Raw genomic sequence first — 72,089 nt, forward strand, 5'->3', positions numbered from 1 at the left:
GGTAATTATACTATTCTTTTTGGTATGGAAATTCCAAACATATAGTTACATTTAAAACAAATGAACAAAACAAAAAAATATGCCTCAAATTAAGAGGAACTGGGTTCCAGTTTGGTTTCTAATTTGTTGTGTGTGACTTAAGTATTCACTTAAATTTCATCAAGCCCTCTATTTTCTCATCTGTGAAATTAGGTCTTGATGATTGTGAATATTTATATCTAAGCATTTGGGCAACTGACTACATTTGGTATCATGAAGGATTTTTAATCATCTGCTTTTATTATTGAGTTTTTTAAAGTGATTACATCCGGGATGTCTGGGTGGCTCAGTCTGTTAGGTACCCGACTCTTGGTTTCAGCTCAGGTCATGATCTTACTATTTCTGAGTTCAAGCCCCACATCAGCCTCCCTGATTCCCTGACCCTCCCTGAGACTCTCTCTCTCCTCTTTCTCTACCCGTCCCCTACTTATGCTGTGCCTCCCCACCCCCCAAAATAAACAAACATTAAAAAAAAAATTTTTTTAAGTGATCTCTACATCCAAGGTGGTGGGGTTGAAATTTATTACCCAGAGATGAAGAGTTGCATGCTCCATCGACTGAGCCAGGCAGGAACCCCAATCACTTGCTTTTAAATACAGACCTAATTAATGGTAGTCTCTTAAATTTCATGATTTGTTTTCCATGAGTATCATTCAGACTCAAGATAGAATAGTGTTTCCCACTACATGTATTGCACAGTCTACCACATAGTTTAGGTATCTGCTATTCTATGTTTTAAATGATGTGAAGTTTTCAGTAACTTGAATTTTGGAGAAAAAAAATACTTTGAGCTAGATTTTTTTTTCCAAGTTATGATTTAATATTTATCAGATGTGTAAATAAACAAACATGAGACAAACTTTAAAAACTTGTGAATAGTTGGCCTTAAAAAATTACATCACACTGTAAATAAATCCCTCCCGCATTTTATACACTACATGATTTTGATATACAAAGATTCTGTTTTTATTACACTGACAATGTACAACCAAGACTATTTTACAAGGCAAAAAAGTATATAAACCACAATTTAACATTCTGCTACTGGCAGCCACTATAGTTTAGGAGGTAGCTTTAATTAAACAAAATGAACAGAAGCCACATTTCCCAACTTGTGTTCTAAAAATAATTTACATAAGATAAAAATCCATTATATGCACATTATATACAGTTTAACTATTAAACTGCAAACTAGCTTAATGTTTTTTAGTATATCCTGAATAACTAATACGGCAGTGGGTTTGCTACTGATTTAGCATATTGTTCAAAAACAATCCTGAACATTTATAACTTTAAGACTCCACATAGTGACATGTCCAAAGTCCATAGATAAGAATCAATTAAAATTTGTAATTGTTAAAGACACAGGCCTAAGCTTCATTCCTTTTTCTTTAATGACACATTTATTTTGTCTCATAAGGACACAGCATCTGAACTGCTGCATAGGTCCTTTCGTACTTAAATCACAGTAAGGGGACAATGTATGGAAGCTACCACATAATAGCTCAGGCTCAGGAGAATCTAGCTCGCTAAGAAATAATTATAAGTGCTTTGTGTCATAATTACTCCCAATTGCTTCCAACTTAATGCAATAATTTACCACCATTTATTTTTTGTATCATTCAAATTATAGATAACAAACCAACAAAATTGGAAATTGTTGGTTCAGCCACTGATATTAAGAAGTGTCTTTTTTAAGGAGAACATTCCACGGAGCCATCAAGTCCCTCAGATACTGTTAAGATCCCATATTAGTTGGTAGTTTAGCCAAATCTACCAAACCCACACAACAAGCAGACCTTTACTTTTTCCTAGTGTGGCCACGAGACACCGAGGGGAAAATGACTGGGTTCGCACCACAGCGAAGTGTAAGGACTGGAGACACATGTTCAGCTATTCTTTTAAAATCTAACAGTTGTTAATATTCTTTTAAAAATATCTTCAGGTTTTAGATTTATAAATCACTTAAACAAAATTTACGATTCTATTATGTCAAAGATGGGACCAGAAAATGCAATCAGGTGATGCCTACTGTTCTGTTCTCACAGTTTTACCTGGGAGACAATCCCTTTTTTGGCCCTGCAGTTAAGTTGTCCTGAGATTAATGATGAAACATTAGGTAAAATTAGCAAGACTTCTTCTTAGCTATGTAAAATCACATTTTAAAATATTCTTAAAAAAATATTAACAGCTGTTCTTCACCTTGTGCTTAGTTCAGAAATCGGTATTAAATCTGCTTCTTACAGATCAGGAAAACCTAACGTGATACTGCTATGATATACATAAAACTTTTCAAGTTATAAACTTGTTCCAAATGGACCACATACTGCTTGGACATTGCATTTTCCGTCGACTGACAGTTCAGGCACTTGTTCTTTGAAATCGTCTGGTCTCAGAGATAAACTGCCACCTTGTCCTCCCTCTAAGTGACACACCAGGCAGTGACCCCGGAAGTGCTTCCCAGATGAAAGGTCAGACTAGGGTTCTTCTCTAAATGGTGTGATTTTGGTTGATGGGGGAAACAGTTACAAACACACCAGTTCAGTCTTTAACTCTTGGTAGATTGTAAGCATAGCGCACCAGAGGGAATCCTCGACTCTGATAGAAGCATGCTCGTCCGCAGGCCTGCACCTGGTCTGAACTGTCTGAGACAAAGGAATCCTCTTCATCTGCATAATCAGAGTGGGCCGATTGCGTGCCACAGTCAGACCAGTAGCTGTCCGGTCTTTGGCAAGAACCCACCGCCAATGCGGGACAGCTGTGTGATTTTATTAAGTGTTTGCAGGACACTGGCTTTGTCAAAAGAAAGGACTCACAGCAGTCACACACGGCCAGGTTCCCCTGCAAATGTGAGTACATGCCACAGTCATAGTAGAAATCCTGTTCCACACAGCCAGCCTGGCTACCAATGGACACCGACACCGATCCGCTCTTCCTGGTGATGTGTCGCTTCAGTGACTTCCAGTCTTCTTTAAACTTTGGGTTGAAGAACACATAGAGGACTGGATTCAGGCAAGCGGGCAATGGGAAGAATATCAGAGTAACAGACTTCATTATTTCGGGGCTGATGGAGACCGCAGTGATCAAGGGGGCAAAGGAGAAAAACGCAACAGGGCAAAAAAAGATGCAGTTGGTGAAGATGAGCCAGGCAACGTGCTTGATCATGCTAGAATGTGCGTTCTCTGAAAGGTCCTCCTTTTCCAAGTGGCAGTACAGTTTTGTGTAGACGATGGCCATTAATAAGAATGCCAGGGAGTTTAATAACACTAAGGTTACAGTAAACCCCAGAGACGGCGTTTCTCCTGTGGGGAACGGCAAGCACAGGGGTGAGGCAGAGTACTCCCCGCTGTGGAAGAGTGGAAAGCAGCCTGCCACTGCAGCTCCCAGAAAAGCGAAAAGGGCAGCAACCCGGAAGTGCTTGAGATGACGACTTTTCCCGTTTTTCATGACATCTTTTGCAGATAAGCTTCTCTCGATGGCAGCCAGCGTTAGTAGAAATATGGCACTTTCGGAGGAGAAAATCGCAAGAAACCCAGCTATTCTGCACCCACTGCCAATCTCCCACCAAATGCCAAATTCAGCAAATCTGCCCCAGGACACGGCGTCCAGAAAGGTTAAGATGCCGGTGTAAGCTCCCATGAATAAGTTGGATATGGAAATCAGTCCTATGAACAGTTTGGAGGAAGGTGGTGATGTGCAAGATGCAAACGTGGTTAAAATGACCAGCAGGTTGAAAAACAATGCAACCAGGAAAATGAACCACACGGTAAGACGGATCATCCAACTTCCCAGTAAGTATTCGCAGGGTTTAAAGGCACCTAAAACAAGAGAGCAAAATAAAAGACAATTTAGAAAACACCATATTCCCGTATGCTCTGGATTGCAAGAAAAACTAAAGATGGTTAACTGAGGATAATTAACTCTGCTGCTACAACTGAATGGAACCGAAGTGAAGAAATGACTATTTCTTAGGTATTTTAGTCATTGGACTCGGCTATTTTAAAAATAATTGATTTTAGGGTGCCAGGATGGCTCAGTCAGTTAAGCACCAGAGTCTTGGCTTTGGCTCAGGTCATGATCTCACAGTTTGTGGGTGTGAGCCCTGCATCGGGCTCTGCGCGAGCAGTTCAGAGACTGCTTGGGATTCTCTCTCCTCTCTCTCTCTCAAAATAAATAAATAAAGTTAAAAAAATAATAATAAAATAAAATTACTACCATTTGAGGTACTACCATTTAAATTTTTTAAATAAAAATAACTGAATTTAATTTCTTGTATTAAATATTTGGTAAAGCCATAAAGTTATATGCATATATATAGTATAGTGCCTTATACATGAAAAGTACTTTGATACACTGGAGGCTTGGAATCAGATAAACTAGGGCTTTAATACAGGGTTCATAACTTGCTGTTCTTCCTTAAGAAAGCAACTTAAACCTCTATAAATTTCTTTTTCTCACTTGTGGACAATAATGCCTATTTTATAGCATTATGTAGCTTAAATAAAATTACATCCACAAAGTACCCAAGCAAGTTACTAGGTACATAGTTGGACTTCAATAAATATTAGATCCTTTTTTTTTTGTTTGTTTGTTTGTTTATTTCTGAGAGAGAGAGAGAGAGAGAGAGAGAAAGAGAGAAACAGAGGAGAAAGAGAGAGAGACACAGAATGTGAAGCAGGCTCCAGGCCCTGCAGTGTCAGCAAAGAGCCTGACACAGGGCTTGAACTCACGAACCATGAGATCATGACCTGAACTTAAGTCAGACGCTTAACCAACTGAGCCACCCAGGCACCCCTAGGTCCTTTTCTTCCTCCTTCCCAGTCCCAATACAGCTTTAAAAAATTATGTTATGTATATGTATGTATGTGTATATATATGATTTTCAAGGGCAATCTGATGAAGCAAATTAAGGTAGGAATAATTATACCCGCTTTGCATCCAGAGAAATTGAGATGGCAAATTGTTCAATTGACCTGACAAAAGCTATTCAATAAGACAATAAACAGAGTGAGGGCAAAAACCACACTCATGTTAGCTATTCATACAAAGCTACATCCAATAAAACCCTGTGAAATTTAAACTAAAATTGCAAGAACTAATTTAGTAACTAAATTGTATGTACTTTAACAGGCTAGTCATGTCACAAATGACAACTATTTTATTTTAAAATTAGTAAAAGAAAACTACATTTTGTTTACAAAGCACAGGAAAACTATGTATTACAATTGCCTAAAACACATGTTCTGATTTATCTTTCTGAACTGTCATGAACTCTGATGCATCCCACATTTTAAATTGCTGAGACATTCACAGACATAACAAGCCAGCTCAGTAACATTTGTATCTGACTTCCAACTATCACAAGAAACTTAAAAACATATTTTAATTGAATAATTAACTATTTTTATTCCTCCCTTCAGGAAGTGTTAAGAGGAAGCTTCCACCTTTATCTCTGTATCTGAACTCATCCTCCTCATACTCTCCCTCAGAAGTCTGGGAGGCAGGGTCCACCCAGTCACTCTCTTTAAAAACCGGCTGCCGCCTCCAGTTCTAACAGATGGACCCCACTCTCTGCTACCCCTGCTTCTGAGTGAGCACATGGGGGTGGGGTGTGTGTGTGTTACTACAACTGAATGGGGTGGCAGGTCCACAGTGAGTNACTAACTTTCTTCTTGGCTAAGGTTTAAATTCAGTGTAGAGAAAATGGAATCCCCACCTGTTCAGATCTAGTCTCCTCTTTAGTAAAGCTGCTCCCTTCTCATTGGGTTGTCAGGTCCTTATGCCCATTCTCCAATACAAGAACCCCAACTGGGCCAGTGAGCAAGCTGCACCCCCTTACCTTCCAACAATGAGTTCAGAAACTAGATAAATTACATTGCCTCCACTGAAATGATTCTTGCCAATTCCATTCACTCATCTGATCACTTTAAGCTCATTCCTGACACAGGCACTGTGCTAAGTATTATAAGAATACATACACAGCCTCTTAAAAACCTCACAATTCAGCAGTAATCAGTAGAGAGTCCATAATACTTTTGTTCTGAGTTATAAAATCAATATTCAGATGGGGCGCCTGGGTGGCTCAGTCGGTTAAGCATCCGACTTCGGCTCAGGTCATGATCTCACGGTTCATGGGTTCGAGCCCCGCATCGGGCTCTGTGCTGACTGCTAGCTCAGAGCCTGGAGTCTATCTCAGATTCTGTGTCTCCCTCTCTCTCTGACCCTTCTCTGCTCATGCGCTCTCTCTCTATTTCTCAGAAATAAAAACAAAACATTAAAAAAATCAATATTCAGATCATTCTGTGTTATTATACTAAGGAAAAAAATTCTACTTCATACCACACAAGTTAGCCATTTATTTTTTTCTTTTACAGTTAAACTCCAAATCTTCCCTAATAGATGAGGCAGAGTCCAACACTATGGTCACAACCAAATATGTGGTCTCATTTTAGTAACTTTCCCAAGTCTACTGAAGTTCAATGAAATAAAGTTAGAAAGAAAAGGAAAATCAAAGTTGCTTTAAAAAAAAAGGAACACTAAAAATTCCTTGCAGATCAGTAACTCCTATTACTAGTCGCTAGAGTTAAAGAAGCATTTGGAAAGCGCTTCTTGGTTTTGCATGTGCATAACCCTCTGGGGAACTTGGTAACACAGAGACTCTGAATCAATGAGTCTGGGACAGAGATGCTGCAAGTGACTCCTAAGCCCCAGGTATGCACACAACCTCTTGAGGCAGAAGGCCTTGTGAGATCACCTAGTACCAGTCCTGTTAAAAAAAAAAAATCACATTTTGCCCCCCAGGTTTTAGCTCTATTTGCCTAATGTTTGTTTAAAGCAAGAACCCACAGCAAAATGTATTGGGCATACCTGTGGAGGGTGTACAGTGGGTAATTACTTGACTAGGTTCTTCATTTTCCGCACTGCTGGTGACACCTGCTGTATCAGTGGGACCTGAATAGACAACATAAACTGCTTCATTCCAGTTTTATGCAATTCAAGAGAACCATACTTTCCTGTGATCCCTCTTGTACATGACGTGAGTTCAGCTTCCGTGAGGCTTAGTCACATACTAAAGATGCCAGTAACACAGTCCACGCCATTTTCTCACATATTTCCTATTTATCCTTCACAAATGATTACAATAACAGAGACCTGAATTAAAGCCATAAAGCACATTCTATTTTAAAAAGTACATGCACTCGCCTTTATCCTTTGCCACACTGTGGTCCTGGAGGCTGGTATCTTCCGTGTTTGAATGTGCATAAGAGTCACAACCCCAAAATGCACAGCACTGATAAGCATATGGTACTGATAAAGACCTGGAAAAAATTGTAAAATCTACATTGAAGAACAACTTCACCAACATGCTTTTGTTTTGTAAAAAGTATGTCAACCTTTAAGTGCCCCCGGAGTCAGAAAGGCCTGACTGTCACATGCTTTAAAAATTGGTCATTAGCCTCTCTGGGTCTCAGTTTCCTCATCTGTGAAAAGAATTCTGGTATCAGGTGGCACCACGAATTTCTCTTTTCATATAAGATGTGCTTTTAAAAGCTGAACTTAAAACAAATCGTATTTAAAATTTAGCAGTAACACTGTAATTTAAAGTGAAGTCTTATCAGACTCCCTTTATACATGAATTAACCATGCTGAATTTATCATAGGATACTGGTAGTTTCATTTCATATTAATGGCCCTGATCATTTGCGACTTTATACCATTAAATGAATTCACTTTGTTCACATAAGTATAGTAAAAATATTTCTTCTTCTCCCACAGTAATATCTGCAAGCCCTGTCTCCACTATACCAAATGTCTCTATGAAGTATTACACCATTGTATCAACTTTCTGTAGGTTCACACTTATGTGGTTCTTGCCACACTGTTAGTGACAAATCTACTGTATAAAGAAACCAGTCTGATGAATGGCTACATTATCTCTCTGACAGCCTCAAGGGCTTGATATTCATGTTCTCAAAAACTATGGAGTAATGCTCATGTTCTATTTTTTACCAAATTTGTGAGGACTGAGGTAGAAAATACTCTTAAATTATATAGCCTCCCAGAAAATCTGAGAACCACAGCAAGAAACTAGCATACTCTATAATTTAGGGGCCCACCGTAACTTCAACCAAAAAGAAAAATAAGCAAAAACGCACCTGAGATTAACAAAATCTTTTGCTGCTAAGGCTTCTTTTAGCTTAAAGTTGCCAACAAGTTTCAGCTGATTTAGCCCATTCAGGCCTTCCGTAGGAAATGAAGTTAATTCATTGAAACTTACATCTCTAAAATGTGAATAAGACTTTAAATTAGCTCCTAAGATGCAAATGACACAAAGACACCTGTGCATGTGTAAACATCATAAATACTAGAGCTCTAAGAGGAAGTTCAGGTGTGCTGAAACAATAGCTCTGGCATTCATCTTGCCTTCTTAGAAGATATTACTGTTATCTCTGTGGCTTAGCATTTATACAAGGGAGCAACTAAACAGAAAAAAAATTTCAAAAGGACAATGCCAAAACATAAGTTTCTGTAGACTACTCATTATTACTTTCATGATATTACTGCATAAAATCATCAACTTACAGGTTAGTTATTGACCCAAGCTTGGCAAAAGCTCTGCTGTGAATTTCATGGATGAAGTTTCTACTCAGATCTCTGCAATTATAAGAATAACATGTTAATCTTTTCAAATACACTCAAATTGCAGTTACTTTGACTACACTTTGGAATCTGAGGTAGCCACAGTATCCCCTGAGAAGATTATACATTTTACTAATCTCGCCCAACAACTTCATGTTCATGTTGAATCTTTCTCCTTCACAAAAATCTATTTCTTGGAATGGGTTCCACGAAGCAATACTTCTAGTTGGCACCTGTTTCAAAACAGTTGTGAATTTTCTCCCCCTTATCATTCTGGTACCAGTTCAAAAATATAAATGATATGATATAACCTTTGGTACTATTAAGTAGGTGAGGAAAAACTCAGCTCCTGACAAAGCTGAAAATAAAAACAGGTTTCATACTATTTGCTTTCTCAAAGGTCAGTGATAAGGTTCCGAGGGAAGACAAATAATCAATATGTAAACAAGAGCATTCCAGAAGGGCTTCAGATATCATTCTTTCCCAAGCAGGAAATAAAAATCATATCAACACCAGAGCAGTACTGTATTCAGAAACACACCCTGAGAAGTTCTAATATTGCAGAATAAAACAGACAAATAATCTGCAACCACACTTAAACTGAGCGTTAATGGAAATTTAAAGGCTGGATAAATTCATTCCATTACACATCTCCCAGATAACAGGACAATTTGACAAACTTTATTCCAAATCATGAAAAGGCCAGCTTTTCACTGTTGTCGCTTATCAGTGCTCTAGAAGTGATGGCAGCTAGGAGCCAGCTCCCTTCCTTGCTGCTGCCTAGACCTACACGCAGTAAGACTGTCAGCCACAAGAAAAGATCCCAATCACCAATAAAATAAAATACTCTGTAGCAGAAATTATTTTCTATTTCTTACTGGAGTTCTACTGGAAGACAGGAATCTACATCTGTAATATCACTTAACCTTCAATTTTTCAAATTTGTTCTGTATTTTTAAAATATTCACTATTTTAGTATAGTGTGTTTTCTGCACTAAAGTTCTATGAATCCAGGGACAAGGCCTGTCTTAGCCACCTCTATATGCCCAACTGCTTAATGGAATACTTGGTACAAATATACACTCAACTACAAATATATTTTTCAAAAGAGTGCATCTGTTGCATATTAGCTATATTTGTTATGATATATACCCCATTGTAAGGGTCTGCAAATTTTTCCTGTAGAGAGCCAGGTAGTAAATATTTTCACCTCTAGGTCATACATTCTCTACTCCAAGTATTCAACTCTGCCATCGTACAGTTAAAGCAGTTTTAGACAACACTTAAAAGGTCATGGCTGTGTCCCAATAAAACTTAATTTACAAAAACAGAAGGCAGGCTGGACCTGGCCCCCAGGCTACAGTTTGCTTTCTCTCTGCTCTAATGGATTGGCAAACCTCATTACTATTACTAGGAAACCAACAAGCTCCATCTCTCAGGTTATAATCATTATAACATTTCACTTACCAATGTACAACAGATAAATCAGCTAAGGTAAAAAATATTGAAAGTAGATTATTTATAAAGCACCACATGGTAAACTTTGAACAACAACATTTACATGTAACAAATCATATTGTTAAGTAGATCCATCATGGGAATTGTCATGATATATTAATTTATAACTTGACAAAAATTTTCTTTCTGATAATCAAAGAGAAACTTACAGAATCCTCAGAGATATCAGGCCTTGAAAAGTACCTTCCTTTATTTGGTGGATCTGATTACGTTGCAAAGAACTNAAGGAAAAAAGAAAAAAAAATTAGATTTTGAAAGACAACATTTCTTAAACTTTGTCTAAGTTTAAATACTCATTCATAAGTAACACTGATTGATCTTGTCGAAAGTACAGAGAACTGCCATTTCCTCATTGGTAACATGAAAGGGTTGAACTAATTGGCATTCCATCCCAATCTATGCTGGGAGTTAACGTACACTAGCTAAATTCCTTACCAACCCTGTTCAGGAGAACAGGAAGACAACACAGTTAAAAACAAAAACAAAACAGACCCAGGACAACACAACCATACCAAATACATGGGAAGACGGCTACAGGAAGAAAAGGGACCAGTGATGGGAGAATTAATGCCTTCCTCCCCCCACCTCCCAACCAACTTCCATCAATGCTTACAGGTATATAGTAGGTATCTATCTAGGCTTGATTTCCCTCAACAACCAGGAACAGTTTGTGTTTGTTTTCTTGTGTGCGTACATAGCCCTCCCGCTGTACTGTCTCATAGAATGCCTGGTAAGTACCTAATAAATGCTGGCTGTATGACCATAACTAGAACAATTTCACATTTATTCACAGGGACACCTGATTATATGCATTTATTTTTTTATTATTTCTGATTTCCTAATGGTAAAACCATTATTTAAAATAGGAAATGCTCAATAAATCAACCATTAACCACAGCAAAGAGAGTAAGTCAAAGACCAACTTACATTTCTTCCAGAGCATGGCAACCATTAAAGCTTGGAAGGTCTTTTATATTGTTGTAAGACAAGTCCCTTAAAACAATGAAAATTAACAAATTAATTCTGTTATCAGAATACTAAGTTAAAAGAGCTGTATTCAAAAGTATTGAAAACAGCACTTCAGATGCCTCAAGAAAAGCATCTATTTTTTTTCTAAGACCTGTAAGTTTCTAGAGTGATAAATAGAACAGGCTTAAGATTGCAAACTCCAAGTATATAATGTTAAGTACAGACAATATAAAATATATTTAAAAACACTTAAAAACATTAAAATAAAACTATTAAGGGGCGCCTGGGTGGCTCAGTCGGTTAAGCATCTGACATCAGCTCAAGTCATGATCTCATGGTTTGTGAGTTTGAGCCCTGCATCGGGCTCTGTGCTAACAGCTCAGAGCCTGGAGCCTGCTTCAGAGTCTGTGTCTCCCTCTCTCTCTCTAACCCTCCCCCACTGTTCCCACTTTCTCTCTCTCTCTTTCTCTCTCAAAAATAAATAAACATTAAAACTTTTTTAATAAAACTATTAAAAACATTAAGCATATAAAATATATAAAGATATGGAAAATAAATAAAAATTATGCTTAAGTAGATTTATGTGGTTTTTAATTTACATTTTTATAATATAGTTTATACCATAAATATTATCTATGTTGTTAATTATAAAGCTTTAAGAGGAGTGGTACGCATAACTCACATTTGCAAAAAATTTATGTTAAATCAAATATGGGGACTCATCTCTCAGTTAATTCCACTGCAGTGTTTCCTCCACAGTGATCACTGTGCTGCATACTCCACAACATGATTTAATGATTTGCTTAATCAATTGGTCACTTATTTTCTTACTATCTCTCTCCCCTGAACACTTATTAACAACTTAGTAACTTAATTGCTTGCTCTTACGATATTTTTACATCCTTACTTTCCAGAGTGGTTTAAAATTTTTGGAAAGCTCCATGCTTAATTGGTTCCTGATCCGAGAAAGATTTGGGCTCTGTTTACGTTCTGAGTGAAATAGAAAGAGGTGGAGAGCTGACACTCCCAGGGCATCTAGAATTAAGGGCAAGGAAGCCCGGATAAGAAAAATATGAGGAAGAGACTAGTCTGGCTTTACTTTATTCAAAGTCACAAGATGTGTGACATATACATAAGCCTAAAACCAAATTGAAATAAACATTACCTACCCTGGAGTCACTAAAACACCTGCTCATTTCCATAAAGGGAACAAATAAGGCATGATTCTACCTTAAAATCAGCTAATGAAAATAACTGACCAAAAATAAAACTCAATATATGTGAAGTACATAAAAGAAAAAGTATGAGAAGGGAAGAGGACCCAACTTACAAAGTCCTAAGCATCTTTTGTTCTTGGCACAAATTACTGGATATGCTACTTATCTTCGTGCCTGTCAAGGTCCTGTGGAAAAACATTGTTCATATAAGAAATGCAATGGTTCAAGTTCAGATGGAGACAAAATGCTATTCTCACACAGAAAAAGAAACACTTTTTTCACATATTTACATATGAACTAGAGTCACGGTATCCCACTGCCTACTTGCTCTTTAAAGTCAGGCATGGGGGGATGACGGATTAAGCCTCCATTAAGGATATCATTTTCACAGTCAGGCAGAAAAGCTTGTGACGTGAGATGTCAATGTCGTCCAGACGACAAGCCTGATTTCTCATGTGGACCAACAGAAAAACACTTATCCACAGCCCCCGCCTGACTACAATCACTTGCAACACCACCTCATACCCAAAATATGTGAAGTTACCTTGGCACCCTGCCTCCAAACCTGGTTTCTGTGTTTTCAGGCAACCCGACTCACTGCTCTGAATGAAACGTTCTCTTCCTCCCTCCCTTCCCATGTTCCCCATCTGCAGTCAATCCCAATTCCTGTGCTTTCTTCCTTTTTGATGTGTCCAGCATCTGACCCTCTCTTCATTTTTACTGCCAGTATCAGATCACGTGTGAAATCTGGGGGGTGGAGAAATCTCAGTCCACATGGAAGAATGCCAGTGGTGTTAAATGTGCAAGGGGATTATATTCATGGCCTCCTTGCGGTTCTTCCCAATTCTAGTCTCTCTTAACCCCCTCCTATCATCTGCTACAACATACTCAACACATCCAAACTACCTTAACAAGTTAAGTTTAAACCCCTGAGCCCAATGCTTCCCAACCTCTTTTTTCTTTTAACTTGGCACATCGGAAAATCCTAATATGTATGTGAGGCTCCTTGGGGCTGGAAACCCTTAGCCACCTCAGGCTCCTCTTAGCTCGCTGGAGGGCTGAGGTCAGCAAAAGTTTGGATGCGTATGTACCCCACTCCCAGACCACTTACTGGGAAGCTTTGCCGTGACCAAATGTTCAACATTCGATGTTCGAGGGTTGCCATTTTAAAACTGTGACCCAAACGATTTTCCAAATTTCTCCGTGTCACAACGCATTCCATCATAGACATGCAATTCTAGCGGTATAGGATCACCTGTACGTCATCCCTGAGGAAATTTTCAGTATTCCCCATTTTACTAAATCCTGCGTTGCTAAATAAAAGACTGAGCTCTGGAAAACCTGACAGTGTTCAATTTTCAAACTTTACACCTCCTCCCTAACACTTTCTCTGATTGGCTACATCAACTGCTCCACTTCTGAATTCCTAAAGCACTGCTTCGAATTTGGCATTTACTTACTGCCTCATATTTTCAGTGAACTTTCTGGTTCTAACCTCCATATAGGAGGCTATATTCTACTTGAGCTGACTGAGCCCACACCCGATATATCCATCTCCATGCATGATATGCACAAAGAGAGACTGCAGGATGGGGTCCACCATCATCCCCATGCCCCCAAATCACCGCGTTCTGAGCATAGGCCAGCATGTCATATTTACCCGGCCCTTCTTCAAAGAGCCACACTTACAGACTTTCCAGGTGGACGGCTCCCGTCAGATTGGGGAACTGCTGCACCATGCTTGCGCCTCGGATGACTCTTCAGGAAATTGAGAGAGAAACAGAAATTTAAAATAAAAAACTTTAAGAGACAATATTTTCATTATTTTTTTTTTGAACCATTTAAAATTATAGTACTATTATACCTAAAAATAAAATCAATTTCAATTCTTGAATGTACCTGAAGGTGTGATAATTTGGTCAAGAGTTCACAGAAATAANCTGGAGTTACAAGAATACATTCTAGTTTTCCATTAAAGCAATTGCATAAACATTCAGGTTTGTTTTAAAATTTGTGTAATACTTACAAGGAATGCAGTTCAGATAAATTGTGAAATGCGGAGTTCCCCACAAAAGACAGAGGATTATCATACAAATGTCTGTAAAAATACCCAAAAAAAGTAAAGTTTTCATATGTTCACAAGCCCTCCAACACTAAATCTATGTTCACGGAGTCCATATATCTAAAAGCCTGAATTTTCACTCATTCTTCGTCAAGATGTCTGGCATCATACAGACATGCTTTACATGATTAAATATTGAAAGAAACCTTCAGAACTACTTACATGGTTCTTAAGAGTGGGTTACCATCAAATGCTCCATCAGGGATAACAGAAATAGAATTACTATGAAATAACCTAAAAAGGTAGGAGAAAAATATTTTTGAAATACATGTCCCCTTATGAAGTAACTTAAAACCCGAGTATCTAGTCCTGATCAATATTATGTGAAATACAGCTGAGGAGAACTACATGAGAATTTCAAAGACGTGAGGAAACGGAAGTTTTAATTCCATCTCATCCTTTCTGGGACCATAGCTAGTTCTTTTTAAAACTGCTATCTCTCAAGTCTCTGTGATGCCATGTATACTCCTGTCTCTGCCTTTGATAAATCCAACATCTAAAATGCCCCCTCATCTTTTCATTTATTATAATATCTCCATCCTTTTAACTCTAGTCAAATTCCTCCTCATTAGCACTGCCTTTTCTAATGAGCCTGATTCTCAGTGTGGTCTTCTTCTGGAATGATGTACTTACCCTCTGCTTTAGCACTTATTTCTACCTGGCAACTGCTATCTTCGTGTCTTACATGGTTAGCTTCGCCAGTGCCACAGAGACTATAAGCTCCTAACTGGCAGGGACTGTACATTATGGCTTCCGGAAGACACCTTAGCACAGAAAAAATAAGCCTGGTACAGAAACCTAGGCTTCACACTGTCTGCGCTGACACAATCCAGTCTGTATGATCATATACGTGTTGGTGTGTGTCTCGGTATTATGGTATGTGCAGTGGAGCAAAGAGGTTTTAAAATTGCACCCTTGAAACATGAAGTAAGGAGTTCTAAGGACACTAGGTATGCATGGAGAGAGGAAAGCAATACTCACAGCTCTTTTAGGCTAGGAAGTGCCTTAACAGCCTGAGGAAATTCCCCCAAGTTATTGTAATTCAAGTCCCTAGAAAAATTGGGGGAAATATATAAGAACACTGAAGAATGGTCACAATTCATAAGGCATTTTGGTACAAATGTATTCTTAAAAAAATCACATCCTCTGGGTGGTACTCTTTCCTCACTGACCAAAGTGCCATTTAAAACTCTAGTTTAACTGAATTTACATCTTTTCTTAGAATACTGAACAGAAAAAAGAATCATAATTCTTCTATGATGGTCTTAAGTTAATTTTAAAAGGTAAAAGAATTCTTAATCACCTATTATTGGTCGCATTAGATAAATCATTTGATGGCATTCCTTAGGAAATTCACCATAAAACAGAATTTATGGAATATCCATTTATAAATTACAATAGCCTGAAACTAAGGTTTCCATTTGGCGTTTAGAGTGGCTTCCTGAAACTCTGGCATGAGCGCAGCTGACCTCGGCCCTATCATCAGGCAGATGACCTGAGATAAGTATGAACAAGGTCAAGGACCAGGACGGATTCACACCACTAGTGTCCTGTAGCAGGTTATAAATTGCTGAAAATGTTACATGTAGCATTTTCTTGTTAGGAGCAAGAAAAGCCAGAGTGATCTATAATAAAGTCTTAATTCTGAGTGTTTAAGTTTTAATTTATTTTATAACCTAAAGAGCATGATGGGATAGGATTAGTATGGTTGATTTAAGAATGGGAGTAACACAAAATCAAAAGCCCAGCTCTTTAGGGACTGATTTTGTTTGTTTGTTTTCTACACAGAAAGAAAAGTGGCAAGTAAGAATTTAGCTGGGAAGGTTTCATTTTAATATAATTGGAAGAGTATACATGATCTAGGATCAGAAATTCCATCCAGTCTTCTGTTACACTGGTATTTACATACTTAGTAAAGGAGAAATGAGCTTGGAACTATCTTCTTCAAGAACTTCCACCTTCAAATACCCACTGACGTTCACTATCCTTTCATTGTTTAGACAGGAAAGTAGATTCATAAAGAACTAAAATATTTTAAGTCTTCTAATTAAGCTATTCAGTTAAACAAAATATCACAAACCCTGAGCATTCCAATCAAATGTTACTAACCTAATTGGGACATTTTCTGAATTAGTTACTATACCACAATAGCAAACACTATAAATCTTTGAATAAAGACAACTAAAATGAATTAAAAAAGAAAACAAAAATAAAGATGCTATTCTTGATTATGCATAGCTGCACAAGGCCTTTTGCTCATTGGTGCAATGTACTCTGGAAACATCCAAAATTCCCAAACTTTAACTAGTAGAAGAACAATAAAAGCATCCTAAGCAAAATGGAAAACTTTATTTCATTTAGCATTTAAGAAAGCAGAGATAATACTCAAACCCAGTGTTAATAATTAGTAAGGCAGCTGAGATCATGGAAAAAACAAACGAAAAAAAGCTGATTTTCCAGAATTAATTTTACAAGGCTCAGTGTTCCAAAACTGTCACACATTTTAACAAAACCAAAATTTTTGAGAAAATAGACAGTCTGGCAGACCGAGCTGCTTTTCTTACGTGTACTTTTGAAAGAAATATCAAGTTCAAACTTGTGCACCATCTTTAACCATAAACTGATATTAGTATTCCTAACTGTGTGATTTGGTGACAAGAATTTAGTTGTGTATTAAAGCCAGTTAATAGTGAGCTGAACTCAAGACCATTATTTTTTTCCTCCTCTTGCAATGAAATACAAAACTACATCGCCAACATCACAATATAACCATCTGAAATCTAAGTCAACTTACAAGGTCTCCAGGTTATCAAGTCCATCGAAACAGTGTTGACCCAGGTTTTTAATTTTATTGTTATGAAGATGTCTATGGAAAAAAGCATCACAATGACTTTCACGTCACCCAGTAGCAACTATTATGTTTTATATGCCTAAATTGGCTTAAAGGAAGAGTGTTGCTAAACATTCCAACCCTTGACTACTGGAAAACAAATAGCGTATTTCTTGATATACACTACACAGACTTGGATTCACTGAATATGCAAAAAGAAAGTATCTCTAGTGGGAAAATGGTACACACATTGAAGATTCTTTAATATTTACCCATATCAGAACAAAAGCTCTGATGAGCTTTTAATTATATGAAGTAAAATTGTGGTGAGCTCCCCTTGGCGAGGAGGCGGGGGAAACAACATGGAGGGAAGAGTGTCACCTTACACCAGTGAGAATGAGGAACAGATTTTATTATAAAAATTTTTTTAATGTTTTTTTATTTATTTCTGAGAGAGAGACAGTGTGAGCAGGGGAGGATCAAAGAGAGGGGGAGACAGAATCAGAAGCAGGCTCCAGGCTCTGAGCTGGCTGTCAGCACAGAGCCCGATGCAGGACTTGAACCCACGAACCGTGAGATCATGACCTGAGCCAAAGTCGGACGCTTAACCAAATGAGCCACCCAGGTGCCCCTATTATAAAATTTTTTAATGTTTATTTACTTTTGAGAGAGAGAGTGCAAGTGGAGGGTGGGGGCAGAGAGAAAGAGGAGGAGACACAGAAGCCAAAACAGCTTCCAAGTTTTGTGCTGTCAGCACAGAGCCTGATATGGGCTTGAACTCACAAACCATGAGATCATGACCTAAGCCCAAGTCAGATGTTTAGCTGACTGAGCCACCCAGACGCCCCTATTTTTTTTTTTAATGTTTTATTTATTTTTCAGAGAGAGAGCGTGAGTAGGGGAGGGGTAGAGAGAGAGAAACAGAGGATCCAAAGTAGAGTCTGAGCTGACAGCAGTGAGCCCAACGCAGGGTTTGAACTTCTGAACCGTGAGATCATGACCTGAGTGAAAAACGCTTAACCGACTGAGTCACCCAGGTGCCCAAGAGTAACAGATTTTAAAAGAAACACCATTTATTACATCCAAGTTTTTAAAGATTAAAAACACAGAGAATGACATATTCTTTGAATAGACAAAAATACCGCTGAAACTTATTTTCTGTGAACACCTCAAAACAACTCTACTTCTTTTAACACAAACTTTTATTTTAAGTAAAAGCTGTCCAAGTATTTGCTGAGTGTTCCAATTTCTTCTTACGATTACAAAAGGCCACACACTTTAGAGAGATTCAACAGGTATCAGATGTTAATTCTGTAATTATCCTATCTCATATTTTTAATTTTGTAAAAAGAGGCAGGCCCCCAAACACTCTCTTTGGAAGCATCATCGAAAATGTGGTACTTTCCTAAGAATCTGTCACAAGAAATCTGCTTTTGCTCCAAATTCACACAATATAAGGTATTAAAAGGGATGGATACTTACAGTACTACCAGGCTTGAGAGGTTGGTAAATGCAAAGTCAGGGATGCTTGAGATTTTGTTGAGGGCCAAGGTCAGTGCCTGCAGAGTCGGCAGATTGCTGAGAGGATGCACGGGCACCTCCGTCAAGCTGTTGTCATCCAGCCACAGATGTCGTAACTGAGCAAGCCCCTCGAAACTGTCCTCGGGGACTGAGGTAATATGGTTGGCATCTAAACGCCTAACAGAAAACAAAAACCACCATGTTCAAGAACGGATTCTGGCAGAAGGAGCCAAGTCACACAGCTCTCTGTTTTCAGAACGGAAAGGAGTTACAAAAGTGACCAGAGCCATGGCATTCCTTGTTTCTTCTCTAAAAAGTCTCATAAAATCTAACAACTCTTCCAATACGATAGGGTGGAAGTCTGTTCTTTCCCTTCCTACAGAACAATCTTTTAAGAATCTTTGAGTAAAAGTGAAAATTTATAGCAAAACAATGTTGAAAAAAAAAAGAAAGAAAACCTTCAAAAAGGCCAAGATAGACAGAATTTTAGGTTTCAAAATCTATTTAAATCATAAGGAGAAAAAAAAAAAGAAGAAAGTAAGCTGAGTAAATAAGCTACTATACTTAAAATTTTACATTAAAACTAAGATCTGATATTAAATTTGCTATTTTGACTTGACATCAAAGGAGAAAAAATAAGGAAATATTTACCAAAAAAAAAAAGTTTACAGCACCAAGTGATTACAAGGGATTCTTTTAGCAATCCTTATTACCAGCAGGCAAGTTAAAACTATAAGTGTCACGTACTGGTCACATAACCTCCTCTTCTCTTAGCACTGAAATCAAGAGTTGGAAACTTAACCAACTGAGCCACCCAGGGGCCCCTGATGGGGACTTAATTTTAAGGATGAGTCATCATATTACCAAGGTGTCTTTAATTCCAGAATTTGAGGGAAAATTAAAAGATGGCTTAAGGTCACTACAACATTGCTCAGAGTAGCTGTTGAATGTTTCCTGTGGACATTGTAATACCTGTTAATTCTGAATTTGGCTCATGTCATGATCTGGCAGTTTGTGCGATCAAGCCCCACCTCGGGCTCTGTGCTGACAACAGGGAGCTTGTTTGGGATTCTCTCTCTTAAAATAAATAAACAAACAACAGAAAAAAAAATTAAGTCCCCATCTAAAAATCTGGAAAATTATGTCCTGTTACCACTGGCACAAACAGGCCCGAAGGTTGGAATAAGCACTTTCCAACACACATACAGCCTGATGTTAGTATGACAAAGGACAGTATGTGCCAGGCAGATGAAAACTCTCTTCACAATTCCTGTGCTGATACAGCCTCACTACTGAAATTCATACCTCCAAGGCGTGGACCTCCTGGTGAAAACGAGGGAACACAAAAAGTGTGAAAAGTCAAAATGACAGCATATTTTTAAAGCCCTGGAGTTTGGCAGCTGGTGAGGTCAGAAATTTCTGAGTTTTGGGGTGGTGTCTGCACCTTTTTCCTTCTTCTGCTCCGGCTTCGGGCTGGCTTAGTCGCCCCTTTCCCCACCGGGCAAATGCTGAGGCCTGCTCCGAAACACCAGGCCCCAGTCCCAGATTAGCAGGGGTTAAGGACCCTTGATCCTGGTAATTATCTGATGGTAGCTTCTTTTTGATGAAGTCAAGATAACCACTAAAAAGAGGACAATACAGGCAACTGAGCAGCCGCCTTAAGAAACAAACATTTTGGCATCTGGGTGGTTGGGTAGGTTAAGCATCCGACATCAGCTCAAGTCATGATCTCATGACTTGTGAATTCGAGCCCTGCATCGGGCTCTGTGCTAACAGCTCAGAGCCTGTAACCTGCCTCAGATTCTATGTCTTCCTCTTCTCTCTGCCCCTCTCCCCACTCATGCTCTCTTGATCTCTCTCAAAAATAAATAAACATTAAAAAAATTAAAAAAAGAGGGGAGCCTGGGTGGCTTAGTCTGTTAAGCGTCCGACTTTCGCTTAGGTCATGATCTCGCGGTTTGTGGGTTCGAGCCCCGCGTCAGACTCTGTGCTGACTGCCAGCTCAGAGCCTGGAGCCTGTTTCAGAGTCTGTGTCTCCCTCTCTCTCTGACCCTCCCCTGCTCACGCTGTCTCTCTCTCTCTCCTAGAAATAAATTTTTAAAAAAAATTTAAAAAAGAAACAAACATTTTTAGGCTTGTTTAGGCCTTTCTAGCACCTACCTCTGAGAAGAGACGGGCATCCTTTATATGCAGAGTCCTGGCTATGGATCTGCTTAGGAGATTTGCTTTAATGTGTAAATAGTATTCTTTCTCTCTCTCACACACACACACACACATACACACATGTACACTTCACAAACTTGCGGAACTTCCACTTCCACTTAGAGAGAGAGAGACACTGAACATATATAATCAACCATATAATGTAACTAACTATAAGCACAATTTAATTGCATTAACCATTTAATTATCTGCTGTTCATTCAACACATCTAAATTGAGCATATTGTTAGGCACAAAATATAAAAATGGTGAACACAGACATGAGGTCTGTCCTCATAAGATTGACATTCTAATGAAGAGTGACCTACAATATAAAGCATTTTAAAAGTAACAATAGGGGAACCTGGGTGGCTCAGTCAGTTAAGCGTCCAACTTTGGCTCAGGTCATGATCTCACCATTTGTCAGTCTGAGCCCCACCTCGGGCTCTGTGCTGACAGCTCAGAGCCTGGAGCCTGCTTTAGATTCTGTGTCTCCCTCTCTCTCTGCCCCTCCCCCGCTCACACTCTGCTTCTCTCAAAAACAAACATTAAAAAAAAAGTGATTATAGAGTGCTGAAGAAGTGCTATGAAGCAAACAAACAGGGTTCTGAAATAAAGACTAATAGTGACTAAGGGGGAGGGTAGTTAGTTAACATATATTGGTCAGGAAAAGCATCTCTAAGAAGGTGCTATTTTTTTTTTTTAAATCCAAGTTAGTTCACATATAGTGCAATAATGATTTCAGGAGTAGAATTCAGTGATTCATCACTCATACATAACACCCAGTGCTCATCCGAACAAGTGTCCCCCAACCCAACACCCCTCCAGCAACCCTCAGTTTGTTCTCTGTATTTAAGAGTTTCTCATGGTTTGCCTCCTTCTCTGTTTTTATCTTATTTTTGCTTCCCTAAGAAGGTGCTATTTAAACTGAGATCCAGAGGGCAAAGACTCAGCAGAAACCAGCAGGATGTGGTCCCAGCAACTTCCAGAAGGTCGGAGAGATTAGAACACAGGAAGAAGGTGTGGAGAGTCCAGAAAGACATAGCAGGGATGCAAACAGGGACCAGCTTATGTAGACTTTGTAAACTGGGTAAGGGGTTTGGAATGTATTTTAAGTACAAATTGAAGTCCTTACCCAGTTTCTCAGCATTATAGCAGTTTAAAGTTTAAATTGCTTATATTATCATATTGATGATAATGTGCATTCATAGTCAATAAAATAATGAGAAAGTTCCCCCCCCCCAACACACAACATTGCATGGAAATTAAGCCTTCTCTATAAAATGTTTCATTAAGATGTGGTAAAATACTATAGAGGAAGCGATCTGTACCTTTATAACATAAATGGTGTTATATACACCATTTATGCTCCTGCAGAATTCTGTACCATGTACCGTCAAAAAAAAAAGAGACGGCCTTGACTTAGGGCAAGATATCCAGGTTGAGAGATTGAGCCCCACAATGTGCTCCACACTGGGCATGGAACCTGGTTAAGATTCTCTCTCTCTCTCTCTCTCTCTCTCTCTCTCTCTCTCTCACCCTCCCTCCCTCCCCTGCTCACAGGTACTGGCATACTCGCTCTCTTTCTCTCTTAAAAACAAACAAAGAAAAAAGAGGCCAAAAGGAAAAACTCTGGAAAAATGGGGCACTTAAATAAGCTAAATGAGGCAAAGGGTTTGTGATTAATACTTGTACCTCAATTCACATGCAGATGTTGGGGGGCACACTAACAAATGTAAAGAGTTTGCCCTTTTTCCAAAAATCAGTGTTTCACAGAGAAACAGTCTTAGAATTACAGCTTTGTACCAAGGACCTACACATTTAATATTGATTCTAACTAAGAGACTAAGAAAATACTAGAACTGAATCAGTAGATGCATAAATAGCATCAGATATCTCCCAGGTGGGGAGACAGTGTGGGCTTGTTTCAGGTATTCTACCATTTAAACTCAACCAAGCAAGAGAGAACTATTACTTTAAGTGTACTTCAGTTGTTAAAGGGTTAACACTCTACTGAATTCCCTTGCTATTTTTGTCTTTAAAATGTGTTTCTATTCCCTATTCTCAAAGCCTGTTTTATATCTGAGTACTCACATACTTTTTTCTTGTCTTAAATGAAATTACAATAGTAATTCCACATGCAGATTTTACTGATGAATGTCTGTTATTAACATCTATAATCAAAAGCTTTCCCTTTTTTCTCTATTTCTAACTTACCAGTAACATATATATTACAGTGTTATATTTTATTACCAGTTTCAAGTAAAAATTGTTAAGATAATGCATTACTGTGGAAAACCTAGGAAATTCAGTCTTTGAAATCCTCCTTTACCATTCAAGTGTGATATAATTTAAAGAAAAAAAATCCAGTGGAGCAAATTCTGACATGTCATTTAATAGCTTGCTAAGACAATACTTAAGCCACTTTCATGGGTTTGTGGAAGGCTGTTATGTTACCTTTATATTAACACTGACAATTCACTTTCAGATTTTAGTCATCCTCACACACTTTCGTCAAACTACTTCTGGTCAATTTCAACCCCTAACGAACTTTGCTCCTTTCTAAGCACTACTTCAGAACCACAAGGAAATGTTTCATGTAATTCAGGTCTGAAGATCAGATTTGCAAACTGAACTCAAGTGCCGATAAGACTGTTTTACACCATGACAGAATTTCAACAGTATCTAACTTGAATGCTACACCCACTATGCTAACAAATCCATGTACATTTCCTTCTTAAGTAAAACAGACCTGACTCTTATCTCCTTGGGTTTCTGACGAATATAAAAACATCCCAATGAACAAGACAGAGGCAGAAAATGCAAATTCTGAGGGAAAGGACAGGGGCAGTTGAGGAAGAAGGCTGAGGGAACAGAGAAGGCTGAGGTGATGGTGCTCTGCCTGTCTTGTTTTTTGGTTTCTTTTTTTTTTCTTCTTCCTTTTTTGGAGGGGGGGTTCCTAGAACAGTCCCTGGCACATAACAGACACTCAGTAAATATTTATTGTTTGTTGAATGTCTCCTCTCTTCCACTTTGGGAAAACCTAGATTTCTACCATTCTGAGTAATCCCGTATTCCCTTTAGGTGTCCACTTCTCTCATCTTTCCAGTTGATATTTCCCTTTAAGATAATTCTCCAAGAAGCTGGATTTCAGCAGATCCCATTTAGAACCATGTGCCAAAAACCCAGTAGATGGTCACCATCCAAAGCCCATGTGGTAGCCCAAGGGAAAGGAAACCAACCAACCTCCTAGCAAGTAGAGGTACCTATTAGGAAAGGGTAGGGTTTTCTATTCCAGATCAGTTTTGGAGAAAGTTGTACAAGCTACTGAAATTCTGATTTCCAGGAATTTCTGTTTTCTCGGCTTCAAGGAAAGTGTTAACAGTATTATCTCCACTTTTTATAGTCTCCTTCCAACCTGTCCTGTTTCCTTTGTAGGAGTCTGCACTGTTGAGTGGGATCCTTCCCTCTTTTACATAACAACTTCACATGTTGGATTCCTTTCCCCCTGGTTGGAGAAGGAAATTGAAAGGGGGAAAGGGACTAGCTTTGGTCCCTAAAGCCTCTGGGAAGGGCCCCCCATCCCCACTTTTTCTTAAAAACCCAGCCCTGCCATGTATAAGTTGTGTATTGCCAACTAAATATTCGATTTGAGTCATTCCTCCAGAGAAGGGACAAGGAAACCCCTCCATCTTTTGGCAACATCTCATCTCTTCTTTTTGCTATTCCCTTTATCCACCTGTCCTTGGTTTTGTCCTGGCCTATACTTCAAATTTCTACTTTGTGTTGAATTTGCTTTTTTTCATATTGAAAAGATTACATTGCCCCAGGAGCCAAAAATAAATGAGAATTGAAAAGAAAAAAAAATAACAACATCCCAACGCCTTAAGAAAATAGTTTGCTTTGACTCCTCTCCACCCCCCACCCCATCCCAATTTTGGAGATAATTTAAACTATGCAATTACTCAATGAGAGATGTGCACAGCACGCTTTTTAAAAATACTATTTTAGGGGGAGAAACCTACTGTGAAAAACAGTTTAAATCCTCTAAATTATCAACAACTGTCATGTGGACTTTACTGCACTTATGCACCACAACCTATTCGCATGTTTTCTTGATAGTTTTTCTGCTTCTTGTCTTTTTCAGCCTTCCAACTACACAAAATGATGACATATTTTGATCATTTAATCTCAGGAAATAAGAACAACTCTGTATGAAGTTCTTAAAGAAAAATGAATTCTGAAGATGTAAAAGAAAACAACTATTTAAAATGTCTAATGAATTCAGGTCTGAGGGAGGTAAGATAGCTTTCTCCATGTACATCTGTCCAAGATCAGAAAGTGTGGAGAGGTGACAAAGTCATATATCTGTGAAGGGACTTGTTCCAATCAATTCACTGAGAGAGTCTACTTGAGTCTACTCAATTAGTTATGGCAAATAACAAATCCAATATTCCATAAACTTGGCATTGGGGTAAAATTAGCTATTTAATATATTTCTACCTTAAATTAAACTTCTATTGAAACTAGAAATGAAATGATGAATACCTCAGATAGTCCTTTTTGTGACATTAGATACACTTTATAAAGTTTAACCTTTATAGCGCATGATATGCTTTATTAGTATATATTTTTATTTTCACATTCATTTCTCATTAACTGCTAGAATGTCTAATCTCAATCAAAAGGTAATCTACAATTTGCAATTTCCAGTGATGTGTTTTGAGTGTAGTTAAAAATGGTTTCCTATCAGCAAACAGATGAGACAAGCAATTCAATTATTTCCAATCAAGTCTTCTACTATGCGCGTGTCTTATAAAAGTGTACACTGGAAGTTACTTCAAAGGGCAATAAAAAGAAGAACATATGGGGCAGATTTGTAGATTACACAACTACATGATATGGTTAAAACCTAATTTTGTAACTCAGAACATACAAGTGTGATAGCTACTATGATTTTCTATTCAGAGTGATTCTCAAAACTTCCACGTACATGAGAATTACCTGGGGAAATTTTTTTTAAAATATAGCTTCCTAGATCTTACCTTTAAAGAGAAAAAAACATTACTTCTAGGATACGGCCGAGGGGTCTGCATTTTATCGATCTCCCCACCTCTTGCTTCTGGTGCGAGTGGACAAAGTGCCACACTCTGATAAACTACGCCTTCTCCCCACTGTCTTTGAGATTAGGACAAGAGCAAAATAACATTATGTTGGTATTCATTACTCTACTAGAATAGCAAACCTACGTTCCTTGTTTTGAAGAATACTTTTTCATTACTTTCAGACATCCCTATCACCTCGTTATGTAAACTGGGTAAACTAGTAATCAAAAGAAAGTACTGATAAAAATACATCATTGTTACTGTTAATAGATTCCACAAATGTTTACATGTCAGATATTGTTAAAAGTGCTTTTCAGGCATTAAAGTACATGGTGACTAACGAGCACATTACTCTATGGAGAATTTTAAGTAACTTACACAACATTATATAGCTAATAAGTGGCAAAGTGGGGATCCCAAACCAGAAAAACCTGTTTCAGAATTCTAATTACCTGAATTTATCTGAATTTCTTTTGAGAGTATTGTAAACATTCAGACAGATAAATATGCAAAGGGTCTTTTAAAAAATCTTGACAAAAAGCAAGTTGCTTCTTACTCTTTTCCTTTAAGGTACCCCTAGAGACAGAGGAACTTGAGCTTCCGATCCCAAAGATGAGAAAAACTAAAAGTTGTAGTCCTAACAATATTAGTTTTTAACATTCATTGTAGTCATTAACAGATATCTAAATTTAATATAAAAATGGGTTGCTTCTTGAAAATCTTCTGGGGATTTTGCATGGTCCCTATGATACTACAGCTGCTTACCTGATCCACCCACTACAAGAGGAAGGGAGGTATGGTATCAAAACAATGGAAGCAGTGATCACCTTTCTCCAGGTTCAAATACACACATGCACACACATTTGGGAAAGAATGCAAAGAAAAACAAAGTGAAGTGCTACGTAAGAAGTCTCTGAAATTAATAAAAACCAAGCTTTTGAATGTGGTAAAAACCAAGAGCTGAAATCTTGAACACTCCACATAAAACCAAATTTTCCCCAAAAAAACAGAAACAAAAAACACTTGGGAAGAAGGCAGTACACGAGACTAAGTTATCACCCCCAGTGTAAGTTCAAGGTGTGACTTCAAGGTCCACAGATGAGGAGTTCTAATCAGTTTGTTCTGATTATCATTACCACCTAAAACAGAAACTTCTGTGTGACCAATTCTTGACCACCATGTCACAAGACACTAGAACTTCTGTACACATATAATTCTGGTTCTAAAGAGGTGATTATCACCTGCCACTTACAAGCTCCCAGAATTATACCCAGCAGTGTAGGCACTGAGACAAGCCAGGGGGTACACTGATCCACCTGCTTCTCTCTCACCAAAGGGCATTTCGATAGCAGCACCTGGCTATCCCCCCAATCTTATCCCAGATGAGAGGATAAATATCCCCCTTTTCCTAGTACTCGAGTTCTTTACACATTTAGCAGGCAGAGTGGTCTACTAATGACTCAAGAATGCAGAAAACCAAAAAGTTACTTACAAAGACTGCAAAGCGCTCAGTCCTCGAATGGCTTCACTGGGTACTGTTCTCAACTGATTGTTTTGTAGGGTTCTGGAAGGAAATTTTTGGTTAGTGAATAACAAGCAGTTGTTACTGTTTTTTCTTAGAAGAATTCAGAGCCATTTCTATTTAAAAAAATATTTCCAATGGCAGGAAAGGAGGAAAGGTCAAGGTGGAAAGCACCCAAGGAAAGAGAACTGCAAAAAAGCAAGAAGTATTTTGTTATAAGGCCAGAAATGAAACTTAAGCCACTATCCCAAGCCATCTCTTAACACAGACCTACTGATAACATACATTTCCAGGGGTGTTCCTTTCTCAGGAACTAAGGCACCCTCATTACCATGTATCGCTCTAGGGACTGTTCATGTTAATTAGAAAGCATAACAAGTTTACTGGGAGGTATAACAAACAAACCTATTGGAATCCCTAGTGCTTTTTCAATTTGGAATAAAGCAGAGCCCAGAAACCCCTAAATATTAACTAGAGGAATTTCTTCCAAGAAGATATCAGACTCTGGTCCTTAGGGAGCAGCAGACATGTCCTCAGTGAATGGAGGGCCATGGCAAAAATGGAGCTTTACCATCTAACAGGGCCCACAGAAGAGAGGCATTGATCTGTACTGAAAATGAAGTCCTTATTACTTTTGCCTAAAGCCATTTCTAGTCATATTAATGAAATGACCTCTGACATGAATCATAACCACAGAATGGAATGGTAAAAGGTGCTTGTAACTCACTGAACCAGAGAGGTCTAGTGACTTGCAGAGGGCTACTCAGCAAGGTAGTGGCAGAAATGGGGCTGGCAGTCAGTTCACCTGTTCCCCAATTTGCCATACTCTAAACGCCTAACCACTGCCAGGAATTTATTTCCTTGTCCTTCAACAGCCTATATAAATTATAGGCATCTTAATTTAATTCCTTTTAGCTTTAAAACGATTTTAACACTTGGAGCTTTTGTTAGCCTTTTCCCCTTTAGGGTCAGCTAATTCAAAGTCCTCATAGCTATGCAATAAATGGAAACAAAGCTCTACCAGTAAAGCTTAAATATGATTTTGATTCAATGCATTAGCTCAACAAAAAGCCTAATACATTCAACTGTAATACACTGAAGGTCAGAACACCTATTATTTAGAGTTTTAACTTTTGTTATCTAGACCGAAGGTTGCCTAAATCAACCCTCGCCTCCCACACTACCCATTGGCCACTCCTTAAATCTTTTAATCCTGAACTAAAAGAAACTGTGCTTACCCTAGCTCCAAGCATGTTGACTATGCAGAAAGAAAATACACAGCCAGCTGTGAAACTCTAAAATTGCATTACTTACAGAACTTTGAGTTCTTTCAACCCAGACAAGGCCTTTGGGTGGATAAAAGAAAGGTCGTTGCCAGCCAATCGTCTAGGGGGATAAAAGTAGCAAGAAAAAAAAAAATAGTAATTCAGGCTCTTAAAATTCAGAACTCACAATAAACTAATCTGTGATTAAAGCTCTATATTAAACATTTCTCGAATCTATCTGACATTAAACATGGACTTAAACCTTTGCTAAAGCGATCCCAAGATTCTTCCAATGAGATAAGTGTCTCTAGAATTTTTTTTAACTCCCAATACAATAATTCAAACAGGCACATTTTTATTCTAGTGAGGTCAAGCAAGCCAAAACACATTAAACCAAATTAAGTTTGCTATTCATGGTCACTCTCTGCAGCTTGCAGTGTTTTCCAAGTGCCTCATAAATACAGACCACTGGTCAGCAGGCAAGAGTGTTTATACAGATCAGAGCAAACTAGTCTGTTAAGGAGGAATGCCTTCTGGAGGCAAGTGAGCCTGTTATCTCTCCACTATCAAGGGCGGCATTTTCTGTGCAAAAGGGAGGCAAAAAGTGAAAGTCACCGTAAGCATAATTTTTCAAACAAAGGCATCTAGCTATCTATTGATCCATCAATAGATAGGTAGGTAGGTGTGTGGTGTGTGTGTGTGTGTGTGTGTGTGTTTAGGAAAGGTTTTCCCAAAGAAATTTTAAAGTGACAAATTTAAGTGGGAGTAAGAGTGGGAAAAGGGTAAGGAAAGGGTAAGAATTTGAGTCCTTTCATAAGATATCTGAGTCCACAATTCATATTAAGCCCCACTTCCTTCCCATTTTTTCAGGCATAAAGAAAGGAGAGAAAAAGTTAAACGGAGGAATTTAGGGAGAAGCAGCAGAGAATAAGAGCAACTCGTGTAAGCAACTTATAAACAGGTGAACTGAAGGAAGGTTTCCAAGCACTGACTTAAAAATGATAGTTGTGTGCCCATATGTGAAACAGGACCATCCGTTTCTTGGTTTCATCGGTATACTCTTCCAGCAAAAAGATTTTATATCTCCAATTTTTTTTATGTTCTCTCTCTCCTCATGTCTTAGGATCACATAGTCATCAAGTCATATTAAGTCCTCCTTTATTTTTTAAAATTTTTTTGTGGGGAGAGCAGAAGTGAGGGGTGGGCAGAGAGAGGGGTACAGAGGATCTGAAGCAGGCTCTATGCTGACAGCAGAGAGCCTGATGTGGGACTTGAGCTCACAAACCATGAGATCATGACCTGAGCTGAAGTCAGGCGCTCAACCAACTGAGCCACCCAGGTGCCCCTTTAACTCCTCCCTTAAAGGTTCTATTTTCATCCCTTTTTCTTCTGTTAGCACCCTGTACCTCTGAGCCTTATTCATCAATTCACTCTCACTAAAGAGTTTCATTCATTCACAAAAAAGTTTAATTCATTCATTAACAAATATGAGTGTCTACTAAGCTCCAGACATAGATAACAACATATCTTCTTCTTAGATCTCTGGTCCCTCCACCTTCCAGTCTGCTTCTCTTATATACCCTGACTTTTGGGACACAAGAAGAGCTCCTTCATTTGAAGTCACTGATGTCTGAGACTTTTTCTTTTTTTTTGAGAGAGAGCAAGCAAACACGAATAGGGAGAGGAGGAGAGGAGGATTGGGTGGGCATTGGGGAGCGGGGGTGACAGAGTCTCAGGCAGGCTCCACACTGAGCAAGGAGCCCAATGTTGGGCTTGATCCCACAACCCTGGGATCATGACCTGGGCCAAAGTCAAGAGCCTGACGCTCAGCCTACTGAGTCACCCAGGCAGCCGTGAAACTCTACTTTTCAAAGGGATTATTTTCTCTGGAACTTTTAAAAATGCAAATATCCCTAGAAAGGGTAATACTTGATCCTTACCTAGCACTACATAGAGGTATGTACGGAAGGTGTGTATGGGGGTGGGGAGAGAACAGGACTCAGGAACCACGAGTGAGTATGCAGAATTATTTTTTCAGTAGCAAGGATCACCAGGCTGGCCTCTCAGGATCACAGGTGTAACACAGGGTTCATGCCCTTAAATTAAATTCCTCTTAAAAAGCCCTCTCACCACACATTTTAATCTCACAAGCACCCTAGCACCTTTCAAGGCTTTCCACAATAGATTACTTTACGCCATCAGTCTTTTGGCCTTTGATCTCCAAGGTTCACCATATATAAAATGAGGGATTGGAAAAGATGGTTTCAAAACCTCCTCAGGGTTCAAAATATTTAAAAATATTTCTCTTTAGCAAATCCCCTTGCTTCTAGACTAGCCAGTGTCACCACCACGTCTTTAACGGTCTTCATCTCACAACCTCACCTTCTCTCCCTGAATACCCAACTCCAGCATTACTGTCCATGAAGACTTCAGTTCTTATGAACATGATCTGAACATTCACCTGTGTGTGAATTCCTAGAACTCATAATTAAACTACACTCTACTACATAATTAAACTACATGCTACTGGTTGTTTCTTGCACATTAGTCTTATAGGTCAAGTACAAACAATGCCCAGAACAGGGCATGCACCTCACACTCCTGTTACTACCCACAGCGTGTCAACTCATTAGTCAGAAACTGTTTTCTCAGAACCTCCCCCTCAAAAATGCTCGCCATTTCAATGCCATGGCACCCCACAGTCTACCTTATCTCAGGCTCAGAGCAAGTCTTCCTATATCCCAAATTCACTAACTAAAATTCTGTTGATAATTCTCACGGTTGAAATGGAATGTTCAAAAGGTAACATTTAAAACAAAATTTTAGGGGCACCTGGGTGGCTTAGTCGGTTAAGCATCCGATTTCAGTTCAGGTCATGATCTCACAGTTCATGGGTTTGAGCCCCGCGTCGGGCTCTGTGTTGACAGCTAGCTCGGAGCCTGGAGCCTGTTTCAGATTCTGTGTGTCCCTCTCTCTCTGACCCTCCCTCACTCATGTTCTGTCTCTCTCTGTCTCAAAAATAAACTATTAAAAAAAGTTTTTTTAATGAATTTATTTTTGAGAGACAGACAGACAGAGCATGAGTGGGGAAGGGACAGAGAGAGGGAGACACACAGAATCCCAGGCAGGCCTCAGGCTCTTAGCTGTCAGGGCAGAGCCCAATCCGGGGCTTGAACCCAGCAACCACCAAGATCATGACCTGAGCTGAAGTCAGACATTTAACATACTGAGCCACCCAGCCTAAAGGTCACATTTTAAAAATATCAGATTGTATCATGAGGACCATAAGGGGGAACCCAACTCCACCCAGGACTGCAAGTAATCACATGACTATGACTGCTCCTCCAAGTTATCTGAAAGATCTGCCTTAAAAGTTCAAGTCTGGGGTTATAAGTTCTTGATCTCAGGGTTATAAATTCAAGCCCCATGTTGGGTGTAGAGATTACTTAAAAATAAAATCAGTTAAGTATCCGAATCTTGGTTTCAGCTCAGGTCATGACCTCACGGTTTTGTGAACTTGAGTCCCACATCGGGATCTGAGCTGACAGCATGAAGCCTGCTTGAGATTTTCTCTTTCATGCTCTCTCCCTCTCTCTCTTTCTGCCCCTCCCCTGCTCACGCTGTCTCTGTCTCTCTCAAAAATAAATAAACTTTAAAATAAAATAAAATAAAATAAAAGTCTTTTTAAAAAAGTTCAGGTTTACCAAAAGACAAACACTATAAACATATTGAAGTTTTTATGGCATTCTTAATTTTTGTCTCTAAGTTTCGTCTATTATGGTAGGGCACATGAAAGAGTATTTTTTAAAATAAAGGAAGTGGCAGAATGCAGAGTGTCTGCTTACTGTTACTTGTCAACTGAAAAGAGTGTTTAACTACATTAGCTTAGAGATTTGCTCCCTTTTCTCAAATCTCTGCCCCCTTTTATAAGCTAAGGGAAAACTAAAGTAACCTAACTTCAAAAAGTGTCCTTTCTCCACTACTTATCATTCATAGAAATGACCAAATGAGCTCTCTGCATGTGGTTTGTCCTGAAATACAAGCCCACTCTCTAGAGAAATAAACACTTCTAGGATGCAGTGGATGGTGATAACGCAGAGCAAGCCGGCACTCTAATGCACGCTACTGCAATTCCTTCCTTTCTTACTAGAGTAAACATATCATGTGGAGCCTTGAAGAATGTATCAACCCATGCTTCCCAAGCTGCTGTGATAATGAATAATAAATATAACAGCTTGGAAAGGGCTCTACAGATCCAGCATTCACTCCAAAGTCTCTTCCCATTTTACTTCTTTCATGAGCCACCATTTCTTTCAGTAGATGCTAGGGAAGCTTCACATCCAAAACCTCAGATCTAGAAATGAGCAAAGTAAGTAAGTGACAGGGTTAGAGATAAAGTTCACCAAAACTCTTGAAGTACAAAAACCTATGTAATGAGCCCACAATAGTCACAAGCACTGAGATACATGGTTTACAGACCTTCTTCCACTTTAATCATTTCGTTACTATGGCCCTGCTTCTCCAAGTCCCTGAGAGGTTAGGTGAATGAGCATAAGTCACACAGATGCGAAGTGGAAGAGCCAGCATTCCAATTCTTGCCTGGCTGGCTCCAGTGCTTATTCACGTCAATGCCTCTGGTGTGTCACCAAGAGGTTGGGAAATAATTCCCAGAGAGGTAGAACAGAGTGGACTTGGTCAATAGCCTTGTTCTGAGTATCAACAGCTCTCCCCCAGTCGACTGGAGCTTACAAGGAGGGACTATGGCTTTAGGGGTTCAGAACTGCGACTATGGAGGAATTTCCCACAGACCAACAGAGTGTCATCCTTCCCATAGCCAAAGATGACCAGTGAGAAAGGAGGGGAAGGACGGGATCCCTGAGTACCCCAGGGTACAGACAGGCCCTAAACTCACTGGGACTTTATTTAGGATATAGTGTATTCTTGGTTGTGCTTCTTTTAATGCAACTCTCAAGGAAAAAGAGGTGGCTAGTCTTGAGGAAGAGTCACCAATGGCCCTCAATGAGCAAAGACCAGCCCCTTCCCATTCTATACGTGGATTTGTTTGTACCAGACCCAATGGTTTTCTCAATGCCTCACTTCATGAGAACCTGCTGCCTGGTCCCAGAAAACCTTTTAATTTGCTAAATTTATTATCTAACAATTAATAGCAAAGCAAATTAAAATTAATTTAATGTGTTAAATGAGGAGATATATGTACACACACACACGTTATTTTTTTTAACTATTCTTCCTCCAATGGCTGTGAATACCTAAGGGGGAAAAAATCATTAAGGTGAGAACAGAATGGTCAACACAGTACAGTTTTCTTTATGCTAAGGGTACAGGGTCCCAGGCACCAATTCTATTCCTTCTGTATGTCTAGCTCCTATCTCCAAAGACCAGAAAGCCTCACTGCAAGGTTTCAACCCATCTACTCTTGTATGCTTCCTGCTGTCACCTGAGTCTAAGCCCTTAATTCTGCCCCCCCACCACCACCTTCCACTGGATTATGGCCATGAACCTCTACAAGACTCCTCCTCAAACTTAATTATAATACTGTGAGAGCTAAATCTTAAAAAAAAAAAAGCACAACTCTGAGCATTTTCCCAAAAGCTTTTTTCCCTGCTGACTTAGCTGGAACTTCATTATGGATCCTCTCTTCCTTTCTTATTCCCCAATGTTCCCTGTGTCCTATAATTTAGCACACCATGCTTTCCCACCTCTGACTCTTTGCTCGTGACACTTCCTTTGCCTGAAATACCCTGACTCCAGCCTCTGCCAAGTGAAACATTACTCATCATCACTGTCCAAGTTGGATTCTACCACAAATATGAAACCATCATGATATCAGCTTCCTTTGAGTCCACGGGCACTTACACAAAGCTCTTATTGGGTGCATCTTATTTTGCCTCCAGTTACTATGAACTTGTCACATCTCCTACAGTTGTATGATATGTTCCTTAAGGGCAGGGACCAAGTCATATTCCTTCTGTATTGTCTTGCATGGGACCCTATATATAGCAGACAATAGGTATTTGTTGTAATGCCTCAACTAAGCCCCAATAGGGCTCTGGATTCAACTGCTACTTAAAGAGTGGAGAAAGCTTATTGTTTGTTTATCTTCACTTTTCTGCATGTTTTCTCTTGTTTAATTTCTGCTCCCCTACTGCCCTTCACTCTCCAGACAAGAAATAACTACTTGGCAAGATCTTAAAGTGCTATGGCAACAATGTTCTTTCTTAACATATTCTAGGAGTACATTTTCTTAGGGAAGGCGAGGGTGGACCTTAAACACGGGAACACCTGTCCACTGGTCAACAGTATTATCTCCACACACTAGGGGCTGTGCACATGATCACACAAAATTAAAACAAGTCTAGCAGGACTTCAAATGGGGACACAGTCTACCTCAAGGCAACTCCTATTTATTCTGCTTGTTACAACAGTCTGAGAAGCAGAGAAAGCAAGGACAGGGAGGGGAGAGAAAGAGAAAGGGGGGAGGAGAGGAAAGGGCAAGCCATTAGACTTCCGCTCTCCCACTGGATTTGGAACTGTTCCAGGAAACAGGATACAAGCGGCTCAGTGTGTAGTGTCTTTATGAATCTGTTTTGTGTGTATTTATTATTCATAAGGTCTGTGGATTCACATGAGGGCCTCTTTCCAGGGAAAGCCAGAGTTTTCAATTATATCCTCTCTTCTTAATGCACGTGCTACATGATATTTTCTATCTGCCATCCATCCCAGAAGGGGAAGGCAGGAACAGCGCTGGTGAAATGGGCACTGGTCAATGGTGTGTATGAACAAGGAGGTCACATTTCAGTACGTAATCTGTGCCAGAGGCTTCATACTTTCATGAGACGTGCTGATTAAGACTGGGGTTTCTTCACTTGGGAGGCAATTTAAAGAAAAGAAGAAAGGCAAGTGTGAAATAGATAATAAACCAGTTGATGCTATTTCTCTTAAGAAATGCCTGGATTTAGGTTTCTTCTGGCCTATTACAGAAATTTCATTGTAGCTATTTGGTTGGAAATCTGGCCAAGGACCAGTGGACGAAGGACTACAATATGCATGCTGACTAGACATATGTACTGAGACGGGAGGAGGGCGGATGAGGGCTCAGTAGCTTCCAGCAGCTGTTGTGAGGAGCCTGGGGTGGAGAAAGCAGGAGTCAAAGCAACTGCAGCAGTAAGGCCCGGGTGGGAAGCATGCTCGCACACAAACAACAGAGAGCTTTACTCATGCAATTTCTCTACACACTCTGGAGAGGTTGGGGAATAGAGGACGAGGCAGGACAGGGTGGCCCAAACCCCCATCCAATCACAGGCCTACCTTCCTTCTGCAGAGGTGGCTACCAGATGACCTGGCATCATGCTCCTCCTGCCCAGTTCGCACAGAAAGGTCCTTTGAGCACCACTCTTCCCTTCTTAGCGATATTCATCTACCTCCCACAGCAATGTCTTCTGTCCTCCCTCACCACTACTTCCCATATCTGTGTGTTCCCACCCAACAGAGCTTCATCTGAAGCCACACACACCAACTATCACAACTGTACCCAAATACATACATCCAGGCTGTCTCTCCCCCATTGCCATTAAATTCTCTCAAGTGGGTAGATCAGCACAACATCACACTACAAGCAAAGTATGACAGACACAACCACCAGCCCATGACACTGCTTCCAGAGAAGGCATTTCTGGTTCAAAACAGAGCTGGGCAAGTGGTGCCTGGGTGGCTCAGTAGATTAAGTGTCAGACTCTTGATTTTGGCTTAGGTCATGATCTCGTGGTTCATGGATTCAAGCTCCAGGTGCTTTCAGCACAGAGCCTGTTTGAGATTCTCTCTCCCTTTCTCTCTCTATCCCTCCCCTGTTCATGTGCTATAAACAAACAAACCTTTAAAACAATGAGCTTGGACAAGTATGGCCCAGAGAAGCGTCTAATGGGAAGTAAGCGACATTCTCTTATGAAATATAATTTGAAACCAGCAGGTTCTAAAATGTTGGCAACCATTTTCAAGTAAGAGCAAAAACCATTATAATACATACCTCTGATATAAGCCTTTAGCCATGTATTTATTTATGTGTTAAGGCCCTACTATGTCCTAGGAACTCTGCAGTGTCCTGTGAAAAATGAGGACCTTGGGAGGTACACGGGTTTCCAGGTATGGATATTCAGTATCAACGCACAGTGACAAAAAGGGACATCACTGTAACCCTCTTCCTTCGCTTATCCTCCCATACAGACCCTGCTAACACCATCCTCTACTGCTGTTTTTAAAACAGAACAAAGTGCCTCTGTTTCCTTCGTGCCTTGCCCAAGGCCCTAGAGCACAGCTAAATAATGTAAATCCTAGAAATAAAATGAGGTAAATAAAGGAAAATAATGTAAATTCCGGAAAAAGAACAATGTTGCTTTTTGTTATTTTCTATGAATTGACTTTAGGACAACCAAAGGATGTAGTTATTTTCTTAGTAAATAGACGGGCCTAACAACTAAATAGCTCCCCTTGGACATTCTTCCCATCAAGGTTAAATAAACCTCATCTAATAACCGTGTATCAGAGAGTCCTGAGTCAGCTAACAGTGTTTTGCTTACCCTATTTCTCCACCTACATGTTCATATAACTTTTGTGTAAGTGCATGTAAAAACTGAATATGTTTTAAGAACATAGATGTATTAAGAACCCTTATTTGGGAAGTTCCCAAGGTTTTTAAAGTAGACTTCCTTCACAGAGAAGGGGAACATTATTTCATAGATCTATTTGAGTATGCCTACATATATTATAGGTAAATCAATAAAACCCTGGCAGCGGTTACATTTCCTGAGCAAAGTTATCCTGACAACCTCTGGCAGTAAACACGCAATATCCACCCATATAAGGAAATATGTTAGAGCCTTTAAAAATTTTTACAGCTAGCATCAACCAATAAATACTGACCTTCTAACTATAGGACAATCACCATAGGTTTGGCAAACTGAGTAATGAGCGTTCCTAAGACTCTTCTCATTTCATTTTTTAAAATAAGAATAATTCATTAAACATAAAACCTCAGTGGAATTTAGTTTTAGTTTTTTTTACTAGTTTATTTATTTTTGAGACAGAGACGGAGCATGAGTGGGGGAAGGGCAGAGAGAGAAGGAGGCACAGAATCTGAAGCAGGCTCCAGGCTCTGAGCTGTCAGCATAGAACCCGACGCAGGGCTCAAACCTACAAACCAAGAGATCATGACCTGAGCCAAAGTTACATGCTTAACCAACTGAGCTACCCAAGCACCTTGAGTTTTTATATAGGCTGATAAGATTTCTGACATCAATAAATTCAAAATAAGAAGAAATCCTATTTATCTTAACCCCTCCCTCAATTTCTAGTTCAAAAATGTGGTTACCTTCACCAGGTCATATAGGAGATGTATATGATGGCAGGCTCTGCCCTTAGAGAAAAGTCAGAGGAGTTGAAAAGACAAGTACATTGACACACCTTGAGCACAAAATAACAGGGCACTCTATCCAGCACAACGTGGAGAGGAGTAAAGAAAGTGCAAGAGGAACTTGGAAAAGGAAGACCAGGGAAAGCTTCCTATGGCAGAAAGGGATCAAAATGGACCATATGTACTGGGTAAAATGTGAAGAGGAGAGGGAGGAACTGCACCTATCGACTACTCATTCATGCCTTCCTGGCTGAGGATGGGATTGTTCCAATATGACCTCCTTCACATGATGTAGCTCCATGAGTAAATTTTTTATTGGTTTTAATTAATGTTCTATTTATTTTTGAGAGAGAGAGAGAGAGACAGCGTGAGCAGGGGAGGGGCAGAGTGAGAGAAAGACACAGAATCTGATACAGGATCTAGGCTCTGAGCTAGCTGTCAGCACAGAGCCCGACACGGGGCTCGAACCCACAAACCGTGAGATCATGACCTGAGTCAAAGTCAGACGCTTAACCAACTGAGCCACCCAGGTTCCCCTGATTTTTTATTGGTTTTAACCAGTCATGCTGATCCTATTCCGATGACTAGCTTAGGGCTGGATCTGTGACCCCAGCTCTGGTTACAGGAAGTCTGCTGCGGTTTCTGGGAAAGGTAGCATTCTTCCTAAATGGAGATACAACAGAAGGAGTGATTTTCTTCTCTTTCTGGATGCCATCATGTCTAAATATACCATGGGAAGTGACTGCAACTATGGTGCTGCCCTTACTGAGGGAACAGACTAGGAAGACAGAGAGAACCTCAGTTCTTGAGGATATGACCTAAGTCCATTAACCATCCCTAGAAGAGTTCTACCATCTTGTTATGGAGGTCTTCTTATTATGTAAGATAATATATTTCCATACTATTGAAGCTATGTTGAATTAAATTTGTTTCCTGTAGCCAAAGGACTTTAAGTGATTGCCTAGCCAATAACCACTCTTCACTTCTTACCTAGTAATAGAACTCTGATTTGGGTTCCGACAATATGCTCAGTTCAAAAGGCATACTTGCCAGCAACCATTCTTAGGTGTGCCCATGTGACTAAGTTCTAGCCAATGAGATATGAGCAGAAGTATTGTATGGAAGGTTTAAGATGGCTTCTTGAAGTGGACTACTGGGAAATATCCCCCTTTCTTTCCTCCTTCATCTTTCCTGTTGTGGAGAACTGGGTCATGATGGCTACAGCTTAAGTACACAGCTATTTTGTGATCTTGACATGGGAGCTATACAATGAGAAGTGCAGAGTATCAGGTCCTACAACCCTGTTGACTCTGTGATGCACCATAATAGTTCTATAGGTGTGTGTGTGTATGTGTGTGTGTGTGTGTGTGTGTGTACAAGCCTTATGTGTTTAAGCCATTCATGTTTGAGATAATGGGTATTTACTTTTTCTTCCCTTAGCTTTCCATCTTATCTTTCTATGCATTCAGATTTTAAAAATCAAGTATCCATGAATTTTATGATCATTTTCTTAAAAACCTAGATGTGTCTGTGATACAGACTTTCTAGCACCTCGAACACTATCTTCTTTGTTATAAACATATAGGCCAGGGGTGCCTGGGTGGCTCAGTCGGTTAAGCATCTGACTCTTGATTTTGACTCAGGTTATGGTCTCACAATTTGTGGTTCAAGCTCCACATCAGGCTCTGTGCTGTCAGGAGAACCTAATGTGCTAACTGCACAGAGCCTGACTGGGATTCTCTCTGCCCTGACCCCGCTCAGTCTTATGCTCTCATTTTCTCTCTTTGAAAAATAAACATTGAAAAAACTATTTTAAACTTACAGTCCAAATTAAGAAGTAGTGAAAATACTTATTAGGGGAAAATAATAAACAAATTATGAATTAAATATTGTACTAAAACATATAATAATATGTTAAACAAGCATGTTTGACAAGAGTGGACAATACATGGAAGAAATAAGTTAGCCTGTTCCCTTGCTGGAAAATTAAATTGTGCTAGTAAAAAATCCAATACATGTTCACTTACTTATAGCCACTACTATTTTTAATCAAAGAACAAATAATTAGCTTTGATTAAAATAAATAAATGAAATAAATAAATGAACTAGCAAATTATGGTTTCAGTTGCCTCTCTAGGCTTTCTGAATCCCATGTTAAACCTTTTAACAATGAACTGCTTAATTCTCCTGCTTGATTTCCCCTAGTCCTCTATGAAATCCTGACTTATCAACCCCCAAATTTCAGTACACCCCATGTTTCATCACCTCCATTTCTAAACTGCTAATCACTGCAGGGCAAAGTTACAGGCCTCACTGGTTCCACGATGCATTAATATCACCTAGGCTTTGACGGAGACCTTTCTATATTCTTCGCCAGCCCTTTTTTCATTTCAGATTGACCCAAGTAAACATTTCCTACAAGGTGTCTAATTACTAGATTCTAACTGGCTAAGATAACTATGCTTTCTTTCTGCCAGTCTTCCTTCCCCCTTCTGCTTTCTTTGGGAGGATTCTCCACCTCGAGCAGTCCCAGTGGGTGGGGATGAGGCCATGACCCAGAGTGGACGATGCCATTCCAAACAGAGTGATGACTGGTTCAAGGACAGGCACGTGAGGTTAAGTCTGATCAACCACAGTCCTCCTAGGAATTTTTTGCTGGAAGCTGCTGAGGAAGGCTTTAGATACTCACTTTGGATCTCAAGATGCAAAGAGGTGCTTTGATTTCCCACTATATGGAGGCCGGCTATTTCCAACAGGAAAGAATGTAGCCAAAACACAAAATCAGAGACAATCAAAGCTAAGAAATGGAGAGCATGAGAAAAATCTCCTAGCTTTAAAGCCTTGAGATCGGGTACCATCTGATGCCAACTCCACCTCTGGACTTTCTAGTTCTACATGAAACAATAAATCCTCTATTGTGTCTCAGCTCAGTTTCTGTCTCTTAAGCTCTGGGGACTCCTGTCACATATAGCACGTATTCCAAACTTTTTCTACTCTTCTCCAAGCCAGAAACCACCTACTAGCAGTCCCCTATTAGGCCTATCTCTTGATGTACATCTTTATCCCAAAGTCATTCTCACAACCCTACTGAAATGATTATTTTAAAAAACTTAAATTCAAGGCCTTTTGTCACTATCTGGCCACGGGCACCTTTCTCCAGCCTGTCAATGTTGATCCCTCATTTCTTGTGAAAAATCTCTCCTCCCACAGCTCCTGGGGCACAGTTCTGCCCTAGTTCTCTTGCTCCTCTGGCACTTGGTCTTCTTCCCACACCCGGATTCAAGTGTTTCCCAAGGAGTTGTCTTTGGCTTCCTTCCCTTTTCTTTTACCCTCTCTCTCTTGGCAAGCTCTTTCAATCTCGTGTTTCCAGTAATCACCTTAAAATAAAAGACTCCCAAATATATACCCATAATACTCTAATTCTATAATCTATACCCACAAATCTTTCTTCTGGGCTTCACGCCCGTATTTCCAGAGACCCCTACCTGAATCCCATCTCAATTCCATATGTATATTGAAGAATAATAGCTTCTCTTCCAAAACAATTTTTCTTCCTGTACTGTCTGTATTTTTATCAAAGCACACCAGACTCCTGGTAATCCTAAGTGAAAGTGTTATGGATGTCCCCTTCATCATGCTAGCTGAGGCGTCCTCTTGATTCTATGTCCATCTTTTGCAGAGATTCCCTCCTCTCTCTCACTGCCTCTCATCTGCCCTAGTTCAGATTCCCATAATTCGTAGCTGGACTGCTGCCACTAGTAACATGTGTTGCTTCATGTGTCTCCCTGCATTTTCTCAATCCCAAACATCCCACTGTCTCCTATGGGATTACCTTTACTGAAGGTCCTATCCAGTCAAGTCATTTCTTAGCTCAAAACACTTCAACAGTCACTCAAAAGTTGAAACTCCTTGTTAGTCTTCCAGGAAAGAGGCACAAGACTAGGGCTTAATTCTGGCCCCAGACTCCTTTCTAGGTTTCTTTCCCAATATTTCCTTTCAGGAACTCAACACTACAACCAAACCAGACACCACATCATTCCTACCACCTATACAGTCTTGACATATTTTCTTATGCTCCTTCTTCCACATCTCCTCATGAATTAACTCCTAGCATCTCTCAGGACTCTCCAGAAATACCAACTCATGGGTGAGGTCTTCCCTAATCTTTCTTAATAAGTAGAAATTTCTTTCTCTTCTGAACTCCCAAAAACGCTAATACGCCATCATTCATCTCTCTTGAAAGTAAAGATCCCATTTAATTCAACACCAAACACAGGGCTTTACCTAACAAAAGTTTGATGAATTAACAAATTGTCTCAAATGTCTTTCCTCATCCTCTCCACATATATACAGGAGCAGAGACTGGGATAAGACCAGGTCCATTACTAACAAACATGCTATGTAACCTTGGGTAAGTTACTTAATCACTCTTCGGAAAACCTCAGCTTCCTCATCAGCAAAGTGAGACTGAATATAGCTCAGTGTTTTATGAATTAAAACAAAACAACGTCTGTTCTGGGGGTGGGGTGAGGCTATCCAATACATAGCAGGTACAATTAGTACAAACTCTGTTCCCATTTCTCTTTTTACACACTTCCTTCCTAATCTGAGAGCTTCCCAAATGACACATAGGAACTAACATGAACCAGACAAGCCGTGCCCCTCTGTGAGCTCACTGTGTACTTCCCAACAGTAAGGGCAGTGATCTTTACTCTCAAATCATCCCAACAGAGCACTATAAAGTGGAACAAGAGAATGCTCCCAAGAATAGAGTATTTTTAACTCTCAAACATCACCAAAGCAACTGAGAAACTATTTTACTTTTTCTGGGGGGGAAATAGTTTTTGAAATTTAAAATAAATTATCAAGACCTAGCAACCAGATACAACTTCTGGTTCCAGATTGTATGCTGGACCAGAATTTTATTTTTCTTCTGCTATAGAGAATTATCTATGGAACAGCTATTAACTCTGAATGAAAATTATAGATCAGATGATAACACATATCAATACTATTCTTCAGAGCTTGGCCACTATACTGCAGTTATTTAAATGAATTATTTGTGTTTTTTTGGAATAATGATGTAATATTTAGTGGTGAAGGGGAATTATCACTGCAATTTACTCTCAAATGGTTCAGGAAAATATGTAGATATATTTTAGATCTCATATTGTGTGTGTGTATGTATGGAGAGAAAATGTTAACATCTGGGGAACCAGAGTAAATGGTATGTGTGAAAATTCTTTATGCTTGCAACATTTCCTAAGTCTGAAATGTTACGTGTGTGTATATATATGTATATATATAAATATGTTCTATATGTAAGTATTGGCCAAATTAAACTATTTAAAACTATTTAGTTTTGATCCACTCTGTTTGTATCTGATTTGAAATCTCCCTGTTCAAATCATTCACTAGTCTTCTTTTATAAAGTAATGCCTTAATGTAGCATTAATTGTCCTACAGATGAAAAAAATGAGTGGGCTTGAATTAGGACATAGGCACCTAAGTTTTACGTTAGCATTGTGAGTCTTCCAAAGCCAAAGTCCATTTTGAAACAAATGGAATGATCCTCATCTTCTAGGATGCATTAAACAATAAACTGCACAAGTTCAAAGCTGGCAATGGCTTCTACTGCTATCGCAACATCTAAACTCAAAGTAACATCTGTGGATTTTTCAGTAGGAGTCTATGGAAAAGCAGTCGGATATTCCTTCTGTTGATTCTAATTAAATCATTTTCACAGCTCCACATTTCAGCCACTCCCCAGATGCCTACTAATGCTCTGAAGGTCTCAAGGAAAGCCAGAAATAGTTGTGCCAGCATCACATCAGACTAGCTTCTGTGGATGCTAAATGAATATTTTCTAAGAATTCTGGCTTTCCTTTGACACTGCTAACAAAAATCTATACTCCAACTTGCATCCCCAAGCAAAATAACCTCTCCCTAAAATACTTCAAGAAAACCAGGAGAACAAAGACTGCAATGTGTACAAATGAAATTTACGTTACTCCTGTACACATTGCCCTTGATGGTCACAACACACCTTTACATAAATTACCCTGTTTTCTCTTTACAATACTATTGTGAAGAGTTCCATGTTAAAGAGTAGGAAATCCAAGGCGCAAAAATCAAGGGACTGTCCCAAGGTTTCAGATATTGTATGTATCAAATTGAATATGTTTTCATATTTCCAGTGGGTGGGGGGTTGGGGGGGGGACATCAGTGAATGGCATCCAGTCGTTTAGGGCAAAAATCTTATTGCCCACCCTCATATCCAATTCAGCTCCTTCAGGATTAAGTCTAAACTCAGCTTAAAATATCACTTCATGATCTGGCCTTATATCCTGACACCTCTACATCTTTCAATATTTCAATTTTCTCTATGTTTCAATAGGAATAATTATGTTTTAACACTTATGAAATGTCTGAAGTCTCTACTTCTATGTCTTTGCACATGCTATAAGGTTCTTTCTGGAGCATCCTCATACCCATCTGATAATTACTAGGTGTCCTTCAAGATTCTGCTGAAGCTTTTCTAGGAAGTCTTTCCCAAATCCTACAGTCTCAAGTGATTATCTTACTTCAGGCTTTCACTGACCTTGAAGAGTCATCACACTGTACCAAGTGATAGTTCCATACATTCCTCTAGATGAATGCTGTACAGTTGAATTTTCTGCAGAGTTAAGAATATTCTAGTATCTGTGCTGTCAAATACAATAGCCACTAGTCATAGGTGGCAATTGAGTATTTGAATGATGGTTAGTTTAATTAAGGAACTGGATTTTTAAATTTAATTTTAATTACTTTAAATCCAAAAGTAAATGGTCACCTATGGCCTGTGGTTATGGTATTAGGCAGCACAGCTGTGACAGACTGTCAACTCAAGGACAAAGACCATACTTCCTTGTCTCTGTACTCCCAGTACCTACCACAGAACCTGGCACAGAGCAGGATTCAGGGTTTACTGAAAGAATAATTACATGTTTAAGTATCTATAAACACTTCTTCTGTATCATTGGGAAGTGATTCCACCCAACACTCCAAGCATTCTGGATTATCATATAAAATTTAGCAAACCCAGTCACATCTTGTAAAGTGTACCTCATTAACTATAATGGGAAAAAAACACAAAAAAACAAAAACTTCAGAGAATCATTCATTTCTACTCAGGGCACTTCAGCTTCACAATCACTCTTAAATGACTTCCAGATGACTTCTGAATAAATGGTTACACTGTTTATGAAATATTACAATAGTCATAGCAGCATCATTTTGGAATGTCAAAATCAACTACAGTGTTTTATAAAGAAAGAAATGGGGTTTTTACCATGCTTTGACTAACATGGAAAATAATTCCTTTAAATGCGTGAAGTATTCCCAGAGTATTAAAGACTATTCTGCAGTATTCTTTAAAAATAACCATCGGCTCTCCTAACTGAATTCATTTTTGAAATCCCATCCAATATTTGGAGAAGATGTACTGGCTTGATTTGATGGGCTCCATCACTGCCAAAGCAGAGTATGGAGAGAATGTGACTATCTACAAAAAACTAGCAGTCAAATTCAGTTTGGTTCCAATGAAAAGTCTCAACTGACAGAATTCATAAGCTTGACATTTGGGATTTTAAGAAATCCAAGATGTGAACTTCACAAAGCAGAGACTACAGGTTTGACTCCATATCCAGGCCCTCATTACAAAATCCCTCAGGTGGAACTGGCCATCTGAGGCATCAACAAAGATGGTCGGTACCCAATCGCCCCACCCAGAGCAAAGAGAACCTCTCCATTACCATGTGGTGCATCACACACCACACAGTAGTTATACAATGGATGGACAACCATTTGCAAATGTCCTTTCACTGCATAATCACGCCTATAAAGGGACAATAATCCTAAAGTCCAAAACATTATAAATAAACATATTTATGTAATATATACAAATAGAAGAACAAACAGGTAAAGCGTCTCTTAAAAGCTTGAGCAAGGAGGCTTCAAATGCAGAGTTCACTACTTTTTAATTTAAAATCTTAACTAAAAATGAATAATTAGGGAGTTGGGTGGGCAAAATGGGTGAAGAGGGTCATAAAGTACCAACTTCCAGGAGTGCCTGAGTAGCTCAGTCGGTTCAACGTCCAACTTCGGCTTAGGACATGATCTCACGGTTTGTGGGTTCGAGCCCCAATCAGGCTCTGTGCTGACAGTTCAGGGCTTGGAGCCTGTTTCAGATTTTGTGTCTCCCTCTCTCTCTGCCCCTCCCGTTCATGCTCTCTCTCAAAAATAAATAAAAACATTCAAAAACATTTTTAAAAACCTTCAATATTCTCGCTAAGTCATAAAAAAAAGTATCAACTTCCAATTATAAAATAAGTCACGGGATTTAAGGTACAACACACTGACTATAGTTAATAATACTGTATTGCATATTTGAAAGCTGCTAAGAGAATAAATCTTTAAAAAGTTCTCATCACAAGAAAAAAGTGTGTAGCTAATGGTGAATGTTAACTAGACTTATTATGGTAATCATTTCATAATATACACAAATATTGAATCATTACACTGTATACCTGAAACTAATATGTTATTAGTCAACTATATCTCAATAAAAAAATGAATAACTATTACAAAATAATTAATGTTCACACTTAATTCTTTTTCTGAAAGATAACATTTAGTATTATATACTCCACTGCTTTTTTTGTATACACTTTTAAAATAGTAAAATAAATCCTAGCTATTATTTACATAACACTTGCTCTGTTTCATGCATTGTCTTAAGCATTTAACATCTATTAATTCATTCTATCTTCACCAGAAGGAGAACAGTTGCTAGTTCTGTTCTAGCAGTCTGTACCTTAAAGTACCTTAAAGACAAAGAAACTGAACAGAGGGAGGTTAAATAACTTGACCCAGTTCACAAGCTTAGAAGTGGCAAATGATCTCTGTTCAATTTTTGCTGTGGGAACACTGTGTTCAGCTAAGTAGTGTGGGAAGAAAAATTTCTCCAAAACTTTATTAAATCCTTAACTGCTATTTCAATGCTCTTGTCAGAAGCAAGGGAGCACACGTAACCTGCATGGCTTATATTTGTTTCCTGTTCCTCATGTTGGGGGAGAGGCTGAGCTAGGATAGGAGACTTGGATCTAACTCTCAACAGCTGGCTGTAGGATACAGTCTGTAATATTAATTTAGATTCCTTCGGGCTGTATCTCTTTGATGTTCTTGGTATCAAACTGTCCCCTTCTTACCTCCACACGTTATATAATCCATTAGCCTGGCCATTAAAAACCTATATTTAACTTGATTTAAATCTGATTTTATTTTTTTTACCTGGATTCCTAATATAATATATAGTTTCCATTTATTTTAAAATGTAATAGTGCCTATTTTTATTGTGAACTTTAAAAAAATGTCTGACAAGCAAAACGAAATGGAGGTTAAAACAGATGGAAAGAAATTTTCCACAATGTCAACTGTTAAACTGGAAACGTGAGCTGCAGCTGACAAGTCCAGAAACATTCTTACAGGTGCTCTAAGAGACTGGGATGATGTTCCATGCCTTCACCCACTCCCCAAAGGTCATGTGTATATGTCCAAGGGAACCCACACTCAGTTCTCTGCTCACCTGCAATAATACTGCCTCCTGCATCGTGACCCTAAAATACCTTGTATTATTTTTTATGGTTGTGTTACCCACACAGCAACTCCTCTGGCAACAATGTGTAATTACCCCAGCCTTGTTATCTCAGGATCACACTGTAATTAACTTGTGTCACTGTACCATTCGTGGTTATAATAATTGCAGCAAAAAATTCCTATGAAAGTAACATTTTTAGTTCTGGCTTTCAAAAATAACTTCAGCAATTACACTGTTTTAAAAAAATCAAGTTTGTTTCCCTGAAAACAACATGATTTCCTCTGCACACAAGGCTCACTGAAACTGAGCTATCTGAATGTTCCCTAAGAAACATTAGACTATCTCTTTGTAAGAGCTTCCAAAGAGAATGGGGAAACAAAAACACAAATAAAACACATTTCTCAAAATATTACTTACAGCTCCTCTAGAAAAGGAAAGTTCTTAAATGCATCTTCTGGTAATTGAGTAATGTTGTTCATACTGATATCCCTGGAAAACATAAAGTTAAGAAGATTTTTAACTAAGTGGTATTAAAGAACTCAACTCAGAAAAATAATTAGCCGCTGACTTTCTGTAAAGAAGAAAAATGAGCACACAAAACAGACATAGGGACAGTCATAATTTGGCTTCCAAATACAAAGTTAAATCTTTTATTATAAATTATGTCCCATAATTTAGAAATGCACCCAGGTCCTGGATTTTCCTTCCCCCCTTCAACTGTCCTTGAAAAAAGAACAGAAAACTGCCTCAAATGACCTATAATGACTGGGCCAGTTTGATTTCCCAGTGCTCTGGTATTCAAAGTGCTGTACCTGATAAAAATAAACAAATGAATACCCCAGGGCATGATCAAAGATTTGCAGGCAAAGGTGGTTTCCTAAGTCACTGTCAGGGACAATAAAACAGGTCCTAGCTGTATTCCAGTCATTTTTTTCTGCAAAACCTATAAAAGTCCTCCAGGTAATAGCTGTAAGGGGATTTCATTTTTAGCCTACAAACAGATGCAGCCTAGAGACATGTGCTTACATGACAGGTATGCTGTCCATTTACAGTTTTTCCTTAAAGCAGCAGCAGAAAGGAGAGAACTCACCTGATGATATAACTCGACAATTAACTAGGTTCAAACAGCTAAAAAAAATATTTTATTAACCATTTCCTTCCTCCCTGGCAACGGACTTCTCAATTGGTTTGCTCTTTCCACACTGTTAAATATGGACACTGTGAAAGACTGGGTAAGGCAGTCTCAGAGGCAGAGTCCCAGCATGCACTGGGACAGTTGCCTCAAATCAGGTTCCTCTGCCTCTTGTCTGCAGCTGGGCCCTCAGGTCTCTCCTTTCTAAAACTCACCATGAAAAATCACAAGTGTGACTGCCTCATCACTGGCTTAGACATAGAGATATATGAAGGTAGAAGAAAAATCAGCTAAAAATAAAACACTAACATCAGCTAACAATAAGGAAACTATTATTTTTAGTCATTTGGTCAGGTGAAATTTTCTTTTAAAAGAGATAACACCTTCGGTACCAAAGTTGGTGAATCTCTTCTCCCTATCTCTTCCACTCACTGAAATTTGGAAATGGAATTTGCAGCCCTCCTTATGAGCTCTTCCCGAGGCAAGTTTGGAATCCTTTCTGGTTCGAGAATAACAGCAACAACAGGCACAAAACTAGCAATAGCTGTAGCAGCTAACGTATAGAAGACTGAAACGGTGGTGAGGCCACACATAAGACCTCCCTTTACAATGGGGAAACCTGGGGCTTCCTGAGGTATAGAACTCCCTAAGGCCACCCAATGGATGGTGTAGCAGGAAATGTGCACTCTATGATCTTAACTGCACACTTATCCTTCCCAAGTATCATGTGAATCCTGTTACTTCTCTCCAGTGGTAGTCAAGATAGAAAGCAAAGCCATGGAAACTGGTGAAACCACTCTAGAAAACAGTATGGAGGTCCCTCAGAAAGTTAAGATGGAACTACCTCATGACCCAGCAGTTGCACCACATGCTATTTAGCCAAAGGATACAGATTCAAAGGGGTGTATGCACCCCGATGTTTATGGCAGCATTATCAACAACAGTCAAACTATAGAAAGAGTCTAAAAGTCCATCGTGGCATATACACACTCACACACACACACACACATATAATGAAATACTACTTGGCCAACAAAAAGAATGAAATCTGATATTTGCAATGACATGGATGGAGCTAGAGTGCATTATGCTAAGCAAAATAATCCAGTCAGAGAAAGACAAATACCGTATTACTTCACTCATATGTGGAATTTAAGAAACAAAACAGATGAATGTATGGGAAGGGAAAAAGAGAGACAGAGAAAGAAAAGCAAATCATAAGAGACTCTTAATGACAGAGAACCAAACAATGGTTGATAGAGGGAGGTGGGCAGAGGACAGACTAGATGCGTGATGGGCATTAAGGAGGGCACTTGTCACGATGAATACTGGGTGTTGTATGCAAGTGATGATAGACTAATTCTATTCCTGAAACCAATATTATACCTCATGTTAACTAACTAAAATTTAAATAAAAATTGGAAGAAAATAAAGATACAAAGCAAACTCACGATCCTACCATGGGTAAAAGAAAAAGGGATGCTGTCTCTAAGACCCTGGTACAATCCTGAGAGGAGAACCTTTGCTTGACAATTAAAAAAGAAAAGAACTGTAAATAGCTTTAAAAATTGAGGAACCAAAGTTCATAAAAATTTATTTGAGCATGAAACTGCTCTAGATGAATCCGATGTCCATAGGAGTTCTAAAATTTCACACGTTCTAAAATTTTATCATTGAAAATAAAGTTCTGTTAAAGATAACTTATGAGAAAAACAAAATGAATATACTTCTCAAGGAATTATTATTATTATTATTCTTTGAGAGAGAAAGAGGGAGAACACGAGCAGGGGAAAGGGGCAGAAGGAGAGAGAGAGAATCCCAAGCACACTCTGCACTCAGTACAAAGCCCAATGCCGGCTATAGTCCCACGAACCTGGCATCACGACCTGAGCTGAAATCAAGAGCTGGACACTCAACCAACTGAGCCACCAGGTGCCAAAAGTGAGAGAATCTTAAGTAGGCTCCAAGCTCAGCATGCTGGCCAACCAGGCACTCGATTCCATGACTCTGAGATCATGACCCGAGCTGAAATCAGGAGTCAGATGCGAAGCGAACTGAGCACCCAGGCGCCCCTCCCTCAAGGAATTATTTTTAAACACAGGCCCTGACAGTAATTTAGTCAGTGATCATTATTCTTGGGCAGGGGAGAGGTAACCCTTTATTTTTAAAAAACACTCAAGCAAGATACTGGAGACACAGCACCAAAATAGGGTGCTTCTGAAGAAGCAGGCTCAACTCCTGGCACGAGCAAATAGCCACTGTGTAATTCTGGGCCTCAGTTTACTCATCTGTAAAATGAGAGCACTAAACCTAATGGCTAAGCCTGAAACTGTATGCTTCTATAATTTACCTTTTCCTGTAGTTTTCATAGAGGGGCCCATCCTCCCTGATGGAAATATATGAGGTTCATTTGTGGAAAAGGCGTGTTTCTGGAAAATTTACCATAACGCAAAATTTAAAGACTATTAGTTTGCCATTATAAAACCACTGAGTCACTCCCACCACAAACCCATTTGCACTTACTCAATGAAATCATCCTTATGAATACAACAAAATGTTTAGTCACACTGAAAGGCAAAATAATAATCTGAGTAAGCAGTGATTCTATAAAATATCGCACGACTCTGCGGCTCTTTAGCCATTCCAATAAATGGAGAAAGGAGGACAACCACAATTTATTACTTGACAAAAGAAGGCACTCCATGCAGTTCCCCCTAAGCTTGGCACGTCTGAAGTCAGGAGAGTGTCACAGTAACAGAAAAACTGATTACTTGCCTCACCATAAAAAGACACATAATTACAAATTACACCACACTGTTCTCAGCAGTCCAATTTTTTAAAGCAGACACCTATACACTTCTCTCATTTTTTCCCCTCAGAGTAACAAGACATGACAGGTAGTTCTGCTGTGAGCTACAAATGCAATTACTAGGACTCTATATTTACAAACTAATATGTTTTAAACATGTGACGAGGTTTTGTTTCAAAACTTTAGATAGAGGAGCAACGCTGGCTTCCACAATGTTCTGAATTTTCACCCACCTAGAGAGGTTCTATATCTTTATAGGTGTTTTCCCTCATGTTTTCTGGGCTTTAAACAAAAACATTCAAACTAAGGAAGAAAAAAAGCAGAAGGGGGAGCCTCTAAGATGTTATCTCCAGAGGAGCTCTGGAAACATGTGGTTACAGATTATAAGGTGGGTGGGTACTCATTTAAAATAATGAGGGCTAATGGTGATAAACAACCTACAGACAAGCCTTGGAGAAGATTCCAGACCTGACATCACCAACACCGACAAGAGAGCTTATGGTTGGAAAGGATGCTGGGGGTGAGAAGTTAACTGTAACAATTTACAAATGGAAGACCTACACCATAATTACAAACATCTCAGGCTCACAAGCCATACGAATTACCAAAATATGTTAAGTTAAAAAAATCTGTATAGAAAATGTTCAGCTAAAAGATAAACCTCGAGATCAGTGGTTTGACATTCATATGAGCAACACAGTCTTATAGCGGTAACCTCTGAAGTTAAACCCAGTGATATGCCATCCTGGGTCCCTGTGAAGAAAATAAATCTAACATAGAAAACCAAGAATCATACAAGGTCAGAGCACCATCAACTTGCAAACGTCTCTGAGGGTAATGTCAAGAGAGCTGCTGGCCGTAACTGGAGTTGGCCTGGCATAGTTGGAAGTGCAAAGGTTGGCAGCCACACAGACCAAGGTCTACTTATGAACCTACTAAGACTAGCTGTGCAGTCATGAGCAAACTGCTCATCTCTTCTGAGCCCCTGCTTCTTCAGTTGGGAAAAAAAGAGGCAATAATAACCAGACCCTGGAGGCTGCTACGAAGATCAGAAAATGTCAAGTCACACAGGAGAAGATAAATAAGTGATAAGGTATCAGCTTACTATCCTCCATACTTTTGCTGCCTCTGGAAGCTGGCTGGTCGAGTCCAGTGTCGTGAAAGCTAGCAGGCCAAGCGGCATGCCACCTTTGGTGGCCTTTTCCGCCAGAAAGAAAACCAGTGTTACACAAGAGAAACATTAAATGGACTTAGAACCTGGAGTCATTCCAACTATAAAACTAGACTCTAAACTCCAGAACTCCAGGAGTCAAAGATTTTTAAACTAGAAGAGCCCTTGGAGGTCAAATACTAAGAAAAAAGTTGAGGCGTAGGCAGTGAGGTGCTAATCAAGCACTCGAAAGTAAGAAAGAGAGAGAGAGGAAGAAAGGAGAAAGAGAAAGAAAAAGAAAAGAGAGAAGAGAGAGAGAAAGAAAGAAAGAAAGAGAAAGAAAAGAAAAGAAAAGAAAAGAAAAGAAAAGAAAAGAAAAGAAAAGAAAGAAGGAAAGAGAAAATAATTACATTCTTCTAGGAAATTTTTGGAAGGATAAGGGAAGACAAGAGCTATTTTCAAGAAGATTAGGATGACTTCACACAGTTTAGTGATAAGCAGTGAACAGAACCCAGAACTTTTAGAGGTGTGCTTGAATATATATTTTCTATACATATTTGTTCCATAACAGATTTCTTTATACTTAGTTCTCTCAAAGTACATCAACTGAAACAGAACACACGTCAGCATACTATGCCAACACAATGCAATAACTCCCAAATTTTTACCACAGACATCAGAAACACAAAAGCACATTATCTCATTACAAAAAATAAATAAATAAAGCTGAAACACTAGCAGTGGCTGGTTTCAAAATTAAAATTTAAAGGGTACAATTGTTTAATTGAAACTGCTAAATCTCCCCAGTGGTTAAACTCTCATCTTTTTTCCCTCATAAAATTCACTACTTCTAAAGTATCTACAGAGTAAAAAGGAACATCATGTTTCAACAAGGTACCTTTTTAAAATCCCCGTAAAATGCTCCAGAAGCAAGCCTAACCTGTTTGCTGATGGCCAAGCGTGTACCACCGCCGACTCCGCCGTTGTATGCTCGCTGGGTCTGGGCCTCCTGCCACAGAATTATTTAATTTGCAATATACTGTGATTGACCCAATGTTATCTAAATTTGAATAAGCCCTCCTATTTGTACTAGACAAAAGTGTACTGCTACTGCTACATTGTTGATGATATCTTGAATACAACCCAGTTTAAAGTCCCTAAACAACATACAGGTTCTAGAGAACACTGGGTTCTTTCATGGTGTTCTCTAGGAAATGGTTGTGTCTTTAAACTCAACAAGCACATGTTCATGATAAATACTATCCCAATGACTTTTCTAGGGTTTTCTGTAATTAGCCCCAACCGTCAGGTCAGTCTCCAATCACAGAAGTCTACAGTCTGATCAAAAACAAAAATCTAGAACTAAATTTGAAAGATGCCTCTGGCTGAACCAATTTGAAGGAAAGGTCTGTCTTGTCCAATTGCACCGACATACACCGAACACCAAATCCTAGTCAAAGCTTACGAAGGGTCCGTTTCTTTTCCGACAGGATTCCATATGTTTAGGCAAGCAATCTCTTTTTATCCCTCTCTCACTCTTCTTTTTATAACAAAAGTGATCCATGTGTATTCGTTTCTTAGAAGCTGAAATACAGATTCCGGTAGCAGAGGCGGGAAACGGACTACTGGATTCTGCCGAGGGGAATCCTGCGGGAATCCGAGTCATCAGAACCACCACCATGACTGTGGGCAAGAGCAGCAAGATGCTGCAGCACATCGGCAACAAGATGAGATGCATCCTGCAAGACGGCCGCATCTTCACTGGCACCTTCAAGGCTTTGGACAAGCACATGAACTTGATCCTCTGTGACTGTGATGAGTTCAGGAAGATCAAGCCAGCCAAAGAACTCCAAGCAAGCGGAAAGAGAAGAGAAGCGAGTCCTCAGTCTAGTGCTGCTTCAGGGGAAGAACCTGGTCTCCAGGACTGTAGACCGACCTCCTCCCAAAGATACTGGCATTGTCCAAGTGCCACTTGCTGGAGCTGCCAGGGGCCCAGGGATTGGCAGAGCAATCCCATCCAGTGTCCCAGTGCCCCAGGCTCCTGCGGGACTTGCTGGGCCGGTCCGAGGGGTTAGTGGGCCATTGCAACAGGTGATGACCCTGCAAGGGAGAGGGGCGGGGGGGGGCGCNGTACTGCAGGGGCCCCAACCCAGGGGTAAACACCCGGCCGTGGGGGTGTTTCCCCACCCATGGGCCAAGGGGCACCCCCTCCAGGGATGATGGGCCCCCCGATGGGGATCCCTCCTGGACGGGGAACTCCAATGCGCATGCACACTCCGGGGATACAGCCCCCTCCCCCGGGGATGGGAGGCCTTCTTTGACCCTTGGCCACCCGCAGTAGCTCCAGAGACGTGGCCTGATTACCACTGACCTGTTTGTTTGTTATGCCACTGTTCCCAGAGTCTCACAGGATTGTCTGGTTTCCCTTTCAGGGCCCCCTCCCCCGGGGAATGTGCCCACCAAGGCCCTAGGCTCATCTTGGCCCTTCTCAGCTCCCTGCCTGTTTCCCGTAAGGCTGTACATAGTCCTTTACTTCTTTGTGGCCTATGAGACTAGTTTATAATAAACTCTTAAGAATATTAAAAGAAAAACTGAAATACAGAGAAAACCATTCACAATATCAATACCCAGCAATAACCATGGTCCTATTTCATGGATGTCCTAATAGATTTTTTTCTACGTATGGTAAATATTTTTACAAATGTGAAATCACATCGTTCTGAACATGTTTAGCTATTGGCACCTAAGATTCTTCATTTACAAAATAAAATAAAAATTTCTCTGAAAATATATTTTAATAAAAGTACAAATACAGTAAAATCTTGGACTGCAAGTAACCTGTTCTGCAAGACAAGCAAACATTTCTAAGAAATTTTAACTTGATAAATGAGCAACGTCTTGCAATATGAGTAGTATGTGATGGCCAAGGTCACCTGATCACAACTGAGCCAATGGTTCTTAAAATTTGCTTTGATATATGAGTGCCTTGGATTACAAGCATGTTTCCAGGATAAATTATGCTTTCAAACCAAGGTTTTACTATATTACCATCTCATATTATCTCGATGCTATTTTTGGCAAGCCGTACACCATGGGATGAGAAACTCTTTGTTAGTGAATGCCACTATGCCAAAAGGAAAATTAATTAGGGATTTTCCTTTAAAAGGAGATACTGTGTCACCCATTTAACATTAGCTACTTATGTGCAAGGCAGTGTGCTAGGATGGTGAGGCTTCTGTGTCCAAAAATATGCTCACAGGTCTTTTTTTTTCTTTTTCTAAATTAAAATCCATCACTCCATTCTCCACTTACTATCACTATATACTGTTGCAACACCCAATTAAATTTAACCTTTAAAACATGCATTATTGTATTCTGAAAGCAATCAAAGCAGCAATGTATATTTGAAGATAATGTTCTTTACACTGCAGAAATGAGGCCAAAACAGTTTATTATATCACTTCAGTCAGATTTTGCTCCAGAGAGATTTTCCTGACCTTCCACGTTTTAGGCACTGCTAGAATCCAACGAGATGTCACAACAGACAGCCCTCTAACACCAGGTACAACATCTCTACTACACTTTTAGGCAGGAGAAATCAGGTCCATGTTATCTAGAGCCTTCCCTGGTGTCTCAAACACAAGACTCTCTTTTCCGGTGGAAAGATTCCAAAACCTGCTTCCCTGCAGCCTTATAGTCCTGAAGAAGGTATCTGCTACAACCCACCATACTCACGCTTAAAAATGAATTTTAATTACTGCACAGAAAAGTTATCACCTTGTAAAGTCATTATGTATGTAAAATACTTGAATATCCTAGTATATAATCTTCCTAACAATACAGAAAGGCTAGAGAAAATGCCAACTTCAAATCTTAAAATAATGAAAACTTTTTGCTAGAAGAGATATAGAGAAGAATGTTTAATTCATTTTATGATCACCTGCTCTACTGGATTAAAACCTCTACCTCAGACCCTTTTGGAATTTTCCTATTAAAGGCTTTCAAAGGTATATTGCCATTGCTAAGAAAATGAAAAGACACAAAATAGACTGGAAGAAAATACTTGCAAAACACAGAAGATAAAGGAATTGTACCTACAACACAGAAATAACTCTCAAAATTCAGTAAGAAAATAAACCGGATTTTTAAGTGGGCAAAAAAATTTAAACAGACACTTCACCAAGGATTACACGAATGGCAGAAAGCACATAAAAAGATGTTCAGCATTAGCCAGCAGGGAAATGCAAAGTAAATCACAAGATACCACACCACGCAGCTATCAGGATGGCTAAAGTATGAAAGAAAAAATAGCTGAAAATATCAAGTACTGACAAGGATATGGATCAACAGGAACTGTCATATACTGCTAGTAGGAATGCAAAATGGTACCACCACTTTGGAAAACAGTTTGGCAGATTCTTTGGGGTTTTTGTTGTTGTTAAGTTTATTCATTTATTTTGAGAGAGAGAGAGAGCGCGCACACAACAAGCAGGGGGAGGGGCAGAGAGAGACAGGATAAAGAGAATTCCATTCAGGCTCCATGCTCTCAGCTGGGAGCCCAACATGGGATTTGAACTCACAAATTGTGAGATCATGACTTGAGCCAAAACCAAGAGCCAGACACTTAACCAACTGAGCCACCCAGTCCCCCTGGTAGATTCTTATAAACATGTGCTTATGATCATATGACTCAGCAATGCTAGGAATCTAAATAAGTGTCAAAAACCAAAAGAACCCAAATAACCTTCACTTGGTGAATGGATAAAGCTCTGGTGTTATCTGTACAATGGAATAATACCCAGCAACAAAAAGGAAACTACTAATACAAGCAGGAGCATGGATGAATTTCAAATACCTTATGCAAAGTCAAAGCCTGACTCAAAAGACTACACACTGTATTCCATTTATTTTTTTTTTCATGTTTATTTACTTTTGAGAGAGATAGACATGGAGCACAAGCAGGGGAGCACAGAGAGAGAGAGGGAGACACAGAATCCAAACCAGGCTTCAGGCTCTGAGCTGTCAGCACAGAGCCAGATGCGGGGCTCAAACTCACGAACCGTGACATCCATGCCCTGAGCCGAAGTTGGACGCTAAACGGACTGAGGTGCCCCTTGTATTCCATCTATACGGCATACCAGAAATGGCAAGCTTTTAGAGACAGAAAACTGATCAGTGGTGGCCAATATCTGGGGAGGGAGTTGGGGATGGAGTGGGAGACAGGATGGCTACAACAGGGCAGAGGAGAATTTTTTGGTGTGATGGAAATATTCTATATTTTGATTCTCATGGCGGTTATATGATTGTATTTATCAAAACTCTTAGTACTGTCCATTAAAAAGTGAGTTCTAACATATGTAAATTAAACCTCAACAGCCGTACCTGACTGTTATAAATAAGAGCATATAGATTACCTCCTCACATTTCTCCCACAGGAAAAAATAATCCTATGGCGAAGAGGTCCTCTTTCCCAGCTTTACCCAAACCAAATGATGTTGTTACACACAGTGCTGGCTTCCGAGTCAGGAAACACAGTTTTGTTTTGTTGCTTTTTTATTTGTTTTGTTTTTCCAACCTCTGCTATCTACTCGCAGCAGGACGTCGGACCAAACCTCTTTATTCTCACTTTCCTAAAGCTATTAGGTTTGTACTTGTGTGCTGGGCACTGGGTATATAAAGACAAGTAAGACAGCGTTTACTCGAAGAACATTCTGAGGCAGTAGAAAGGCAATAATAAACGATAAGTAAATATTGTGATGTGTGTGGCACAGCCAGGGAAGATGATCAACCAAACTTGGAACTGGAGAAAGGCTTCCAAAGGCAAGGCTGTTGTGCCAAGGTGTAAAGGACAGATATTACTTTATGGAGAGCTGCTATTTCAATCTGTGCTCTCACTCATGAGGTTGGCACTATTTCTCAGCCGAGACGCAATTGGCATGTTGAGCAGGATAATTCTTCATTATTCAAGACAACCTTGCTCACTATAGGGCACTTGGCACCCCTGTTCCCCCGGCACACTAATTAGTGCAACTAAAAACATTCCCCAAACACTTCCAACCTTCCCATAGCAAGCTGCTAGTGCAGAGAGGGAGATGAAATGTAGTTAGCAGGTGGCAAATGGCATTTTAAAAAGTATGTAATAAATACCTAATATCAAATTAAGCATATCACATAGAAAAAGAACCAGTACTGTTTCACAATTATTTAGATTTTGCATATATACAGTATATATGATTTTTCTTGATGTAAGATATAGTCCTCACTGGACTCATGGGGGAAGAAAATTTGAAAGACTCTGAACCAGATAACTTGTTTGTTTGGGTGGGCGTACCTTCCAGACACAGGGACTGTCACTTGTGAAAGCATAGACTAATGAGATAAAATCAGAGTGGTCAAAGAGAAAAATCTATCCAGGAACTTGAACATTACAAGCAATATGGCTACAGGTGGCGAGAGAAGCTACCAAGATCAGCAGGAAGTGCATCCCCAAGAGCCTTGATGTGACCTCCAGAAATCGGAGCTGCCAAAGGAAATTTAAGCATGTCAAGTTCACCGTAGAAAGATAATTTTGGCAGCCATACATTACAATGGCAGGAAAGCAGGGAAAGAAGAAATGAAGCCCTTCTGGAACACAGCTTCCCTGACTATAAAATATTTTATACTTGCTAGTTCTCAGGTCTTTTCCAAATCTATCATTATGACTCCTACTTTGGCATTCCTTATTCTGCACATTCCATGCATAATCAGTAGAAAATAAGCAACTCTTAGATTTGTGTTTTTCCTATATTCACAGGCACATTTGCTTGTGTTAGCAAGTGTCTGATGAGCACAGACTTTTAAAACATACCCCCTTCAGAATTATAAGGGTTCCGCAATTAAGAAAGACGCATGACTTCATTTCCAAAGGTAATATTTTATGCTGTAATTGTTTATGCTCTCAATGAAGCAATACGGCCTAGGAGACATTTAAGGGTGTGTTCTTCAAGGAGATGCTAACCCAACGAGTTAGAAAAGGGAGAGAACAAAACACTGGTGTGAAAATACCATACCACAACGAAAGGCAGGTGTGGCTTAAATTATACATCCTTAAAGGGGTAACTTTAAAAAATAAAAGTAGTTACGCTAATTCAGTATTTTCTAATATTGAAACAAGTTCCACTTGTTTGTGGAGGGTTTTTTTGATGTCTTTTTAAACAGAGCCTGGTTTTCAAGTGTGCGACATGCTCTAAAGAGAAAAATATAAAATGCTTGAAATCTGGAGTAATGTTTACCAAACGGCAAAGAAAAAATAAATTCCAAAGAGAAAAATAGCATTACTTTCCTTTCTATCTTACGTTCCTTTCCTTTCTGGTCAAGTACCCTAGCATCTGGCAACCCCGGAACAGACAGACAAGGGTTAAACTCTAATATTCCTTGTTTCCTTGCTACTTGACGGGTGTTCTCAGGCATTCTTTGGGTGTCAACAGCTGTTCTGGTAACCCTAACGATGACAAAACAGTGCTCATTACCAGCCAAGACACACAGACAGAATGGTATTTCAATAGTCCATTTAACATCAACAAGGAGTATTGTAAGGATTGTCAGCTAGGAAGATTGGAAACACTCAATTACTTCATCCTAGCAGACAAAATGCACTATTCATAAAGAAATCAATCCAACAGCATTTATTATGGTAAATATTCTAATTAACTAAACGGTTTATGTTTTATTATGGCTACACTTATTAACACCACTGATAGGAAAACATTACTTCATGGTTCTTGCCTTCAAACACGCACACCCACGAAAACTTCTGTTTAGACGCGTATTTTTTTTAAACGTCAACTCACAACCAATTAATGGGTTGTGAAATCATTTTAATGAGTCATTGCCAACTTTCTTAAAAAATAAAAATAGGAAAGAATAGAATAAAATTGAAAAAATCAGAATACATCAAATGTAGTAACAGTAAGTACTATTTCAGAAAATTCCGGTTCAGCATATGTGTTTCTGTCTTAGTAACTGCAAAGTCTTAAGTTCATATATATTGTCCGTGAAATATAGTCAGAACCACAAATTCAAGGGCTTGGCTACTAAAGCCAAATATTTTTTATTCTTCCACCTGAATGGAGTCACAACTACAGCTGCTTTCCCAGCATAAGTTTGGCTCAAAGCATTTAGTAACCTTGAAAGTCTTCCTTCATCTATAAACTTCCCTCCTAGAAAGGCTTTGCTGTACCCCATAGATTTTGGACCATTTTCTTTTCATTTTCCTTGGTCTCAAGGTATTGTTTTAATTTCCTCTTTGATAACTTCATTGACGAATTGGTAGCTCAGCAGCATGTTGCTGAGTCTCGACGTGTTAGCGTCTCTTTCAGATTTCTTCTTGTAATTGACTTCTAGTTTCATTCTGTTGTGGTAGGAAAAGAGGCTTGATATGATTTCAAGCTTCTTAAATTTATTGAGACTTGTTTTGTGGTCTAACATGTGATCTATCCTGGAAAACGCTTCAGATGCATTTAAGAAGAATGTCTATTCTGTTTTTGAATAGAATGTTCTGTACATATTAAGTCTAATAACTATGTTAAGGCAAACATTTCCTTATTAATTCTGTCTGGATGATCTATCCATTAATGTCAATGGGGAGTTAAAGCCTCCTACTATTATTGTACTACTGTCAATTTGTCCCTCTGTCTCTGTTAATACTGCCTTATATATACATTGGGTATATATTTACAAGTGTTACATATTCTTGTTGGAATAGTCCTTTTATCATTATCCAATGCCCTTCTTTGTCTCTTGCTATTGTGTTTTAAAGTCTATTTTGTCTGATACAAGTATTGCTACTCTAGCTTTATTTTTGTTTCCAGTTGCACGAAATATCTTTTTTCTATACCTTCACTTTCAGTCTGCGTGTGTCTTTAGATCTCAGGTGAGTCCCTGGCAGACAGCATATAGATGGGTCTTGTATTTTGTTTTGTTTTTATCCACTCAGCCACCCTATGTCTTTTGATTGAAGCATTTACCCCACTTACAATAAGGAAAGGAAAAAGAAAAGAAAAGAAAAGAAAAGAAAAGAAAAGAAAAGAAAAGAAAAGAAAAGAAAAGAAGAAAAGTGCCTGGCTTGTTCAGCATGGGAGACCATGCAACTCCTGATATTGGGTCCATGAATTTGTTGGGTGTACAGAGTACTTAAAAATAATTTTTTTAAAAAGGCATTTAGTCCACTTACACTTAAAATAACTACTGATAGGGGTGTGTGTGTGTGTGTGTGTGTGTGTGCGTGCGTGTGTATTTGTTGTTTGTTTTAGAGTCATATTTTACATCTTTCTTTTTTGTGTATCCCTTAATGACTTGTAACTATAGTTAATTTTACTATTTTGTCTTTTAAACTTCATACCAGCTTTATAAGTGGCTGATCCACTACCTTTACTATATTATACTTGCTTTACCAATGAGATATTTTTCCTTCATATATTTTCTTATTTCTACTTAAAGCCTTTGCTTTTCCACTTATAGAAATCCCTTTAGGGGCACCTGGGTGGCGCAGTCACTTAAGCATCTGACTTGGGCTCAGCTCATGATCTCACAGTTCATGAGTTCAAGCCCTGTGTCAGGCTCTGTGCTGACAGCTCAGAGCCTGCAGCTTGCTTCAGATTCTGTAGCCTCCCTCTCTCTCTGCCCCTCCCCCACTCATAGTCTGTCTCTCTCTCTCTCTCTCTCTCTCTCAAAAATAAATAAACATTTTTAAAAAAGAAGTCCCTTTAATATTTCTTGTAAAGCTGGATTGGTGGTGATGAACTTCTTTAGCTTTTATTTGTCTGGGCAACTTTTTATCTTCTCTTCAATTCTGAATGATAACCTTGCCAGGCAGAGTGTTCTTCAGCTGTTAAGTTTTTTCCTTTAAGCACTTTGAATATATCATGCTACTCCATTCTGGCCTGCAAAGTTTCCGCTGAGAAGTGGCTGGCAGTCTATGGGGGTTCCTTTATATGTAACTAACTGCTTTCCTCTGGATGTTTTCAAAGTTCTGTATCTTTAACTTTTTTAAGATTTAATTATAACGTATTTTGGTATAGATATCTTTGGGTCCATCTCATTTGGGACTCTATGCTTCCTGGATCCAATGTCTATTTCCATCCCCAGGTTAGGGGAAGTTTTCAGAGGTACTATTTCTCCAAATAAATTTTCTGCCCCTTTCTCTCTTCTTCTCCTTCTGGACCCCTATTATGTGAATGTTAGCATGCTTCATATTGTCCCAGAAGTCCCTTAGACTACCCTCACTTTAAAAATTCTTTCTTTTTGAACTTCAGTTTGAGTGAACTTCATACCAGCTTTATAAGCTACCTGACTTCCAGATCATTAATCCATGCTTCTGTATCATCTAACAAACTATTTATTCTCTCTAGAATATTTTTCATGTCTATTATTGTATTCCTCAGCTTTGATTGGCACTTTTAAGTTTATTTATTTATTTTGAAAGAGAAAGAGACAGTACAAGTGGGGGAGGGGTAGAGAGAGAGGGAGACAGAGAACCCCAACCAGGCTCTGCACTGTCAGCACAAGCCCAAAGCAGGGCTTGAACTCATGAAACTGTGAGTTCAGGACCTGAGCTAATGCCAAGAGTCAGATGCTTAACAGACTGAGTCAAAAGAGTGCCCCTCTGATTGGAACTTTCTCATATTGTTTATCTTTTTCTTAAAGTTTTGTGTTCATCCATTTTTCTATGGGGGTTTCTAGAAGTATATGATAAATCAATGTTTGTACATCCAATAATCATCCTAGGTAAGAAAAGTTCCAAATTCTAGGGCACTGAGGCACTGACGTCATTATATTAAGAGGAAAATCTTAATGATAAGGTCGAGGCCTGAACTCAGAGACAGGCTTTCTGAGATTTACTAACCCTTTAATGCAGGCTTTGTGAAGCAATTGCTTCCCTTCAGGTTATGAGGCATGCAGTACCCCTTCCAAACACATATACCACACATTCTCCCTTCTTCTCTCTGATGGCCATTTTTAAAAAGGCTTATAAAACAGATTCTATCCTTAAAGGAATGACTCAAAATTGTAACCAAGATGACTCAATCATTTCTGTTGCCTATAAGACAACAGACATTGATAATGATGGTTTATAAAAAATCATTCAAGGTATTCCCTTGGGAATGACTTAACAACTCATTAAAGTCACAAGTGACTTATTCAGGGGGCGCCTAGGTGGCTCAGTCAACTGAGCGTCTGATTTCAGCTTAGGTCATGATCTCACGGTTCGTGGGTTCGAGCCCTGCGTCAGGCTCTGTGCTCACAGCTAGCTCAGAGCCTGGAGCCTGTTTCAGATTCTGTATCTCCCTCTCTCTCTGACCCTTCCCTGCTCACGCTGTCTCTCTCTCTCTCAGAAATAAATAAAACATTAAAAAAAATTTTTTTTTAATGATTTATTCAGTACAGAGGAAGCTATGCAATCAAATCTGAGACAGTCCTGAATCTTTGGGAACAAAGATTCTCAAATTTGTTTTGTTGTTGTTGTTGTTGTTGTTGTTGTTGTTCTTTGGTTTTTGTTTCTGAGAGAGCTTATGTTTTATGCACATATGAGCAGGGGAGAGGCAGAGAGACCCTGAAGCGGGCTTTGCGCTGGGCAATCTCACAACCATGAGATCATGACCTGAGCCAAAATCAAGAGTTGAATGCTTAACCAACTGAATCACCCAAGCACCCCTCAAATTTGGCTTTGTAATACTCCTGGACAGCTCCATTTGTAGCAAGTCTTTAAGTTATAAAAGCTCCAGAAATAAAAACTTTAATTCTTATTAACTTTTGCAATCAACATGGATCATATGGTCCTTTGTTTCTTAGCTTGGACAGAAAACAATGGGTTACCCTGAAATTTGATTATTAAAAAAAGAGAGACACAAATAAACTCCAGGAACTCCAAAATACATTCAGAGCTATTGCTTTAGGATGTTGTCTAAGAAAATCTCTCAATTCTGCACTCGGCAATGTTTATTGGAGCAGTTTTGTTATTAATTGGTAAGCAGAGAAAAAATAATATCTTAGAAAATAAACTCCTATAAAGAAGAGAATATTTAATACCTTAACCCCCAGTGAAACCAGATACACACTTCCAACTTACACACACACACACACACACACACACACACACACACACTCTCTCTCTCTCTCTCTCTCTCTCTCTTTCTTTCCAAAAAGAGTTTAACCTATCATTAAAGATTTAAGATTGGAAGGTTAGTTCAGATACCATTAACCCGGATGCCAATAAACTTCAGTGTGCCTGGGACAACCCAAGTTTATATCTATTATCTCAGCATAATTATTAATGCTGCTCAGTCATTGGAGGATAAGTTACATGATCATCCCATTAACAGTAATAGGTATGACTGAATGATGGTGAATTAGTTGTTATGGGAAAAAGTGGAAACTTTAGTTTGGATTGCCTTGGGAAGGTTTAAATAAAAGGTTATAATTCCTCATCTATAATACTATATGGATAATAATAATATGAAAAACAGCTTATCAAACATCTATAGCGTTTGCAAAGATCACTTTGATCAACTTCCTGCTCCTCCAGTCAGACCATATGCTCCTTTAGGTGGGGCATGTGTTCTGCTCACCACTGTGTCCCAAGCCTGTGGCATACAGTGTGGCTATAGCTGCGTGAACACATGCTGGATACTGTGTTAAATGCTTTAATGGTCATGGTAGCAAGTATGCACTTAACATTTCCAAAAAAATAAATTCAAAAGAAGGCTTAATTTTCCAGTCATCTAAAGGAAGTCAAAGGCCTGGTTGCGGGGAAAGAAAGGGCACATAAAATATCCTCTTTTTTACAAATTTTTTATAACTCCCCAATTTCTGGAACAGTCAGGAACACATTTTTTATGAACAGCAAAGAGTGTTAATGACAGATTGCCTCCCAAAGTCTATTGCTATAACCAAATAATAACCATACATGCAAGCACATTTGGGGAAAAGCGAGAGAGAGCAAAGCATTCATTTAAATACAAGTTCCTGGATTTAAAAATAGCTTGGGAGGAATGATGTAAATTTGGATTTCAGTAAAACTAATTTTTCTTCCTCAAAATTTTAAAATACAGGCTTTGTCCTAAAAATAGCATTTCACAGAACCACTGAACTAGAAAGCATAGTGGTTAAATGCTTCTCCCAGAAGCCAAACCAAATGCCTTGGGTTTGAATACAGCTCTGCTAATTCGTCAGCTATATAACCCGCCACAAGTCCCTTAATCTCTCTGTGCCTCAGTTTCCTCAAGCAAAATTGGCGTAACACTTCTGACTTCAGAACATCGTTGTGAGGGTTAGATGAGTGACTTCCAGCTAGTGCCCAGCCCAGCACCTAGCCTGTAGCCAAAACTCAATCAAAATCTGCAATTATTATTTTTATTATTATCATTGCCTGATCACCATCTAATCTCATCATCACAGAGTTGTAATAATGAGGCAACTGAGGCCCGGGNCCAAGGTCAGAATCAAAAAGATAAATCCCAGTCCAGGGATCTTTCTACTATCTTAAGCCGGAGCAAGTGGCAGTGATGTTTTCAGTGATTGGCTTTGGAACTTGGGAAAACAACTTCCCCAGGAGCTATGTGTTAAATGGTGCTTAGATTCCGAGGTTAATGGCTAAGCTTGGCACAGCCTTCACGGTATTCAACTACTGAACAAATGTTACAACCAAAATATGGAAACAAACCAATACTACTTGCACTTAACCAAGTAACTGGACGAGAATTCTCTTACTTGTTAAGAATACTGGTCCTTGAAGCATTTTTACTTTAAAATGAAGTAAAATTGCTGAAGTGTGATTCTGGATGCCCTTTTAAGATGTGGATGCTTTGATGCTGATATGCCAGTTGTACATAAAGAATTTATACCTTCTGTGTTTGTTGTTCGACAAATCTTTATTGGCATGAGGAGTAAAGTGTTCTCTCTGATCTTATTGAAAAAAAAAAAAAAAAGACAGCTGAATGCAAACTGGGTAAAAAGGTAGAGAAAGAGAAGGGCCTTCAAGACTAGAGGAACAGCCTGCATGAAGGTGGATTTTAGAGGAAAGAACCAGTCAGGAAATTGCAAGTATAGTGGCCTGGCTGGGATGTCGAGTTCAGGGGTCAGGGGCAAACTTGAATGACAACATAGGCTCAGATTACAGAGGACACTGATTGCCCACATAAGAGTTTGAGGACAGAAGCCAGAAGCTATGGAAGGCTATTTTGTAAAGGGACATAAAGAAGCCTGATTTACAAAGAAACACTGGTGGACGGGCACAATTTTCTCATTCCCTATACCTTTATTGAAGTTCTGTGTTGGCATTCTGCTTTTGGCCTCCACGGAGTGATGTGGGACCAACAGCCCTATGAAATTGATTGCCATGGGTGTTCTAAGAACGAGATGAGGTTATTATTTGTGAAGCTACACAGTCTTCCCTTTACCAGAGCCATCGGGTAAAGTTCTTTCTGACCTTAGTTCTAAGAACAGCTGTGTTTCTCCTGTACAATGTGTCTTTTTTATCTTATGGGCAATATGGAACCACTCCCCCTTGCCCAAGTTAAATGGTAACCCCCTTGCCCAAGTGTATATGTTAGGCACGTAGTTTCAGTAATTCCAGCCTACAAGTCATCTTTTCTTGTCCCAATTTAAGTTTGGGGTTCACCTCTTTGTAGTTTATGTTACATGCTTTTGTAAGCGATCTTAAAGTCTTTTTTTGGAATACAGTAAGTATGCTAGCCTTTTGTGAGCACCTCCTGTGTGCCTGGCATAAGCTGACAAGTGTATAAACATGTCTGGTGGTGGTCTGAAAGGGTGACTGTAGAGGCAAGAAGGTTGAGGTGAAGAGCACCTGTGAAGGACAATGAGCTCTGGAAACCAAAACGGCAGCACAACGGACAGCGTGGAAAAGACCGAGAAGAGTCCTCTCCAAGGCAGAACCAGCAAGAGCTTCGTGGTTAGAGGCCGAGGAAAACGTAAAGGTGAACCTCAGAGATGGCCCCATGGCGCTTTGTCCACAGAGCTGGGACTGTGATGCCACCACGAGCTGGGGACGTAACAGGAGGGAAACGTGCATTGGGTCTCTTAGGTTGTGTGGCGTTATGCAGCAGGTGGTTGTAAATTCAAGCCCAGAACCGAGAACACGCCAGGGAGGGGGGAAAGGTGTGTGAGTTGGCAACATGAATAATTAAGACTGCAGCAGTAAATGGCATCGCCCAAGAAGGACGCGCAGGACAACAAAGAAAATGCTTAAGAAAAAAAAAATTAGAAGTAACTCCATTTGAGAGATAAATAGGAAGGGAATGATCAGGAAGGGAAGAGAAGAATCTGAAGGAAAAGCTTCGGAGAAGTGAAGTCCTACCCTGTCAATGGCTGCCAAGTAATCAGCACCTATATTAGCCGTGGAATTTGGTAATTGGATCATTTGTCAATAGGTTTATCACAGCATGAATCTCATGAATATTAACCAGAACTAGAATTTTTTTTTCCTCTTATTTTGGCTCCGGGAATAGAACAAAGAAGGCGAGAGAATTTCCTGAGGTAACTGGGCAAGATTTAAAAGAGAAAAGTAAAAGTAACACAAGGTTTAAAGAGGATGTGTGTAAACATGTGAGGAAGAGCCCGCCTGGGGTGGAAATGCCTGGGCTAGGATCCTGAGGGACACGGAAAGGGGCACCCACACCACGCCTCTTCCTCCTGCAGGGGCAGGGACAGGAGAAGCCATCTTCAGTGAGCAGCTGAGGCTACCAGCAGAGCACACCTCCTATGGGTGCCCTGGTGTCCACAGGGCCCCAGATGTTTGGGGACACCTGGCTTCCACTCCTCCATTCTCTTCATCCAGGAGCATTTATTCTGGGCTCACTCTCACTTTGCATGGATTCCTTCGACTCCTACATCACAACTATCTATTTTGTTCCTAATGTGTTTTCCCAGCTCTTGCTCAGCTACAGTAATTAATTCAAATACACCATCACTTAAGTGCCAATCAAAGCTCCATCGAGATCTAAGAAGAACAATAGTGTGCTTATATGCACAGTCTATTAATTTAAATTACCAGTTGAGTCACTACATGCCAACAATTAAACAATGACACACAGATTATACTCCACATTAATATAGCTAAACCAGGGCTCTCTGAGAACGCGTTGTCCCGGATAGCCGAGTTTTCCAGATAGCTGAGGGCTCACCCTCAGGGGAACGGAGGTGCAGGCATTCAAGTAACTCTTGATAACAGCTACTTTTTTTTTCTAAAACGCTCTTTGCTCTTCTCTGCTTTCTAAAACAGTACATATAAAATATGTGTAACTGTTTAAAATATGTTTAACTGTTTCCCTGGCCTCCACGAGGAGCATCCAATGCTGTGATAAACGCCAAAACAGCAGCTCCATCCTTTCTCCCCCACCCTAATCCCTATTGCAAGCCACCCCCCTCCCTCCAAGAACCACTGCAGTAGCCTCCAAGGTGGTCTCCCTGCTTCCATGACTGTCCCTCTCCAATTCAATCTGCACTTGGTACCCACAGCAATCTTTCCAAAATATGGAACCGTCCATGCCACTCCTCTCCTTAGGACCCCATTTGCTCCATACATGTGGGCCGTACAACATCAGGTCCATGTCCTATTGGGTATTGGCCTCAGGTCTTGGGCAAATTCTTGGTTGTGTAGTGCAGGACCCAAATCCTGGTCTATATAGCAAAGCACTAACACTCTCTCATGGATAAAGAATACACACGGCATTTCATATATCAGGAGCACCAACCTCACCTAATGTTTACAGTTCCCTAAATACCCCTTCCCACAGAGCCTTTTCCACCTAAACACCTTCTCTTACAATCTGCATCTTTGACCTTGCTTTCAAAATGCTCAGAAGCAAAATAAGGACAGTTGAGCCCTAAACAACACTGGAGTTAGGTGTGACGACCCCACCTATTCCCCGTAGTCAAAAACCCAAGTAAAGCTTGTGACTCCCCACTTAATGACTAATAGCCTACTGCTGATCAGAAGCCTTGCCAATAACATAAACAGAACACATATATTATATGTTCTATTACATACTGTATTCTTACAATAAACTAGAGAAAAGAAAACATTAAGAAAATCATAAGGAAGAGAAAATACATTTTCATGAAAATACAGCCAGTGTTGTTCAAGGGTCAACTGTACTTGCTTTAAAAAGTCGGAAGTTTTCTGGAAGAAGCCCGCAGTTGAATGCAACTGCACCGGTGGGAAAGCGAGAGGAGAGGGAATGTGGAGAAATGGCCAACCTGCTCTAGAAAGAAGCAAGCATCCAACCTAGACAAGGCCCAACGGCAAATACAAGGCAGCCATTTCTGCTATTTGAATGATGTAAACAGATGAAAATGAAGAAAAGCAGAAATCATGGAAGAGTTATGTTACATGAAACAAAGGAGTTTTAGATATACACAGAGGTTACACACAGCAGTAAATACCTCAAATATCTAAGAGTATCATAAGGCATGGCACTGACAAGCCAAATCCCTTGCTCAAGAACCTGCAGGGGCTCCCCATTGTTCATGGTGCCAAATTTAAGCTCCCCTTCCTCCTTTAAAGTTGAGATACTCTCTTGGTTACCATCACCTTCGCTTTCTTTTTCTTCTTATGTTTTTCCTACACTGTCCTGCTCTGGCCGGGTCTGCCTCCCTCAGACCCCCTGTGACCCATCCCCTCCCCACCACCATAACCCCTTTTTCCCACTTTTGTTTACTAGATCAGTGCCACTCAAAATGTGGGGCTGGTCCGTAAACTGTTAACATGCCACAGTGAGACCAGACTGAAAGTTCACATCCTAGCAACTTGGTAAAATCATTTTATGTCTAAAACCAGGTAGTAAAAACTTCAGGTTGGTATTTTCCCACTGTATTTTTTTCCATTTTATTTTATGAAAAGTTCATCTTTATTATACTTTACAAAAGTATCAAACCACAGCGAATCAGAAATTAAACTGCACCATGACTGCAGGCATTTTAGGAAACACTGCCCTACACACGGGGCATCCCTCTACTGTTTCCTCCAATAACTGAACCTAATTTTCTTCAAAGTCCCTACAAAATATCCTTCCTGAGGGGCACCTAGGTAACTCAGTAGGCTGAGCATCTGACTCTTGATTTCAGCTCAGGTCATGATCCTGGAGTCATAGGCTCAGACTCCACGCTGAGGAGGGAGCCTACTTAGGATTCTTTCTCTTTCTCTCTCTTTCTCTGCCCCTTTCCTCTGCTTCCTCTCTCCCTAAAAAAAAAAAAAAAAAAAAAAAAAAAAAAAAATTTTTAAAAAAAANAAAAAAAAAAAAAAAATCCTTCCTGAACAATAGCACCCAATGTGGACTTTCTTCCCAAAAGGTGTACCCTACTGTCCCTTCAGCTGCTGATTTATTTTTTTAAGAACTAAACAGAATGGCAGAACAAATCATTTGCCCTATTCCTGTGCAAATTCCTTGTGCCAAAGAGCCCTGTTTTATTTGCTTTATACTTCCTTTCACCCACTATACAACACAGAGGCAGCACAGTGCAATGGTTCAACTTCTGGACTAAAACCAAACTTCAAAATGAAGTCCAGTTCCCCTGAGGCCTGGCCAAACTCTGGCCATGTGGCCTGAGATAAGTCCCTTGACTCTTCTAAGCTTCCAGTTTCTCTTCTGGGATATGAGGCTGACATGGTATGCAAAGTCTTCCCAATTCTAAAATTAAATGATGTCTGTCTGTTCTTAGAAAGCCTCTCAGGCTCCTCACAGGCAAACAGGAAAGCGTCTGCCCCTGCCACAGGTCTGGGGAGATTGGAAGGCATTTTTAAAACTATAGAGCCCTCTGTGAACTTGAGGTGTTATTACTACCAGTCTGCACATACTAGGTGTCCACGCAGAAGGCTGGCACTTACAAAATTCACAGTCTACCTCAAAAACTGAAAGCTGGGAAAGAAAGGTACCTCAAAATGCTGACTAGGGAAGCCACTAAAAATACAGGATATCTGGTCTAAAGAAGA

General features: G+C 39.5%; 1 protein-coding gene and 1 pseudogene across 1 annotated transcript; one reads left to right on the forward strand and one right to left on the reverse strand.

The window, feature by feature from the left end:
* Positions 1 to 843: 843 nt before the first annotated feature.
* On the reverse strand, positions 844 to 48,501 carry LGR4 (leucine rich repeat containing G protein-coupled receptor 4). The gene is made up of 17 exons (XM_077761432.1): positions 48,431 to 48,501; positions 28,999 to 29,070; positions 27,655 to 27,726; positions 18,818 to 19,033; positions 17,300 to 17,371; positions 15,487 to 15,555; positions 14,668 to 14,739; positions 14,410 to 14,481; positions 14,073 to 14,141; positions 12,497 to 12,568; positions 11,125 to 11,190; positions 10,347 to 10,418; positions 8,623 to 8,694; positions 8,196 to 8,321; positions 7,243 to 7,358; positions 6,907 to 6,990; positions 844 to 3,857 (listed from the first exon to the last, which is right to left on the reverse strand). The coding sequence occupies exons 1-17, from the start codon at positions 48,490 to 48,492 to the stop codon at positions 2,581 to 2,583; spliced, it is 2,661 nt and encodes an 886-aa protein (XP_077617558.1). The 5' UTR covers positions 48,493 to 48,501; the 3' UTR covers positions 844 to 2,580.
* A 6,282-nt stretch (positions 48,502 to 54,783) lies between these two features.
* Positions 54,784 to 55,615, forward strand: LOC144229393 (small nuclear ribonucleoprotein-associated protein B-like; annotated as a pseudogene).
* Positions 55,616 to 72,089: the final 16,474 nt, after the last annotated feature.

The sequence above is a fragment of the Crocuta crocuta genome, unplaced genomic scaffold, assembly GCF_008692635.1.
Source record: "Crocuta crocuta isolate KB4526 unplaced genomic scaffold, BGI_CrCroc_1.0 scaffold884, whole genome shotgun sequence".
Lineage (NCBI taxonomy): Eukaryota > Metazoa > Chordata > Mammalia > Carnivora > Hyaenidae > Crocuta > Crocuta crocuta.

Excerpts from the sequence above, each read along its gene's own strand:
- LGR4 (XM_077761432.1), bottom strand. The coding sequence starts at position 48,492 with ATGAACAACATTACTCAATTACCAGAAGATGCATTTAAGAACTTTCCT. Across the intron at positions 15,556-17,299 it reads CTTGATAACCTGGAGACCTT|GGACTTGAATTACAATAACT; the intron begins GTAAGTTGACTT and ends CAATTTTTCTAG. Across the intron at positions 8,695-10,346 it reads CTGATATCTCTGAGGATTCT|AGATCTGAGTAGAAACTTCA; the intron begins GTAAGTTTCTCT and ends TTATAATTGCAG.